The 72,089-nt window shown below is 35.0% G+C and overlaps 2 protein-coding genes and 1 non-coding gene across 8 annotated transcripts; 2 read left to right on the top strand and 1 right to left on the bottom strand.

The window, feature by feature from the left end:
• The first annotated feature begins 6,089 nt into the window (after nt 1-6,089).
• On the top strand, nt 6,090-6,188 carry LOC126693837 (small nucleolar RNA Z266). The gene has a single exon (XR_007645552.1). It is a non-coding gene; the product is annotated as a small nucleolar RNA Z266 (small nucleolar RNA).
• Nucleotides 6,189-22,343: 16,155 nt separating this feature from the next.
• LOC126692177 (uncharacterized) lies at nt 22,344-23,360 on the bottom strand. Its single transcript, XM_050387686.1, has one exon. It carries the CDS (start codon nt 23,253-23,255, stop codon nt 22,599-22,601), a length of 657 nt encoding a protein of 218 aa, XP_050243643.1. The 5' UTR covers nt 23,256-23,360; the 3' UTR covers nt 22,344-22,598.
• Nucleotides 23,361-53,737: 30,377 nt separating this feature from the next.
• LOC126692176 (sorting nexin 1) lies at nt 53,738-70,296 on the top strand. Of its 6 annotated transcripts, none has more exons than XM_050387685.1 (13): nt 53,738-53,946; nt 54,021-54,197; nt 55,442-55,577; nt 56,870-57,003; nt 58,883-58,957; nt 59,610-59,769; nt 59,910-60,043; nt 60,190-60,258; nt 60,363-60,442; nt 60,532-60,592; nt 60,672-62,288; nt 62,370-62,427; nt 63,582-63,948. In XM_050387685.1, the coding sequence occupies exons 2-11, from the start codon at nt 54,051-54,053 to the stop codon at nt 60,879-60,881; spliced, it is 1,206 nt and encodes a 401-aa protein (XP_050243642.1). In that variant the 5' UTR covers nt 53,738-53,946; nt 54,021-54,050; the 3' UTR covers nt 60,882-62,288; nt 62,370-62,427; nt 63,582-63,948. The 6 variants fall into 6 exon arrangements, with proteins under 6 accessions (XP_050243642.1, XP_050243641.1, XP_050243639.1 ...); XM_050387684.1 differs by having other exon boundaries at nt 53,740-53,946; nt 54,060-54,197; XM_050387682.1 differs by lacking the exons at nt 53,738-53,946; nt 54,021-54,197; nt 55,442-55,577; ... (5 more) ...; nt 60,363-60,442; nt 60,532-60,592 and adding exons at nt 65,334-66,156; nt 66,251-67,722; nt 67,883-68,226; ... (1 more) ...; nt 68,966-69,171; nt 69,467-70,296 and having other exon boundaries at nt 61,815-62,288; nt 63,582-64,965.
• Nucleotides 70,297-72,089: the final 1,793 nt, after the last annotated feature.

Here is a 72,089-nt window from a genome sequence, read left to right as displayed (position 1 = left end):
AAGGGTGGCGCATGGAGGGAGCGTGGAGGTCCTTTGGACCATGAGTTTAAGGGTGAATAGATTTGTGGGTTGTGATGTGTTGTGACTGCGCTTTAGAAGGGAAGTGTATGTGTGTGTCGAATTGAAATTTGCGAAGTGGTTGTGTTTGTGGTTGGTAAGATAGTAAGAGATATGCATAAGAGACTTATATATGTAAACTTAATGACATAGGCCTAATAGTACCAAGGTATATTACATGAGTTGCAGTTAGCTTAACTGATAAAATCTCTGATAGTTAAACGAGAGATCTGGGGTTCAATTTTCGCTTAAACCAAAAACCTATCAGTGTCTTAGTCTGATGATAAAGAGCTACCATTAGAGCAGATAAAAAAGTATAGGTGTAATTCATGATGATATATAAAGGGCTACTAGTGGCTAAGTTTGTTTCTGTTAGAGTTCTCTTGTCCTTAACTGCTGTGAAAGATTGTCCATTACATTAATTTAATGTCAGTAATGCTTTCTTACATGGTAAACTTGAAGAAGAAGTCTATATGACCTTGCCCCCTGGTTTTCACAACAAGGAGGAGGCTTTTAGTGGTCATAGTTTCAATGGCACTAGTTCTAGTATGGTTTGCAAGTTGTCAATAATGCCTTCTTATATGGTGACCTTGAAGAATTGCCCCCAGGTTTTCACAACAAGGAGGCTTTTGGTGGTCATAGACTCATAGTTTCAATGGCACTAGTTCTAGTCTGGTTTGCAAGTTGAGAAGGTCCTTATATGGATTGAAACAAACATCTTGACAATGGTATGCTAAGCTTTCAGCAACCATTCTCTAGCTAGGTTTTAAGCAATCTAAAGTAGATTATTCATTATTCATACATAATGCAGGTACAAAATTTACAACTTTGTTGGTTTATGTAAATGACATACTATCAAGAGTGGACACTATATGTTGAAACTCTCTAAAAAAAAGTATAGGTGTAATACAAGGTGATGCATTATAGTATAATTGTACTTGAACATTGAGCCTAGACATGATAATGATTAGGGGCCTAACATATTTTTATAGTCTTCCTCAAATAAGAAGAAACAGCTACAAATTGAAAATTAAAATGGGTACTATCTATCTCCCTTTTGACATTTCATAAAATACTACCTAATACATGTTGTTTAAGCTAACCTTGCTTTGTATATTCTTTGTGTTTATACAAGCATACACATGCTCACCTACAAACTATCAAGCACGTTTTTTAACCTAAAAGCTTATGTGAGACCGACTTGAGTCTAAGTGGATGTAAATTAATGAAAATGTCAGCATCTATTTCTTTCATTCATGTCTCTTTCACTTAAAACTGTAACAATAATTAAAATATAGCTAATTGGAATTAAAATTACCATATTAGATTCCATTGGAACTCAAAATCAATCTCCCTAGGATCCATCACACCTATCTCAACCTCATTCACCAATGACTTTCTCATCTGCTTCACAAGAAACACAACAAAAACTTCAACCGTGTGTCTTCTACAGTCTTTACATGGCCAAAATTGGGAATTAACAGTGTTTTTCAAACAATATAATTAGTAGGCACGGTTTCAAAAGTATATATTTTACTAACATCTCGAGTCTAAGAGGGTCGATTTTGGGCTATAAATTGAGTTTTTGAGGGTCGGTTTCCATGTTCTAATTAGGTCTGAGGTGGCACTTTGTCCACCTGGAAATCGAGTCTTAGAAACTTGATTTATATATTGACGCTTAAATAATTGATTTGTTCTGTAAAATTTTCAGACTGAAAAGAAAACTTTCAAACTGAAAAGATGAAATTTTCGCAAGTGTTGGAGTACAAAACATAAACACAGATCAGCCACCATCAAATACAAGCACAGACCAACCACTATCAAATACAACCCACAAATCCGAGCATTAATCCAATAACTCAACATAAATCCAACCAAATCCACCCCCAACAACCACCTAAAATCCAGATAAAAAAATAAAAACCCCAAAACCCATCAGATTAGAGAAAGAAAGAATCCGAGGAGAGAGAGCTCACCTCACCTTGCCGGGTTGATGCCTGGGTCGCGCTACTTAGGTCGCACTGCTTGGGTCGCGCGGCCTAGGTCGCGTTGCTTGGGTCGCGCGGCCTAGGTCGCGCTACTTGGGTCGTGTTGCTTGGGTCGCGCACGGTGGTGGCGTGGTCTGGTCTGATGAGAAGGTGGGGTGAATGGTTTGTAGTGTAAGGAGGCTGAATATGTAAGGAGGTTATAAATCGAGTCTTGAAGACTCGATTTCTAGATGGTCGCCACGTGGAAAAAATGCCACGTTAAACGTGATCAGACCATGGAAATCAAGTCTTTGAGACTCGATTTATAGGCCTTAAGTCTAGTCTTTTAAACTCGAGATGTTAGTAAAAAATATAGTTTGAAAACAGTGCCTACTAATTATATTGTTTGAAAAACACTATTAATTCCCAATTTTGACTGTCTTTACACTATACCACAATTAAAATAGAATGTATTTCTTTATCATTTTGTTTTCCAAAGTAACATTGACTCAAATAATAATGCTAATTACCTTCTTAACAATATTCACATGTTTCTTTCCACAAATATTTATTAAAAAAAAAAAAAAAAAAAAACAAACAAACAAAAATGACAAAATATCAAAACCAAGTCCATTGTTGAATAACCAAGAGAAGTGTATTCTACTACTGACGTAAGTCAATGTCATTAATGATCTGAAACCATCTAATTTGTGTCTAATATATTCCTAGGAATAATAGTAGAAAACTATATTACAAAATATATGTGTAATACAAGGTGATGCATTATAGTACTGTTGAATTTAAACATTGACCTAGACAAGATAATGGGTATCAACCTATAATATGTTCTAACATATATTAATATGTCTTCTTCAAATTCAAGTTAGATTACGTGAGTCTAGTTTGGACTCAAGATCACAAAAGCATCGAAGTGGATAAGATCTAACGAAAATGTTAGCATATGGGCTCAGATCTGTTCCTATGATCTAAGCACTAAATAACGCATATCTTGGAGGATTGCCGAGCATTTTTGGTGCCGCATCTAACTTAGTCAGAAAATAAATACTCCCTCCAAAAACTGTTGTAGCAGCTATTTGAGTTACTCGCTCAGACTCAAACAATTGTTTCTTGAATTCTCTATATCTAGGCTTGCAATAGAAGAATTCAAATGTCACACGGTAAAGAAAAATACGTAATAATCATTAGTGGAATAAGTCGGCGCTAAAGAAAGGGGCAGATATTAGAAATGTGGAAGTGTTCCATCATCGAAAGCGGCACCACCTCCTTAGTTATCAAATTCAGCAGAGAAACAACCATGGACTCATCCTTCAAAACCAACCATTGGTTTCTAATAGCATGTACGAACTTCTTGTGCATCTTTGGAATATTGCATGTGAAACACTGACTCTCTAGAATATTGCTAAAGTATTGACGGTCTACAACTGGATGGCACACATCAACAAAGGTTTGATTCTGTAAATCTTCTCCTTGACTTATAACAAGCCACAAGTATGACTGAGGGTAGATGACAGAACGAGGATAGAAGTGCTATTTTGATTCATCAACTACTTACTGCTCTTCCATTTCATCAAACTTTCTCTTTCTTGAATCAACTGCTTCCATTTTTCAAGCTGTAAATTAGAAGGGGAAAAAAAGAGGGATCATCATTCTGATTTTATTAAATTAACTAATTTTTTGCATCAATAAAATGAAAACAATGAAGATTGAATGGTTGCTATGAAATAATATAACACACGAATGCATGAAAAAGTTTAGGAAGTGCAATTTTGAGAACGTTTTAAAACAAGCTAAAATATGATTTTGTAAACAATTGAGGTTCAAAGTGTGATTTAAACAAAGTTTGTATAGGGCTTTCTAATTATTTGTTTAAAATGCTTACTGGGCTTAAGAGTTTTTACACAGGCTTACTGACTCTTTAACTTAGGATATCAAATAAGTGGGTTCAGGTTAGGCATATATGAGCTGGGCATCCCTGGGCTTAATTTTTATATGGGCTTCACTACTCATTAAAAAAATAAAAAGGTTTTTGAGCTAATAGTTTTTATATGAACTTGGACACTTAGTACATCATTCAAAAAAAGGGTCAAACTGACCCGATTTTTCCTCAATTGACTATTCTAGAACTTTTCCCCCTCCTTCTCAGAGACTCAATGGCGATGGTTCGGTGGATTCTAAACTTAAAAAATTTACAACCATGCTACAGTAATGTATTTATTGTAGCAAGTTTAAGGCATTGTTAAAGCCTTTTTGTTATATCTCTCATCTCTCTCTCTCTCATAGATTGGTTGGATTGTTGTGGTGGAGATCGGTGGATTTGGGTCACAGAGGTTGTGGTGGAGATCGCTGGTTGTGTGGCTATTCATGGTGGTTAGGTTGATATGGATTTTGGTGGTGGGCGGTGGATGGATTGATCTATGTATATAGGTTTGGGTGGTGGATGGCAACTAGCTGATGGGTTGATAAGGGTTTGGGTTAAGGTGGTTGGTGTGGGTGGTTGAGAGAGACACAGTCGAAGATGAAGAGAGGTAGAAGAGAAGAGAGAGAGTTGGGATATATGATTTAATTGGGTTATTTATAACTTTATATTATTTTATTGTGTTGTGTGTTAAAATAAAAGAAGAGATGTTAGGTAAGTCGTAAGATGGTATGTTAAAATAGAAATAAAAAAAAACTTTTAAGAGTGAAATGAAAAAAGAAAAAAAAGAAAAAAAAAAAAAAAGAACTCTAAAACACTTTTACAACCACAACAATAATAATGACATAGCAAACCAAAGGCCAACACTAAACTAGTGAGGGGTTGTCAAGTAGGATTAGGATCACATGAATTGTTTTATAAGTACATGAGGCCAAAATAAATTTGGAAATCTTAAACATTAATATCTCTAACGCCATACGATCACATGATTAAAGCACATTTTACTTATTTTTCACATAAACAGGATGGAGGATACCACCAAGTGAGAATCAAAAACTTTTGAACTTTTTTTTTTTTTAACAAGGTATTTGTAAAGCCAGCTTTCCAGGCTTCATGCTAAAACACGGCCTCACTTCACAGCATTTTCCAGTTTTTTTTACAAGAACTAAGCCCAACCTCAACCATATTTATCAAATCCCTCCATATCAGTCCAGAACTCAAACTAGGCTAGCCCATAACAAAAGCCCGAATAACAAATAACCCAAAATCTAACAGGCCTCCAACCCAACCAAAAGAAAAAAAGAGGAGAAAAGAAAGAAAGCTCATAACCCAAAATATTAGATTGTCATTCTGGAAAAAATACAAGGGCATATATGTCATCCCAAAAAGCATTACAGCCTATATATTTGCCCTTCCTGTCCAAGTTTACACCATTCGCTAGGGTTTCTCACTCACACTTTTCCTTACCTTGTTCTCTCTTACACTTTCACACTGTTCGCGTTGTTTCTTTTTTGAAGAAAATTATTTTCTGGGTCATGAAGTTTTTAAAAACTGTAAGCGCAGCCCTTAAGATCGCCTTCCTTTAGTTACCATGGAAGCGTTTTGAGTCATAGCTGCGCTAAATCAAAGTCTACCATTTTTGGTTTGGGGTTTCTCTCTAGGGTTTTCCTTTTGAGTCCTCCTTTTTGTCCCACCTTGCTTGGTTTTTTTCATGAGGCATGTCTCTTTTACCATTGGATCTGTAATTTTTCTCATTTTTTTTTGGAACCCTCATAGAGTTTCAACTAATGGGTCTTATTTTCAGCTCCATCTTGGTACATTTTTAAGTTTGTCTCATTTTTAAGGTGGGGAAACATTTTAATTTTTAGTTATTTTAGCTTTGCGCTAGTTAGATCCTTAGCTAACTTGATGTTTTTGTTTTTAGATTTGTATGAACTAATTTTTGTAAGACTTAAAATTTTTGCCATTGGATCTGTTATTTTTCTCATTCTTTTGCAACCTCATAGTTTCAAATAGTGGGTCTTATTTTCAGCTCCAACTTGCTACATTTTTTAGTTTGTCTCATTTTAAGGTGGGGAAACATTTTAATTTTTGGTTTTTTAGATTTTGATTTTCAGTGAAGGAAAATGGATTGGCTAGAATGATGATTCAATTAGATGTGTGAAAGGTGAAATCCTTTTTGAACATAATTATTGAGGCATATATAATTGTCTGACTTGTTGCCAATCTGAGAAGAGAGATCATGTTTTATTTATTTTTTTTAAATCATTCTATTTTGTTTTTGCTTTTATGCACTTTGAAAATTGATTGGTTGAGCTTTTGAAGTTAATTTGTAGAGCGATTCATGTTTTTCTTAGTACGCTTTGCGTTGTGGATCGTTTTGTTGATTGTTGTCTCAAGGACCAACCACAGACTAGTGTTCATGTTTACCTCCAAGAAAGGGATTAGACTAATGGCAAACTAACCTACGCATTTGTAAATTTAGTCAATATTGCACAAAATGTGGACAACTTCTACGTGTACCTGTAAGAAAGCTTGTTTCTTTTGACCTTAAAAGAAAAACCTGTTGAATTGAAGTTTGTTTAGTATGGAAAGGATTGGGATTGTGAAGAATTGAAGTTCCTTTTTTTTCCTTTTAAACTCCTTTTGTAGTTTTTTAATAGTTGAAAGATTGATGAATTTGACGAACATATTTGTGGGTGTGTTAGGCAAGGACAAATATATTTTTGACCGGAATAGAAATGTAAAAGTAGTGAAAACTTCTTACTTCACAATAGGTCAATAATCTCCTGATTTAATAGGCCATCCTACTAAATTTGTTGGGATGAGGTTTTCTTTATTTTTGTGTTTGTTTAAAAAAAAATTAACCATATCAAATATTGGGCCATGTTGATGGGTGTTGCCATTGTTAATTGTTTTAGGCGCAATTGCACTTTTAGTCCCTACATTTTGACCTTTTTCCATTTTAGTCCCTACATTTTATTTTTTCCACTTTTAGTCCCTAAAACCAATTTACGCTTTCCGTTTTAGTCCTTGAAGCACTATTTCGTCACCAAACTAACGGGAAAACTGGACGTGGCTGACGTGAGCATTAAAATATTATTAAAAAAATTATTTAACATTTTTTAAATGCCAAAATTATAAATAATTAATTAATTACTCAAATTTAATTAAAATTAAAAAAAAAATTATTTTCTTTCCAACAAAAAAATTTACTTTCTTTTAATTAAAAAGAATGCTCAAACGCATCTTCAACAACCCTCCACCACTACCCATCTTCAGACCCATTCTTCTGGATCTTTGCCTAGAATAAAAACACATGTTCTTCAAGCTTGCATTGTGCCTAATGACTCGGCCCTTTCGCACTTCAGGTTCTCCCTCGACCAACGAAGAGCAGAGCAAGGGGCAGATCTTCAAGGTTTTAATAATGGATGCCATGGATTCTTGATCCAGAGAAAACGATGGGAGATATTTGAGTTTTTGGAATTGATGATGGGTGGCAACGGTAAAGGGAGAGCCGGTGATGGGTGGGTTTGTTCTCTCTTTTCTCTGTCTCGAACCATCTCTCTCAGATCGGCATGGAGGGTGTGGGTTTGTGGGGATCGGCGTGATGGAGGGTGTTTGTTTGTGGAGATCAGCATCTGTGGTGGAGATCGGCGTTTGTGGTCGAGGTTGAGGTGTGGGTCACGATGGTTGCTGGGCTGTGGAATCGATGAATTGGTGGTTGGGTTATGGAAATCGGTGACTGGGTTGTGGGAATTGGTGTTTGGGTTGTGGGATTCGGTGAGTGGATTGTGTGGGTTTCGATTTTGGTGGGTTTGGGTTTGCTCAGATCGGCGTGGGTTTGCTCAGATCGGCATGGATTTTGGGTTTGGGTTGTGGGATTCGGTGAGTGGGTTGTGTGGGTTTCGGTTTTGGTGGGTTTGGGTTTGTGGGTATGGATTTGGCAGTGGTGGCGGTGGTGGTGTTGTTGGATTTTAGGTGGTGGTGGCTGCTGTGTTGTGGGTTTGATGTTGTTGCTGGGTTTGATGTTGTTGCTGAAGATTGATTATAGGGAAGAACACAAAGAACATGAACATGTTCTTCATGTTCTTCCCAAAAAAAAGAGAAACAAAATTAAATTTGAGTAATTAATTAATTATTTATAATTTTGGCATTTAAAAAATGTTAAATAATTTTTTTAATAATATTTTAATGCTCACGTCAGCCACGTCCAGTTTTCCCGTTATTTTGGTGACGGAATAGTGCTTCAAGGACTAAAACGGAAAGCGTAAATTGGTTTTAGGGACTAAAAGTGGAAAAAATAAAATGTAGGGACTAAAATGGAAAAAGGTCAAAATGTAGGGACTAAAAGTGCAATTGCGCCATTGTTTTATCATTTTTTCTATAAAATGTTTTTAAAAATAGTTTCTAAATCAATTTTCTTAGAATATTTGTTAATATTTTTCTAAAATATTGCTATAATTAGAAAATGTGAAATTTTAAAATTTCGACAAAATTTTGTGCAAAAGGATTTTAAAAAAAAGTTCCTAACGATGCAATAGTAATGAACTTTTTAGGACTAACTTTAGTCCGATTGTAATTTTGAATTAATTAGAACCATCAAGTAGGAAAATAGAATAAGTGACTAGGAGCAACGTATGTAAGGCAACGACTATACCAATTACTCAATTTGTGTCATCAACTTGCCAGGTATCTTGTAATTTAACTTAAAATTTTTAGTGTTTCTAACAAAAATATTCGGGATCAGATCTCCCTATTCCTCCATTGTCATGAACTATCAAAAACTGTTTTATCAACCTTGGGGATGGTAGTAGTGCATGTTTGCCTTGGATCATAAGTATATAGGTAAAGAGATATTATTCATTTGTTTGCACTTTTTACTTCAAAGTTCGCTAGGTGTTTGATGGGTATTAAAAAGCTACTTTTGCAAGAAAGTTGTTTTTTCAAAAAGTGTTAAGATCTCCAAAAAGTCAAAGGACCTTCAGTTAGTTTTTGCAAAAAAACCACTTCGACCATCAAGAATTGTTGGTTCAATTACCAAATTGTCTACTTGTTTTATTAAAACCCAACTTTATCCATTGAAACCCCTTTAGACCATCGTGCCAGAACAAATAACACCATATTTAATAAGACAAAAATATTATTAAAATAATGATATTGATATTATTAAAAATAGATAACATTATTAAAGTAAAACAAATAACAAACTTGGTTCAAAATTTTTAGAATAACAAATAATTGATGCTAAAAAAAACTAACATTATTAAAATAATACCAATAATAGTAATAGTAATAACAAATAATTATGACAATATTATTATTATTAAGTAGCTTTTTTTGGGGAAATATCTAGGGATCCCAGTAGACTCGGGAACAACTAAAAGAGAAATTGGCAACCAAATCATTGATCGGCTACAAAGTAGACTTCAAATTTGGAAAGGTAAACTCTTATCACCTGTAGGGAAGCTAACTCTTATTAAATCGGTTATGCAAGTCATGCCAATATATTCTATGTCAATCCATAGATTATCAAAAGATACTTGCAATAGAATTGATAGAATCATTAGAGATTTTTGGTGGGGAAACATTGCAGAAGTGAGGAAGTTACATACCATAGCTTGGGATACAATCTGCCAACCTAAGGAAATAGGAGGTGTCAGTATTAGGAAGACAGAACAATTCAATCAAGCCCTCTTAGCCAAACAATAATGGAGAATAACCCAGAATCCACAATCACTACTAGCCACTACTCTTAAAGGGAAGTACTTTCCAAAAGCTCAAAACCTTTGGGATATGGAACTATGGGGGATGGCATCAAATTAAGGGATCCACTATGGTATAGACCTCGGAATGAAACAACATTGGTGGAATATGGATTGGACCGAGGCACAGTTAGAGATCTTATGGATACTGAAACAAGCACTTGGAGGGCTGAACTCATTGCAAATATATATGAAATGAGAGTTGCGTGAGAGATTTTAAACACCCCACACTCAAAGTTTGGAGCTCCGGATAAAATTTTATGGTTGCAATCACAGAAGGGGGCCTACAAAGTGAACGAAGGATACAAATTGATTACTAAGGAGCAAGATAGGACAACTAATTATGGTATGAATGGAAAGGGCTGGAAAAACCTTTGGAAACTAAAAATCCCATATAAAATATGTCTGTTCTTATGGAAATTATTACATAATGGGCTACCCACTAGATTTGAGCTAAACAGAAGACAAATTATTGTTAGCACCAAATGTGTAATGTGTGAACAAGAAGAAGAAACATTGGACCATCTTTTCCTCAAATGTCCTTTTGCTAGAGCTTTATGGTTTGGCTTGCCACGAAACTTTCGTTCTGATGCTATCCCATCTATCCGACAGTGGTTGATAAGCACTCTTGAGAAATAGAAAGCAGGTAATGGACAGGAAGATAATGTTCTTACAGATATTAGTGCCACTCTTTGGGTGATTTGGATTTATAGAAATAAGGTTATGTTTGAAAATGAAACTGTTGATGTCCAACAAGCTATCTCAAGCACCAGTTACTTCATGACAGATTGAAGAATAGAGTTAGATGAATATATCAAAATTGGTTCAACAACTACTAAAACTACTGGAAACCAATCTACATGCCGATCTCAGAATTGGCAAGCAATAATTATAGTTGATATAAAAAAGCGTTCGCGCGAAGCTAATTGAAATGGAGGTGCCTTTGTGATCAAAAATCGTTTAGGCCAGTCCATTCATAAAGGTTATTATTCCTGGCATTCCAGCAATGATGAAACCAACCTACTATCCACAATTAGAGAAGCTCTGTATGAGGCGTGGAAACAAGGTTTCAGGGAGGTAATCCTTTTTCTACAATCAAATCACGGAGTAAAGCTAATTCAGACACATCGCTTGACTAGCTTGGAGAATGTCCCGATCATGGAAGATATTGCAACATTACAAAAGATGATTAAACATATTCACGTCCAAGTTGCTCCTCAATTGGTGCTCCAAGAAGTTCAAGGATTGGCAGACATGGCGACAGTATGCTTTACAAGGCTTGCTTGGATATGATTTTTTTGGAGGTAACAAGAAAAAAAAGTAGTTTTTTTTTTTTTTGAGTGAGTATTATGAAGTAGTTGATTTAAAAATGAAATAAACTCTCTTATATATACATTGTTCTTTTTGGTAATTTACCACTCAAACAACCACTTTTTTGGTAATTTACCACATAAACCACCACTTTTCTTTTGGTAATTTATCACACAAACCACCACTTTTATAAGTGATAGTCAAACGCTCAACTTTTTCAAAAAACATTTTTTAACAGTTTTTACCAAATACTCAGTTTTTTTAAAAAGTTCAGTCTCATACCGCACTTTTTGAAAACCCCACTTTTTCAAAAAGTCCTGTTTCAAAAAACTGAACCAAACTCACCCTTTGTATCACAATTATATGTAATATCCCTCTCGTATAAAGAGAACTTGACTGGTTCAGGACTAAGGTTAGACTATAATTTAGTCAAGGGAGTTTCATGAAATCATTACACACAGAGATATTTCAAGGGAGATTTAAAGGTAGTTTCATGAAATCATCTCTTTTGACTTCTTTTGTAAAGAGAGATTTAAAAGGAGATTCTAAAATCATGCAATTATGAACATACTAAAATGTGTTTAAGGTGAAATGTATGTAGGTTGGCAACAATAATTTTTCTTTTTTTTTCACTGTGAATTTCATCATTTGAGGAAGAAAAAGGTAAAATTTAAAAAGCTCTTGGGCTATCTTTTTGCCAACTATGAATATGCAAAAAAATATAAGGAAAATTACACTCTATCATCTTAAACTATGATCATTTTTATACTTATTCTCTAAACTATAAGAATTCACATTTTACCTCCTTAAACTATACCCCATTCTACACTTACCCTCTTAAACTATGAGAATGCACAATTTACCCTCCTAAACCATGGTCCTATTTACGCTTACTCCTATGAGAATGCAAACTTTCCTAAACTATTACCCATGGAATGAGGTGCAAAGTGTTACACAAGTAATAATTTAGGGGGAAAGTGTGCACTCTCATAGTTTAGTAGAGCAAGTGTGTTATGCGACTCATAATTTAAGAGGGTAAAGTATGCATTTTCATAGTTTAAGGGGTAAAAGTAAAAGGGGAAATAACTTAGAGGTGTAAAGTGTAATATTCCCATAGATTTGTGTGTTTAATATACACAAATTGGATTTAGCCAAAATAATAATAATAACACAAATTGAAACATACCTTTTACGTTTTCTTATTTGGGAGAAATTGAAAATTATAATTGTGACTTGAGAGTCGAGAGACGAGACACAAAATATATGATAATAAAGTCTAAATATTAAAATATCCTTCATTCCTTTTTTTATTTTTTTTTTGCTCTACATCGTGTTTCTCTTTCTTTAGTAAGGAGGATGAGAAAATAATTGAGAGGAACAAAAAAATATAAGAAGGTAGAGAAAGATATTAAGATTTTTCTTTATAAGTGTTCTATAAAATGGATAATAGAGTTGAACAGGCAACATGTTTTTAGTATTGGGCAAATTACAAAAAGATCTCTTGGGGTTTGGGTCATTTTCACATGCACCTTTTATATTTTCAATTTAATTTTGTACTTATGTGTTATTGTAATTGACTAATATTGACATTTCAATTACTTTTCTATCAGTTATCACCCTCAATATTATTACATATTTAGTAAATTCAACAAATAATTAATTTTAGGCGAAAAGCACATTTTAGTCCGTGCATTTTCAGACTATTCTCATTTTAGTCCCTACATTTTATTTTTATCGCTTTTAGTCCCTATTTTGAAAAATGCTTCCCGTTTTGATCCCTGCCGTTACATCATAAATGGAAAAAGTTGACGTGGCAAACGGCAGAATAAATAATACTAAATTAATGTCCACGTGGCCTAAATTAATAATAAAAAATGCCCCGTCAACATTTAAATTAAAAAAAATAATTTATTAATTTTAACTAAATAAAAAAAAATTAAAAACAGAATTAAAAACTAAAAATCATAGGAATTGATATCTAAGTATGTCTTAAACAAGAACAACAAGAACAGAAACTCAGATCCAAGAACACAAACCCATAAATAAAAATAAAAAATAAAAAAACCAAGAACACAATTCCAGATACAAGAAAGAAAGAAAAAAACACCCACATACACACACTTTCTTTCCTTCGCTCAAACTCACTCAAAAAAACAACACCCAGATCTCAAATGTAACAATACCAACAACGCCTCTCTCTCTCTCTCTCTCTCTCTCTCTCTCTCTCTCTCTCTCTCTCTCTCTCTCTCTCTCTCTCTCTCTCTCTCTCTCTCTCTCTCTCTCTCTCTCTCTCTCTCTCTCACAAAAATGTCATCCCAACAATAGCAATAGAAGCCAAGAACCCAAATCCAATCCAAAAGCCACAAAGCAAAGCACAAGATCTCCCTCCATATCAACCCACCTAGCAATGGTGGAGCTGAAGCAAAAAATCCTGGGGATCGTCATCCCAACAACAGCAACAGAAGCCAAGAACCTAAATCCAATCCAAAAGCCACAAAGTAAAACAGAAGATCTCCCTCCATATCAACCCACCTAGCAATGGTGCAGCTGAAGCAAAAAATCCTGGGGATCACATCGTAAGGGGATCGAAGGGTTAAGGAATTGGGTAAAGAGCTGAAAAGGCTTGACGATTCTGCCAAACACAAACCGGAAGAGGTTCGAGAACGGGTTACGAGACTTGTCGAAGGAGGAGGAGATAGCCGGGACGGAAAGAGAAGAAGACGAAGAGGAGATAGCGTTTCGGTTGGCCTTTGGAGTGGTGATTGGGTGGTGTTTGGGTCAGCGTTTGGGTGGAGATGGGGTTGGAATTGGGGTTGTGTTTGGGTGGTTGAACGAAATCGGGGTGTGCTCACCGTGGGTCTGGGTTTGCCGCTATGGGTCTGGGATTTGCTCGCCATGGGTTTGCTGCCATGGGTTTGGGTTTTGCTCGTTATGGGTCTTTTTTTTTTTTTTTTTTGGGTGGTGGGTTTTGCTCATAGTCATGCTCTTCAGTGGTGGTGGTGTTGGCAATGGGTTGTGGTCGGGGTTTGTGTTCACAGTGGTTGCTGGGTATGTGGTGTGGGTTGGTTTCAAGTTCGATGGTTCATGGTTGATTGTAGTACCGGTGCTAGGGGTTGGGTTTGAATCAGTGGTGCTGGGGTTGGGTTCGACAGTGCTGTTAAATTTACACTAATGATTAGATTTGTGTACTTAGTTAGTTGTGGTGGTTGTTCTAGATCTGGCATCTAGATCTGGATTTCGTTTCTTGTTTTTAGGTTGTATTTCTGTAATTTGGCACTCTCAGATTCAAGTAATGGAATTTGCCTTTTTATTTATTTATTTATTTATGGGATTGTGTTCTTGGATCTGAGTTTGTGTTATTGTTGTTATTGTTTAAGACACACTTAGATCTCAATTCCTATTATTTTTAGTTTTTAATTCTGTTTTTAATTTTTTTTTATTTAGTTAAAATTAATAAATTAATTTTTTAATTTAAATGCTGACGTGGCATTTTTTTTATTATTAATTTAGGCCATGTGAACATTAATTTAGTATTATTTATTCTGCCGTTTGCCACGTCAGTTTTTTCGGTTTCTGATGTAACGGTAGGGACCAAAATGGGAAGCGTTTTTCAGGATAGGGACTAAAAGCGGTAAAAATAAAATGTAGGGACTAAAATGAGAATAGCCTGAAAATGTAGGGACTAAAATGTTGTTTTCGCCTTAATTTTAAAGTATATTTTCTTTTCTTATTCTCTTTCTCATTTTTCTATTCTCGTTTTATCTCTACCATTCCATGGCTAAATTCTTTGCTCTTTCTCTTCCCTTACCTAATTTTCTTCTATTTAGCCCTCCCCCTCTTTTATAGCTTGTTTGGATGGAGCGGGAGTAGAGAGGAGTAGAATAGGGTAAATTACCTTGTTTGGATGTTTTTTAAGGGAGGAGGGAGAGGGATTTGAAGGGATTCTAACTACTTCTAACCCCTCATTTTTAATTCCCCAAAATTTGAAAGATTTGGAGGGAGAGTAGAGGATAGAAATACTTGACCAAATGAATTACCAAATTTACCCTTACCACATTAACAAAATTACAAACTATGAAAAATGCTAATTATTTTTCTTCCTTTTACTTAATTTTAAAAACATTCAAACAAGGTAGAAGATAATCATTTCCCTCTACTCTCCTTCCCACTACTCTAATTTTCAAACATAACATTAGGGTGGTATTAATTTATTAACTATATAAAAAGCGGCTATGCCGCTATAGTGCTTCGGCACTGTGCACTCAATGTATTTGCACTGTGCAAGCACGGTAGCGACAACAATGCTTTTTTTTTTTTTTTTTTTGGTTCAATTTGTTTTGTGCTTTTTATTTTTTTGTCTTTTCCTTCTTTTTTATATACAGAGCTTTTGGTTTAGTTAACCGGTATTGTAGCTAACGTCCATAAAGTTTTTTTTAAAAAAAATATTTATGTAAGCTGGTATATATATTGTTATACTGATGCAACAAATTTCACAATATTTTCACAATTATTGACCAGAACTGTAGCTATAGTGCCTAATTTTTTTTTTTTCCCAGTAATCGGTTTGTGTTTTTTTTTTTTTTTTTTTTTTTTTACATATTTATGTAAGCTAGTATATATATTGTTATACTGACACAACAAAGCACATGCACCGTAGCTACAACAGTGCTTTTGGTTTAGTTATACAGTGCCTAAAGTTTTTTTTTTTTTTAAGTAATCGGTTTGTGTTTTTTTTTTCTTTTAAATATTTATATTTATGTAAGCTGGTATATATATTGTTATACTAACGCAACAAATTTCACAATATTTTCACAATTATTGACCAGCACTATAGCTACAGTGCCTGTATTTTATGTAATCAGTTTGTGTTTTTTTTTCTTTTAAATATTTATGTAAGCTTGTATATATATTGTTATACTAACACAACAAATTTCACAATATTTTCACAACTATTGACGTATCAATTTCTTAAAAATCGAAATAAAATAATAAAATATGAGACTATGACTAACTACAATTAAAAATAAATATTTTGAAAAAATGTTATAACACTTAATGTGTAGTACTTTTACTTTATCGCGAATGCGTGTATGCATGGTAGTTACAGTGCTTTGGTTTAGTTAACTGGCACTGTAGCTACTATATATAAAAGCGCGAATGCTCTAAATTACTGTAGCTACACTGATTTGATTTCGTGAGCCACTTCTTTATTCTTTTTTTTTTCCCAAGTTTTGAACAATAACTACAGTGCCACTTCTACAATAGCTACAATTTATTTATTTATTTTTTATTTTAGTAATCGGTTTGTGTTTTTTTTTTCCTTTTAAATATTTATGTAAGCTGGTATATATATTTTTATACTAACAATAAAAATTTTACAATATTTTCACAATTATTGACGTGCGCGAATGCGCTAAAACACTGTAGCTACAGGGTTTTGGTTTCGTGAGCCATTTTTTTTTTCCTCAAGTTTTGAACAGTAACTACAGTGCCAAGTTCCCTTAAAAGTTACCATAACTTTTGAGTGGAGTTGTGGTGTGTCTTTGTGTTAGAACCCCTTTCCCTCTCCCTTGTGTGTGCGCGTGTGTTTGTTTCTCAAAAAAAAAATAAAAAATACAGTGCCAAGTGGCACTGTAACTACAGCAGTTACATTTTTAATTTCCTTTTAAATATTTATGTAAGCCGGTATATATATTGTTATACTGACAGAACAAATTTCACAATATTTTCACAATTATTGACGTGTCAATTTCTTACAAGTCGAAATAAAATAACAAAATATAAGACTGTAACCAATCACAACTAAAAATAAATGTTTTGAGAAAATGTTACAACATTTATTGTGCAGTGCTTTTGGTTTATTCAACTGGCACGGTAATTGTAGTGCCTAAAGTTTTTTTTTTTTTTTTTAGTAATCGGTTTGTGTTTTTTTTTTTTTCTTTTAAATATTTATGTAAGCTGGTATATATATTGTTATATTGGCATAACAAATTTCATAATATTTTCACAATTATTGACATATCAATTTCTTACAAGCCAAAATAAAATAATAAAATATGAGATTGTGACCAACCACAACTAAAAATAAATATTTTGAGAAAATGTTACAACACTTATTGTGTAATGTTTTTGGTTTATTCAACTGGCACGGTAGCTACAGTGCCTAAAGTGTTTATTTTTTAGTAATCGGTTTGTGTTTTTTTTTTTTTTCTTTTCTTTTAAATATGGATGCAAGCTGGTATATATATTGTTATACTAACACAACAAATTTTACAATATTTTCATAATTATTGACGTGTCAATTTCTTACAAGTCAAAATAAAATAATAAAATATGAGACTCTGACCAACCACAACTAAAAATAAATGTTTTGAGAAAATTTTACAATACTTATTGTTATCACAATATTTTCACAATTGTTGAGATCTCAATTTCTTATAGATCAAATAAAAAAATACTAAGTCCACAACATTTTAACATTAATTTCTACGGTTCCTAAAGTTTTTTTTTTTTTTTAAATATTTATGTAAGCTGGCATATTTATTAACTATATAAAAAGAGCCAAAGGCTCATGAATATTGTTTTTTTGGTTTATTCAATTAGTGAGGTGCACTTTTTTTTTTCCCTTCAAGTATGCCAGTTGGTTTGAACTTTGTTTTTGTTTTTTTAAGATCTTTAAATGTTTATTTTGTACTTGCAATGCAAGTTTACATTGTAAATAGACAAAAGTGGTTAATATTATACACATTTGCACAAAAAATAGTAAATTTTGTACAAATTTTGTAAATGTGTACAGAATTTGCCAATTTTTTTGTGTCTACAATATAAATTTACATTGTAATTAAGTACAATGTATACATAGAGATATTATGAAAATGTTGTTACGCATGTGTCAATTCCTTATGGATCAAAATAAAATAATAAAATATTATACCGAGATCTAGCACAACTAAAAATGTAGTGACATTTTGTTATTGTAAGAACTCAATTTGTAATGATCCCAAACTGGTTTTGGGTTCGTACGTTAAAGGCCCAAACAATAAAATTTGTAAAGCGTAGGTGTTCAAGAACTAGGTTAACTTTTTAAAAGAAAAACAATTCAACCTCACGTTTATAGATAGATTAACACCGCTATAACAATTAGTTTTCCTTTGGAACAAGTACAGTTCTTTGGTTTCTAAACTTTTTTCCCTGAGTGTTCTCTGTTTCCCTTTTTTTATGTTCCGATCTCTTTTTGCATGCTTTTCTTTCATGTTATATACTGTCCTCTTCATACAATTTTCACCACATACGTGTAGGTTGGGTTCAGGGGATCTCTTTTTGTCCCATCTGACACCTTCTGGAACCTTCTACTAGCAACTGTAAGGCTGCTTCATCACTATTCAGGTATCACCTCCACATTAATGCGGCCAGAGAGTTGGTTGAGAGGCAATTAATGCGGAGGCAGCTGTTGTTATAGATATTTGTTTGCCTTCTCTTTCTTACCCTTGGTCCCTTATCCCACATTTAGTGGTAACGTAGTTCCGAAGTATGTTTGTAACAAGATGGCGTTCTGATTGTCCTCGGACTCATATTGCCGAGAAGGATTTTGTCCTCAGACGAATACTGAACTCACCTTTCGTGATATTCACTCTTCCTTTCGTTTGGTTACCCCTACAATCTGATATGGGCCTCCTCGAACAGATTTGCATCCTCGGATGGGCCACAGACCCAATTAACTTGACATTAATAATTTTAGTGACTAACCGCCCCCCACAGTTGTTATTATTATATATATTCACAACTATTGAGATGTAAGTTATAAGTCAAAATAAAATAATAAAATATTGGACTGAGATCTATCATGGTCTTATAGGAATGAGATTAACTTTTTATGACATAATTTTCAAAATTTTTAAAATTAATGTCTCTTTTGATTAATGTAAATCTTTATATATTTAAAAAATCAAATGATTTTTATTTTTATTTTATGATACAAATAAAATCTAAAATTGATCCTAAACACTATTTTTTTTTTTTCCCCATAGTTAGTATGTGCCTTGGACGTGTTGTCCTGACTAGGAAAGCGGAGTCCTTTCTTTTCTTTTTCTTTTTCTTCTCTTTAACCCTGCCCCTTTTCCTAGGGTGGCATCAAAGCCTAGGTTGTCTATATAAAACTCGTCAAAGCCTAGGAGGTTGTTGTTTTTGTAGTTGTTGCCATTGTGTCAACAAAGTTGTCAAAAGCCTCAAGGAATCTATTAGTACAAACCTAGTCATTTTTAGCTTCAAGGAACCTGTGAGCACCAGCCAAGTCATCTTGACTAGCCCCAAGAAGCACTCTGGTGACAAAATGCAGCACGATCGGATCAGCAGTGAGCAGTGAAAGAGGAATTAAGCACTCATAATAAATAGAAAATTAACATTAGGGTCAATTCGGTCAATTATAATACCTCAAGGGGTGTGTCAAAAAATGACCCAATGCTGTTTTTTTTGGTAAACAATCCAATTTTGTCTACTCTTATGCTTTTACATATTTCCACTCCCCCCAGCCAATCCCACTAAGGGTGTGTTTGTTTAGAGGTGAAATAGGATGGATGAAAAATTAAAAAAAAAAAAAGGAATGAAAACTGTAGGGACACGATCCTCAAACGGCCCAACGATTACGTTGGGCTCGCACGTGAAGGATCCCTCACAATAAAATCTGTAGAGAGTGGGCTTGAAAGGCTAGCGTTTGGTCACAGGGCGTTGGTCCAGACCGGGCGTTGGGGAAACCCAGACAGGAAAAGGCTTCGAGCTGGACCCCCAAGCCATACGGCTTTGTAAATTGAGGGATTGGGCTCCTCGGATCATGTCCGAGGAGCATTAATGTTTTTCCCCGGTTACCCGACGGTGGGTTTTCCGTGGTGGTGTGCATATATTGTCCGGACATTCTCATTCCTCAAGTTTTTTCCCCGGAAGTGAGATGGGATCCTCCACTAATTAGTTTACCTTTCCTTTTATACTAGCCTACGTTTGTTGTCCCTCGTCCACGTGTAGGGTCAATTTTTCCAAGACTGATATTTGTCCCGTCAATCTAATCCCAGAATTGCTGGGGATTGTTAATAAAGCCTAAAAATCAGGTTCTGTTAGGTGCAATGTCATATCAATGAAGGGTATTAAGGACAATTTCCCTGAGATATTTTCTGATCTTTTAAGTTTGCTTGTATCCCACTTTCATCAGTGAGACTTTGGGTCTGCCGAGGACTAAGCTGTCCTCGACTGTATCTTTGGGCTCACTATTTTTGAGCCTGGGCCATGGCCTCCTTCAGTTTGGGGCCTGTGGACTCCCCATAAGCGAGCAGGTCGAGTCCACAAACTATTGTGCCCCACAAAAACTTTTTTAGAATGTGTTTAATTGAGTGAAGAGGATGAAAAATAAATGGTGAGGTTCACGTATTTTCTCTCCTAACCCACTAAAATATTTTCTTTCTAAAATGAAGAAAAAACTAAATAGAAAAATTAGACATCATTTTTAAATGAAAATGCCAATATACAATTGCACTTTCACCGAGTTGCTTTTTCTTCACACTTTTTTTCCTACGTTACCTTCCTCCTTTTTTTACGGGGCAGCGTTGCCTGCCTCTTTCTTTCTTTCTTTCTTTCTTCTTCTTCTTTTTTTTTTTTTTTACTGGGCAGGCTTGTCTAGTATTTTTTTTCTGTTGCTTTTTTGTGTTTTTTTTTTTTTTTTTTGGTTTAGATGTGATTTTTTTATGGATATGATTTTTATTTTTTAATAAATTTAGATGATTGATTTTTTTTGGTTGTTTATCACTTTTCGGGTTTTAATTGGGTATCATTTTTTTAATAAGGATATATACGTAAATTTATATAAATTTACTTTTTCCATCCCTCAATTTTTCTACTCCCAATCAAACAAAAAGAAGTCCATCCTCCCACTTTTTTATCCTCTCACCATTTATTATTCTCTCACTTTTCCACTCCTCTAGCCAAACGGATCCTAAAAATTTGTAAATAACCAAGGTCAAGTGAATTTAAGTTACTCCATGTTTTTCTAGATTTTTTTTTCCTTTAGATTCAATTTTTACAATAAATGAAGAGAGAGATTCCAATCATGATTCTCTTTATAAAAGAGAAAATTAAACAATATTTATGGATCACGTTGTTAAAGTTTGTATAAAAACTAAAAAGGAAGAAAGAAAGGTTTATCATCAAGAAATTAAGCCCTTTATTTAGCAAAAAGTATTGAAGCTATTCAATTGGTCTCATCTATTGCCATATGGTCTTTGCCCTACTATCTCAGCTGATGCAATAGCTTTTAATGACCAAAATTGAAGTTAAAAAACAACTATCAATCTCATCCCGAATAAGTAAAGTGAAAAAAAAGTAAAAAAAAGTAAACGTCAAAAAGTAAAAGTTGTAGAAAAACATTTGTGAGTAAAGATGGGGTAACTGCACCCTAACCAAATCCACTAATAGACTAATAATAGTATCATAATCAAAAGTCCTTGCTTTAGTTTGGGACAATCACGATTTCTTTTGTCACGTATGGATAAGGCTACGCGTATACGGTACCAAAGTTCAGTTTAAAGTTCCACAAATCTTCTTATTTGACGCTGACAGGCCATAAGCCAGAAAAGGAAAAAGAAAAAATGCGTGAAAGAAAAATAAGACAGAAGCACACACAAGACACAACACAACAGCATTTCCTTATATCTCCACCTAACTTTCACAAATTAAGCGCACAATTTTGCAGTTACCATCGGCATCATCAAAATTGTTCCAAGGCTTCTAAAACCTACCATTCTACCACCCAAAAAAAAAACTGACTTCAATTCACTTTTGCGTTTTTCTTCTAACAAACACCGACATAAAAAGAACTCAAAAGCCTTTTTTTGTGGCACACGCAGCATCAATATCTTCAGCCCTTTATGAAATAGTAAAGTTAGCTTAATTCATTGAGCTTTTAAAAAAGCTATACCCCATCCACCAAGAACATTCAAGCTTATTTGCTTTTCTTTTTTTTTTGTTGTAATTTTTTTACAATAAGTTCTCGCGCACAATAGCAGATACTAATGCTCTTCGCTAGTAAGTTTTAATTACAAATCTCTTCGCTGCTGAATTTTAAATTGTCACCGAACTACAAAGCCCTTCGCGGTTAAATTTTAACTACCCCGAATAATAAATTATCTAAACGCACATGTTAATCTAATCAAAACCCCACAATTGTTGAAGTGTTTTTCAACATAATAAAGCCAACACAATAAACATGCCTCCATGACTCATACCCATTGTTAAAATGCCCAATTAGAGTATTGTACAGAAGAAAAATAACCATAAAAACTAACAAGACCTCCCTTCTTATACATTTATATAACTTTAATTTCTTGATATATAATAGTCTTCCTTGTCCAAAATCTATATATATTATATGACATATACTCAAAAAGTCCTTGTAGATAGTACCAACACCACCATGTGCTTTCCTTTTTCCACATAAAAAAAAAAAAAATTCCCACCCATAAAAACTGTGGTAACACCGTAACAAAACATGAACTCGTAGAGAGAGAGAAAAAAAAAAAAGAGTTAATCAAGAAAACCAGTTTTGCGCCAGATGGCATTTCTGACCTGGCGTAGATCCCTCCCTTTGAGAGTTCTACCAACTCCTTCAAGAACCGAAAACGTTGTCTTCGGCGACACTCCGGAGCCTCGCGCCACAATCTCGTGCGGCGGCAACATCTCGTCCTCGTCCAAATCGTCCGCCACCACGTCATCGGCAATCATCCAGTTCCGATTCTTCACCGCCATCGCCTTCGACAGCACCGGAACCTTCATCGGAGCCGACTGCCGGTGAAGCTGCGGGCTCTGGTTCTGCTCGTTCTGGAACTTCCTGTTGCAGTTTAGAGCCTGAGAGAGCTCTCTCTCCGGCGGCCTCGGAATCGCGGAGATTGATGGCTTCCGGCACAGAACCGGTCCGTCTCGGAAGTTCCGGGACCGGTTATCGGTTTCCGGCAACGCCACGAGGATTCCCGAGCTCGTTGATTTCTGTAACTTGTTAGTTAAACGAGGACGATCGTGATCGTAGTGATCGTCGTCCGTGAAGTCATTGGTCCAAAACACTTCAGCTTCGTTGAGCTCGTCTCCACCGCCTACGCCGGCGGACGACGGTGGAGAGAAAGAGAACACAGTGAGAAATCGATCGCTCGACGGTGACCGCCGGTGACGGTAGCTGGTAGATTCCATTGTTGATTTGGATATCAAAGAGTCTTTCACACACACTGAGAGAGAGTTTCTAGAGAGAGATTGTGTTTTTGTGTGAGAGAGAGTGAAATTGATGTGGCGGAGAGTCGCGGATTTGAGAATTAAAGAAAAATATTTTCGGTGTGGGACCCACGGGTCACTCTCGTTGCTGACGCGGCCTATGCTTTGGGCTTTAGTTTTTCCCTTGATGGGTCCCATATTGCAAATTAAAAAAAAGAATAGTAATTATTATAGGCAAATGTTAACCAGCCCCCGTGCTTCTTAAGGATGTACAATTGAGGGTAGTTAATAAAAAAAATTAAATAAATAAATGAAAATGACAATAAATTAATCATTTTGATTATTGTAATATTTTTTCTCTTTACAAAATGGACCACACAATGAAAAATGTGACATAAAATTGTAGAAAAAATAAAAAACTATATAAAAAAAAAGTCAAGTCGGCAATATTTAAAAAAGTAGTAAATTATTATTCGTTTTAATTTGAATCTACATAAATTACTTTTTTTTCCTTAACTATAACAATTTATCATTTTATTTTATGGCAAAACTTATCTTTCAATACCTTTAATTTTTCTTCTAAAATTCTGACATATAAATTTTCCTACATAAAACAAAAATATATTTTTAATTAAATAGTCACGAAAAAGACATAAACAACAACGACGCAAGATATTGTATCTCAATTTTATACCGGTTGGAAAGCGTGGCGAAAATGTGAAGCGTATGAAAAATGTTACATCAAAGCCTTATCTGGGTTTTGTGGAGTTTTTAAAGGTTCTCTGGACGGCACGACCTTGACCGTTGATTAGGCTGATCTGATGGAATTGAACGGAAAAGGAGAAAATGGAGGTCTGGATTGCGTGCGTCATTTAGGAACTGGTCGAGTAACAACCACGTGGCCTACCATCACTACTTGTGATGGTAGGCCACGTGTTATCTAGTAAGAAGGTCCGTACGTAAAATTGATGCAAGTCAAATCAAAAAAATTAATTAGTGTAAGTGGACTGTTTCACAGGAATTGAGATATGTTGCAATTACCACTCTCTTCTTTTACAAAAGTTTTTACTATATTCACTTTTTAATTTTAATTTTTTAATTTTATTTTATTTTGTGGGGTCCGAGAATTTATGGGTCCGGCCCACTTCATAATAGGGTTCAAGATCCAAGTCAAGGAAAATAACTTCCGAGGACGCAAAGTATAAATCCGGACAAGGCCCAAATATATGGCCGAGGACGATTTTATGCTCGGCACCTCACAAAACGCCTGAAGAAAATGACAAACTCAGTACAGGGGCAGGACAAAGGAAAAAACTGCCAACATCGTAGTACAGAACCCTGCATCTGATAGGCCCATACTCCAAACCATACTATTTAACTTTTCCAGCCACCCCCAACCACTCTATGTATGGATTGATAGGACAGGTCTATACCCCAGAAAAGTGAAACTTACACGTGGACACTAAAAGGGAAATGAACACTAGTATAAAAGGGAAAGAGAGCCAAGGGGAAGTAGCCCCCGGGAAGGAGAATAAAATCCTAAAAAAATGGGAAGGAGGATAAAATCCTAAAAAAGGGAGAAGGAGAATAATACTATGCTCCTCGGACGTAGTCCGAGGACTTAAATCCTACAATCCACACCAATGGAAGGCTTAGCTAGTCAAGCCTAGTCCACACATATGTAAGCTTCCATAAAAACCACGACTGAACTGCTGACCTGTGACCACGGTCCTGCCTTTCAAGCCCACTTTCTACAAATCATATTGTTAGGGCCCTTTACATACGAGCCCAATGTCATTCTTGGGTCGTTAAATAATCGTGTCCCTACAATTGGCGTCGTCTGTGGGAAGGCTTGCGTGTTGGCACAGGTGGCGGTGGAGTCAAGCCTTTGTCAAGCAAAGGTCGGCGAAAGCTCCTTCATTTCTAGCAGCACGTTGTTGTTGTTCCGACATAAATTTCCGCTAGGGGCTACGCCTCGCAGTGTCAATGGCACGGGCAGCTCTATGGGCTTCCAACATCAAGCTAACGTCCCCCACCTTGGCCAGGGGACTAATCTTCGAAAATGAGAAAAAATACAAGTTTTGGACAGAACCAAGGCCTTGTATGGTCCTCGGACTCAAGCCTATGGGGAAACCAACTACTTAAGAGAAAAAATACAAGTTTTGGACAGAATCAAGGCCTTGTATGGTCCTCGGACTCAAGCCTATGGGGAAACCAACTACTTAAGAGAAAAAATACAAGTTTTGGACAGAACCAAGGCCTTATATGGTCCTCGGACTCAAGCCTATGGGGAAACCAACTACTTAAGAGAAAAAAATACAAGTTTTGGACAGAACCAAGGCCTTGTCCGGCCTCGGACTCTAGCCTATGGGGAAATCAACTACTTAACAGAAAAAATACAAGTTTTGGACAGAACCAAGGCCTTGTATGGTCCTCGGACTCAAGCCTATGGGGAAACCAACTACTTAAGAGAAAAAGTACAAGTTTTGGACAGAACCAAAGCCTTGTATGGTCCTCGGACTCTAGCCTATGGGGAAACCAACTACTTAATAGAAAAAATACAAGTTTTGGACAGAACCAAGGCCTTGTATGGTCCTCGGACTCAAGCCTATGGGGAAACCAACTACTTAAGAGAAAAGTACAAGTTTTTGATAGAACTAAGACCTTGTATGGTCCTCGGACTCAAGCCTATGGGGAAACCAACTACTTAAGAGAAAAAAATACAAGTTTTGGACAGAACCAAGGTCTTGTATCGTCCTCGGACTCAAGTTTATGGGGAAACCAACTACTTAACAGAAAAAATACAAGTTTTGGACAGAACCAAGGCCTTGTATGGTTCTCGGACTCAAGCCTATGGGGAAACCAATTACTTAACCGAAAAAATACAAGTTTTGGACAGAACCAAGGCCTTGTATGGTCCTCAGACTCAAGCCTATGGGGAAACCAACTACTTAACCGAAAAAATACAAGTTTTGGACAGAACCAAGGTCTTGTATGGTCCTCGGACTCAAGCCTATGGGGAAACCAACTACTTAATAGAAAAAATACAAGTTTTGGACAGAACCAAGACCTTGTATGGTCCTCGGACTCAAGCCTATGGGGAAACCAACTACTTAAGAGAGAAAATACAAGTTTTGGACAGAACCGAGGCCTTGTATGGTCCTCGGACTCAAGCCTATGGGGAAACCAACTACTTAACAGAAAAAATACAAGTTTTGGACAGAGTTTCGGACACAACCTAGACGTTGTATGGCCTTCAAACTCTACCCCGGAGAGGAGTTACCCATTAATAGTTGGGTTAATCCCTAGACCGATTGGAATCCCCAGTCTACCCTCGGATCCTCAATACCAAGGGAACTGATGAGATTGTGATAGGGCCAGGTGTTATAAAAAACACGGCCAAAGTCCCTCACTACTCGGCAACCCTCTTGGATGGTTTATTTTGAGTTTCTCATTCTCGGACGGCTGCCTCACACGCATTACAGAGCACTCAGCTGTTACCTCGGTTAGTCTCATAAGTTTAATCTACTACAGGTTAGCATTATTATATTTGATAATGTCAATAAGTTCAAATCAATAGCTTTTTGTTTCAAGGTTTCCTGCTCTAAGTATCATTAAAGGAGAATACACATGTAGTACATTCATTCACAAAGTAATTGCTGCAGAAAAGAAAAGTATTTAGAAGGAAACAGATTCATATTTTATTAAGACAAAGAAATAGTACAACGTACAATAAAAGAGCTTGAATAAGCTTATACAGAAAACTAACTACATAAGCAAAAAGAAAAGATACAAGGAAATGAGAAAAAAATAGAAGAAGAGGTGCAGAGAAGAGAGATGCAGCAGTTCCAGAACGTCGTCTAAGGAAACCATTCATCAATACTTTTACATACCCATAACTCAGGCAGCAAAAGAACCTAACATTGGGCTAGCACCTTTGAAGAAAAGGTGCAGGGAGCGGAGTGTTCGCCGGTGGCCACACAGGAAGTTGATGAGCCTCCATGTTAGCCACGCTCGCGATAGAGCAGATGGCGCTGATGACGGAAAACCTTACTGCTGACGCACCAAGAATCTGATGCGACTAGTACCTGCTTCGGATTTTAACTGAAAGAGGTAGAGATATCATCCCCACCTTGTCAAAACGGAGGACTATCTTGAGTCTGTGTCTCCCCTGTCCAGATCGCACCACCTTGAGTCTCGGAAGGATCCGGTGCCTCTGGGGTGGGTGTGGTTCCTTCACCCCCACCCGTACCTCGAACATATTGCTTTAAGGGTGGATTGCACTGGATATGGAGATTGTGAGTATGGCTGAAGGATTATGAATTTGAAGGGGCCGAAGGGTTTGTATGTAAGGGGGGTAACCTTCTATCCTGCTTATATAAAGGACAAATTGGTGGCATTTAATTTATGTAGGTTTCCAAGGAATGCTACAGACAAGACGGTTTTGGCTCAATTTCCAACACCATCTGCCACCATAAGATTTGAATATCCTCGTGAAGGCGCGCCTCGAGCACTGAAACGTCGAGGACGCCGTGTGAGTAAATCCAGAGGAATGTCCTCATAATTCGGCCCACCTCCCATGCAAATGGAAAAACACCAACGTCAATAAAGTACAGAATTTGAGCAAGCCATGGTTTGAGCCCGATATCACCAAAACCCCCCTCCCTAACCAGGAGGCCGGGCAACAGGATTTTGAGGGGCTATTGTGGGGCCTGAGAATTTATGGGCCCGGCCCACTTCATAATAGGGTCCAGGATCCAAGCCAAGGAAAATAACTTCCGAGGACGCAAAGTATAAATCCGGACAAGGCCCAAATATATGGCCGAGGACGATTTTATGCTCGACACCTCACAAAATGCCTGAAGAAAAGGACAAACTCAGTACAGGGGCAAGGCAAGGGAAAAAGCTGCCAACATCGTAGTACAGAACCTTGCATCTGACAGGCCCATACTCCAAACCATGCTATTTAACTTTTCTAGCCACCCCCAACTACTCTATGTATGGATTGATAGGACAGGTCTATACCCCAGAAAAGTGAAACTTACACGTGGACACTAAAAGGGAAGTGAACACTAGTATAAAAGGGAAAGAGAGCCAAGGGGAAGTGGCCCCCGGGAAGGAGGATAAAATCCTAAAAAAATGGGAAGGAGAATAAAATCCTAAAAAAGGGAGAAGGGGAAGAATACTATGCTCCTCGGATGTAGTCCGAGGACTTAAATCCTACAATCCGCACCAATGGAAGGCTTAGCTAGTCAAGCCTAGTCCACACATATGTAAGCTTCCATAAAAACCACAACTAAACCACTGACCTGTGACCAAGGTCCTGCCTTTCAAGCCCACTCTCTACAAATCATATTGTTAGGGCCCTTTACATACGAGCCCAATGTCATTCTTGGGTCGTTAAATAATCGTGTCCCTACATATTTAATAGTTGGAATTAAAAGTTACTCTTTTTTTTTGCTTTTAATTTCAACCGTCAATACTGTTTGACGAAATTTTGGATTGTACATATATTTTGATACAAATTAAATAATATTATTAAATTTTAGTAATGAACTTGTGTAAATAATGTAATTCAATCACACTTTAACACACATGTAAATTTTATTAAAGTGTATCGGCAAACGTGTATCAGTAAAAGAACTATATATATTTTTTTTCATTTTAGCTAAAAAAAAAGTATCTTGTTTTGCACAAATAAGAAATCCATAGTTATTTTTTCTCAAAAAAAAGAAAAAGAAATCCATAGTTATTTAATTACAAGGAACGGTTAACTAATGCTTCGGTTTAGGAGCTATTTTTTAGAAATATTTTATTGACAGAATGATAAAATAATAAATATTACTGACAGATTTTTATATTTTCTATAAAATTGGTGTTAAAACTTTCTTATTATAGTTTATTAACAATTGTTCTAAAAGTATCTGTTAATATGACTTTTTATTTTAATCAATTGTTCAATTTAATTTGTGTTTTATTTAGGATTTGTTTGGATATCGCTTATTTTGCTGAAAACTAAAAACTGAAAATTGAAAACATTGTAGCAAATAGTTTTAAAACTAGACTAAACAGTGCACACGTGGGTCCCAGCAAGGATAGACAAACTATAACGCAAATAAATGTTGAGACGTGCACAGTGCACAATGGCTGAAACGTGGTATTAATACCACAAAAAGTATGCGTGGGTCCAATAAGGATGGGCAAACCGTGTGAATGGTTGAAACGTGCACAATGCCATAATTCCCACTATTCAAACGCCAAACACAAAACGTGCAAAACGTTATATCCAAACACACACTCAATCCCTTATTATGTGATACATTGTGAACACTAAAACATACTCTCTTGTTAGATTATCTTTCACTAAATGCCCATTTGTTATTGTTGTTTAAACAACAGTTTTCAGTGTTCAAACAACATTACACGCATATTCATACACTTTTTCACTCACACATATTTTCAAAAAATACAAATAACATTACTAGTACAACATTATCAAACGGGCTTTAAATCTTAGTTGTGAACATATGTAACTAATATAATTTAATCACATGTTAACAAAAATTTTGTAAATTATTTTACAGTGTATTGGCAAACGTGCTTGTGTATCCATAGAAGAACTTTATACTCACATTTCAGAAAAAAAGTGATTTTGTTTTGTTTTGCACATAACACAAATCCGTGGTTATTTATTTTAATCAATTTATCAATTCAATTCAAATCCCGCATTACGTGGTACATTGAATGTGGACACTACTAAAGCATGCTCTCATTTTCTTATTTATTTATTATGATATTGATAGGTATGTGAAAAGTTTGACTTATTTTTGTTTTTTTTTTTAATGAATTTCATTTTATTTTAATAAGAGATTATCATATCACTCACTAATTAAATAAAATATGGAGATTAAAACTCATTATTACTTGTCATTGTATATTTAAAACAAAATAACATGTACGGTTAAAAATGTATTAATGGTAAGCAAAATCTGTATGAGAAAACAATATTTTTCGCAATTTATTTCACAATTATAATACGTCATGAATTCAATATTTATACATAATAAAATAATATTAATGGCGGCCTTGAGTGATAATAATGTTACTCAAATCATAATAAAGCATATCAACTGATACTAAAAATATAAGTAAAAAATATTAAAGATTCATTAATTTATTCCATAAAATTACTCCTCCATTAATTACTTCATTTTTCTTTTTGAGACATGGTTGTATAGCTTTTTATTATATAATTTTGTAAATGAATTTCTTCTTTTATTTGGAAAAATGGGTAAATAAATTGCTATTAAAAAGATTGGGATTGCATATTGATTGATAAGGGTCGAGTCCATCAAGCTACTCATGCATGTCTTATCCCTTCAAATTTTCTCAACCCTTACATATGGATTTCACAATATTTAATGCACCCCAACCACTTTCCTCCTTTCAAATGTTGTTAATGTTTATTTATGATCTGCCTTGTAACGCTTGTCATTTTACTAGTAAAGAATCTTTCATTTCGTCACTAAAACCAAGTATTACTTTCACCTTATTAATTGGCCAACTTGGAGCCCCACTCAAAAACACTAAGGGTATGTTTGGTAGACTGTAATAAACATTATAATGTAATAATTATTCCTATGGTTTAGCTATTCAGTAGTTTGATTATGTTTTTATTATTGATAATAGTCATTTATTGTGAATAGTTATTATTTAAAATGAAGAATAATTATTTGTCTCTAAAAGGATTATAGTAGTTATTTCTTAGTTAGTGTATTAATTTCTAAAATTAATATATTTCTAAATAAACAAGCTTTCCATATACACATAACAATAATGAAAATAAAAAGTCATAAAAAATAACTAATCTTTCTTTCAAATTTAAAAAAGATTATTTTTTAGAAAATATAATTATATGAGTAAGATATTTTCAAAAATATATCTTAAGTTTTATTCTAATGTTACAATTTAGACAATTTGATTTAAATATTCCATTATCTTTAGGGTTTTATTCTTGTGTTGTCACCAAACAAATGAATAGAAATAAATATTATATTACAACATATTGTATTTCTTATAATACCTATTCTTATTTATGTAATCACTATTACAATTTACCAAACGTACCCTAAATGCACTTAGGCGCTTTAGGGACTCATAGAAAGAAAGCAATGACTAGCAATCCAAAGATATACCTAATAAGTAGAAACCCAAACATGATATTTATTAGAAAAAAATAAGAAAAGGGGGATCCATCATCAAAAGAAAGTATCTCCTACGTCAGACATATGAGACCCACGTGTATGTCATGTCCAAAGCATAAAAAAATTTTCTATCATCAAAATGCGTCCTTCCCATCCATGTAAGACCTGCCTTATTTTTATTTGAATGTGTTCTCACCTGCTAAGCTTAAAAAAATAAATAAATAAATAAATAAAAACACTTTACTTACTTTAATGACTTTAGCTATAATTTGTAAAATAAGTCTTAAAAAGTCTTAAAACTTCACATAACACCTCACACTTGTTGAAGGGTATATGCCTATTTTTGTGTGCCACTAAGTGTCTCATAGTACATCATTGAATGTCTCATAGTGCGTCTCTAAATACTCCATGCTCATGGATCATGATATCACGGCCAAGTACTTCATACCTTTCTTTGTTGAATTCCTCCAGGTGTCCTTGCTTTGGCTAAATGTCTCAACATAATATTATTGAATGCTTTCCACTACTGCAAGATATGTTACACTTGCAATATCATTTCCTTGAAAAGTCACATGGCATTGGCAAATTTCAATGCCTCTTGCCAATATTAACATTGTTGGATTCTTCATTGCTAACTTTTTATCCCCTTGATTCTTGAGTTCCATGCTTAATATGTTTCTAATAAAATGCAAGAGCAACCAAAACAACTATAAGATAAGTCTTGTGCTTTATTATTTCAAGTTTTCAACTCTCATTTATGGGTTGATAGCACACTGTCCCCTATTCTATGCTGTCAAGCTCACTCTCATTAAACTATAAAATCAAGCACACAGATTTCCCATGGAGTCCCACACCCTATCTTTATCCTTGTCCCCCTTTCCATTTCTTATTTAATTCTGATAAACACTCGATCTTACATGTTATACTTTCACATATAACCCAAAGTAAATTTTATTCTTTTATTTTTATTATAATTCGTTTATTTACCTATTTATTTATTTATTTGGGTGGATTTTATTAATATATCCTGAGTTTTTAACTAATGTCAACTAGGTTTAAGATTTTTCAAAACTAACTAATTTGGTCAAGGGCGACTCCACTTGGAGCCCAGGAGTTCAAATGAACCCCTTGAATTGAACCCAAAAAAATAATTTATTATAATATTTTTCATGTTTTTACACTTAAAATAAAAATTTGAACACCCTAACCTTAAGCCCAACTGAAATAAACTTAAATGTAATCATCTTAACAATATCTTGACCTTTTTAAACACAAAGAAAATCTCAATAACAAATCAATTTAATCTAAAATCTGGGAAAAAAAATTTCATTAGCCCAACAACAAAAGTAGAATTTGCTAATCTTAAACCTTAGAAAAAGCTTATTTAGATCTTAATAAATTTTAAATAAATCAATCAAATGGGAAATTAGTGGATGGATGATTGCTTGACTATGTACATTGAAACAGATGTAGCTAGTAGTATTGATAATGAAGATATCATGCAACAATTACAAAATACGAAATATCATAGAAGGCAATTGTAAAACTTTATGTATTAAAGATTTTTTTTTTTTTTTTGTGATGTTGATATATTTAATTTATCTTTTGTTTTAAATTTTGTATAATTTATGTTTCTTATTAAACCCCCTAGAAAATAATCCTAAAGCTACCATTGAATTTGGTCCCTAAAGTTAACTTAGTCCCTAAACCATTAATTATTTTTTTAAAACCATTTTAGGGACTAAATTGGATTTAAGAACCATAGTATTTTTTTTTTTTTTTTTTTGAGAAAGAAGACAAAGATGTTTTATTAAGGCAGGCTAGATAAATCTGCTTGGAAAACTGATACAAGGTCTGGTGGGATGTCACCCATCCAAATGGTTGAACTTTTGCCTTACGAGCTAGGGAGTGGGCCAGCTTATTACACTGGCGTCGTACCCAGGATACAGAAAAAGTTGTAAAAAACGAACTGAGGAATAAAATATCGTTTATAAGATGACCATGCTGTGCTAAACTTCTTCCTCTGTTTTTCAAAGCTTTAAACAGAGGTTCATTGTCGCCTTCCAGAACGATGCCTTCTAAACCGAGTTCCAGTGCAAGCTCCATCGCTCTCCGTGCTGCAAGTGCTTCGGTCTCGATCACAGTGGCTGGTAAAGGGATTTGTTGCGTCAGTGAGACCAGTGCGTGGCCTTCACTATTCCATATTACAATTCCCAGTCCAGCTGTATTGTCTTCAACGAATGTTGCCGCGTCGTAATTTATCTTGTATCGTTGAGCTTCCGGCGAAGACCAGGCCATCTGATGTTGACCCCGGTGTAGAGATGGATTCGCTGAAGGTGCGAGAGCTTCGAGTTGTCTTTCCCGAGCATGCTCTGTTATTTTGTCTAAGGGCAGAGCTGTTTTGCCGAGGCGGAGATTGTTGCGGCGATTCCATAGGTTCCATATGGCAAGAGAGAATAGTTCCGGGTCCTTATTACCTGCAAAAACAAAACCCATAACGTCAGTGAAATTTCTGCTACCCTTGAGTGTTTCATGATTCCATAAGGAACTCAGCACTGGGCAGCCATACAGAGCGTGGATCGTGTCTTCTTGGTGCATTCTGCAAATATCACACAAACCATCAGAGGTGATTTTACGGCGAGCCAGGTTCACTTTAGTGGGTAAGGAATTTAAGCATGCACGCCAGATCAGGTTTTTAACCTTATTTGGCACCTCCAAACTCCATACTTTACTCCAGAGAGGTTTCATGGCTTCAGCATTCGAGGGTCCCGGCTGTTGGAGTGTGTTTGCTTTGAATAAGAACCTGTACCCCAATTTAACAGAGTATTCTCCGTCCGGATTAAAAGGCCAAATCAGGACATCTTCTTGAATGGAGCAACACAGAGGAATATTCTTAATGGTAGCTGCTTCAAAGTCATAGAAGAGCCGGTCAAACATATCATCTTTCCACGTTCTGTTCAATGGGTCAATCAAGTCACTCACCGAGACAGTACCATCCCCATCCGGTTTTGGTGTTAAAATTCTGGGTTTGTGTTTCATAGGGAGCCAATTATCTCCCCACACCCGTATTGAAGTTCCCATACCTATTCTCCACACCGCTCCACGCTTTATTACCTCCCTTCCTTTTAATATGCTTTTCCAAGCATATGAAGCATTACTTGGGGATCTTGCTTCCATCACAGAGGTATTGTGAAAAAACTTGGCTTTAAAAACCTTGTAGAACAATGATTGGGTGTCATGCAGAAGTCTCCACGTTTGTTTTGCCAAGAGTGCATCATTAAACATGGCTAAATCTTTGAAACCCATGCCTCCTTGTGATTTAGGCTTACATAATTCCGACCATTTCACCCAATGAATCTTTCGATTATCACCTCTTTGACCCCAAAAAAAATTGCGAATTAAGGCCTCAATCTCATTGCACAAAGTGAGTGGTAACTTAAAACAAGACATGGTGTAAGTGGGGAGAGCTTGTGCAATAGCTTTAATAAGAATTTCTCTACCTGCTTGAGATAAGAGCTTCGACTCCCATCCTTGTAGTTTCTTCCAAATTTGTTGCTGTGTGTGGGTGAAGCTCTCAGTCTTGTTTCTACCCACCAGGGAGGGGAGACCCAAATACTTCTCATATTGTTGAACTACCGTTACTCCAAGCATATCCTTGATCCTATCTTGGATATCAGTATTGGTGGACTTGCTAAAAAAGAGTGTGGTTTTAGCTCGGTTTATTTGTTGACCAGAGGCACGCTCGTATTTAGCAAGAATGTTCAACAAAGTTTGGCATTCATTCTCCGTAGCCCTACAAAAGATTAAGCTATCATCTGCAAAAAGTAAATGGGTAAGTTTAGGACCGTTACGACTGATTGATACTCCGCGAATATCACCACGTGTTACTGCTTTATTTATCAATCCATGTAGCCCCTCTGTGCACATGAGGAAAAGGTATGGGGATAAGGGATCTCCTTGTCTAAGACCCCTTGATGGTGTGATGTGACCGTGGGGTTCCCCGTTTATCAACACCGAATATGAAGTCGTAGTGATGCATGCCATCATCAGTTTCACCCATCTCTCTTGGAAACCCATTTTCACCAAGACTTTCTCCATAAAAGATCACTCTACCCTGTCATATGCCTTACTCATATCGAGCTTCAAGGCTATAAATCCTGTCTTCCCTTTATTATGATTTCTCATGTAGTGCAGTGTTTCAAAGGCCACTAGAATGTTATTTGAAATCAAACGATTAGACATAAAAGTACTTTGGTGTTCTGAAATGAGATGAGGCATAATAATTTTCAATCTATTAGCCAGAACTTTTGAGAAAATTCTATAAAGCACATTACTCAAGCTTATTGGCCTAAATTGAGGCACATATTCTGGATTCTTAACTTTCGGTATCAAAGTGATAAAAGAGTGGCAAAGTGATTGCGGAAGCACACCACTATTGAGATAGTGCAAAATGGAGTGAGTAACATCAGACCCAATCAAAGACCAATAGTTTTGGTAAAACAGAGGGGGCATACCGTCAGGGTCGGGAGATTTAAGGGGAGCCATCTGCTTTATTGCAACCTCCACCTCTTCAATAGTAAATTCTCTATCAAGCTGAACATTCATGTCGGGTGTAACCACATATGGGATAATGTCAATCACTTCGGTCATGTCATTTGGCTCATCGAATGAGAATAGATTCTGGTAGAAATCAAGAATAGTAGTATTCACTTGTTCTTGCCCGCCACACCAGTTACCCGTGGCATCCCGTAACTTAGTAATGTAATTCCGTCGGCGATGTTGTGAAGCTTTGCTGTGAAAGAATTTTGTATTACGATCACCATCTCTAAGCCACATTACTCTTGAGCGCTGGCCCTACATCTTTGCTTCCTTATCCAGCAACTGGTTTACTTCCCTTTTTAACAATTTCATACAGGTTGAGTTTCCAGTCCGAGCTGTCTCATTTTTTGCCTGCTTGAGTTGCTTACGCTTTTTTTCAAGGTCTCTTCTAACACTTCCAAAACATTTTTTACTCCACCGAGTAAGCTTCCTTCCGCACTTATCTATTTTATTGAGAACCCTAGTGTCCCACGGGTCTACAACTCTCTCCCTCCACACGGCCTCAACTGTAGTAGTGCACCCTTCATCCGTGAGCCACATTTGTTCAAATCTAAATGGTTTGTGGAAACTCGAATCCATCCCTTCCGGAGTTATCCACAGCGATTTGTGGTCAGAGGTTGTAACATCTAGATGGTGGATTTTTATACCTGGGAATCTAGTGAACCAATCTGTGGTGGCTAAACCTCTGTCAAGTCTCTCAAAGACTGTATAATCTATAAAGTGTTTATGCCAAGTGTACGGGAAACCCACGTACCCCAAATCCATGAAACTACAATCATCAAGAGCATCTCGAAAGAGTTGCATCTGTGAATGTGGCCGGGTCCTTCCCCCTAATTTTTCCGATTGTCGAGTGATCTCATTGAAATCTCTAGCACATAACCACGGTGAAGTTCTCCTCATTTTCAAGTTCCTCAGCTTATCCCATGATTCATGTCTTTTTTGGGTGTCTGGTTCACCGTAGAAACCGGTGAATCTCCATTCCTCAGGTGTATTTTTATTAATTGTGGTGTCTATATGGTTTGGGGAGAAAGTTTCAATATCCAGGTTGAAATCTTCCTTCCAAAATAGTGCTAGACCACCTGCTTTATTTCTTCTTGGAACCTCAAACAGATTCTTGAATTGAATTCTTCTTTGCACTTGTTCTAGCCTAGCTTTATTTGTCCATGTTTCGGCTATAAACACAACAGAGGGATCTTTTGCCCACACCAATTCTGCAAGCTGATCAACTGTCAATGGGTTCCCAAGCCCACGACAGTTCCACACTAGGAGACTCATTGCTTCTGGCAGGGCTGTTGAACAGCCTCTGCCAATATCTGAACATTTTCCTTACCAAGCTGAGAAACCACCATTTTCTTGTTGGGTAACCCAGTATGGTCTGCATGGTTGTTTGCTGGCCTCTTTTGTCCCAGAATGTCAAGTGTGTCTGAGGGTGGTACCCTTCCATTTCTGAGTAAACGTTTCCAGGTTGTAAGGTTGGTTTTGTTTTGTGGAGTTACGTTTAGGATGGAAGTATCAGAGAGAGGTTTGGGTGGTGTAAGTATCGAGGTAGAATTTTTGGAGGGAGTGGCATGGTATTGTGTTGGTATGGTATCATGGGTTAACGTGGGATTAGCTTTTTTGGGAGATATTGTCATGTTGGAGGTATCAGAGAGAGGTTTGGGTGGTGTAAGTTTCGTGGTAGAGTTTTTTGAGGGAATAGCATGGTACTGTGTAGATATGGTATTATGGGTTAACGTGGGGTTAGCTTTTTTGTGTGAAGGTATTGTCAGGTTGGAAATATTAGAGAGAGGGATGGGTGATGTTGGTGACGTGGTAGGACATTTGGGGTGAGGGGTGGGGTAATGTAAGTCATGGGTTTTTTGGAATGACGTAGTATGGATTTTGGTATGAGAGGTGGGGTCATTTGTTTTTGGGATATTATGAGGTGACGTGGGGTGGGTGATATTTTGGGTTGGGATATTATGGGAGTTATTTTCAATCAGAGGCAAATCATATTTGCTTAGATTGCGGTCTATATCTTTAAGAATAGTTTGGAAATCATTCATGTGAGTAGAATGCGGCATAAATTCCGGGTTTGATGGAGACAAGTTTGCAGTGGCCTTACCAGCAAGGGAAGTATCTTTTGCCTGCGGATTTGACGCCATTTCCGAGTCTGTACTTTCCATCTCGGGCTATGTTGCCTTTTCAGACTGGTTTGACTTATCAGCCACCGGCGCGTGACGGGTGAGTTGCTGGGAATGTTCTCCGATCTGCTTGGCTGCCTTCAACGCGTAAAAGCCCGGGACTAAGAGAACCGATTTGCTCTTTCCATTAAACTGCGAAGCATTGATCCATGATCCATACCATTTCTCCAATTCAGGTAACGTCCCTTCACTTTCGATCCATAGATCGCAGTCTTTATCACTGTGCGTCAAGCATCTGCACCAGTAACACAGGTTAGGAAGTCGTTCGTATTTGAAAGTGACCCATTGTTCCCTACTGTCATCAAAGGCTATCACACGTCCCCTGCACAGGGGCTGAGATATGTCCACTAACACCCGGACCCTCATAAAACTCCCCCCATCCTCTGTTGGAGCATTTTGCAAGTGGCACACCTGACCGGCTGTCTCACATAGCCCCTCTGCCACTCTGTTGTTCATGAACCTAACCGGAATCCCACGCACCTGAACCCAAAAATGGGTGAGGTTAAAGGACAGATTTTCAACTTCAGAGTCCGCTTCGTACCGTTGCAGAACCATAAGATTTTTATCGTAGCTCCATGGTTCGTTTGCAAGGATATTTTCAACGTCAGTTTTACTGTCAAAAATGAATAGTACAATATGGTTTCCAAGATTTTTCAATCGGAAACCATTTTTGGATCGCCATAAAGGTTGAAAAGTAGCTGCAATGGTGTCCATATTTAAGGCTCTTTTCATTAAGAATTTGGCTGCAATAATATACTCCGTCGTAGCCAAATCTGATCTCATCTGAAACTTGGGACCTTCCTATTGAGAAAGAGAGAGTCCATTCCATTTTTTTGTGAGTTCGTCCATGGAAGTAAAGTACAGTGTTTCCCAAAGACCCAAGAAAAAAAACCAACAAACCTTAGTGTAAACTTGTTACTCTAAGGGATAGAGGCACCTCCGATGAGGGACGACACTTCTACGGTCTAGGAGAAGTTAGAGTTTCTAACTTTCACTAGTAGCCGAGAAACTGTGTATTAATTATTATGGTTAAGAAACATAGTTTTGAAAAATCTTGAACTTAGTTGACATTAGCCAAAAGCTCCAGAAGTGTGAATAAAATTTACCCTATTTATTTATTAATCCATGTATCACGTTGTCAATTTCGGTCCTTGGCACTTCCTTCAAAGTTCGAACTAACATTCTTCATGTAATTTACAAATAACGTAGTTGCTCGATCAGCTTTGGGACAAAAAGAGACCAAGTTTTAATCATTGATCACTATATAGGATCAATTACAATGAGTTTAATTGGGCGGAAAGTGGAAACGTTTTTTGTGTTTTTGTTTGCTTGATACCATTATAAAACGTGGATCAAATGAAATCCCAACTTTGGTCAACGAAAATCTAAACTTCATTTCCTTTCATTGATTACCACTTCTTTTGTTCCCCTCCAGAAAGTAGAAAGACAAGCTCACCTCTGCTAACACTCCTAGGCTTGGTAAGCAACTAAGCCTAGAACACTTTGTTTTTTTTTTTTTTTTTTTTTTTGAGGGAGAAACAAATACAAACACAAGAGAGAAGGAAATGAGTTATAACACAAAGACACACCACAACTCCACTAAAAAACAATGATAACTTTTAAAGGAGAGTGAGACACTTTGTTGATGTGCTATTTTCAATTTTTTTATTATTTGTACTTGGGAATATTTGAGTTAATTTTTTTTTGTAAAACAAAAATCTAAAAATCGATTTATTTATTTATTTTTAATTTTTCAGTCAAAGCGCGCGGAACATTAGCTTTTGTTTCATTTTATGTACCATTTTTTTAGGGACATAAAGTTTTTTTAATTTTGTTTTTATAATTATTATTTCTACAAGCGATTGAAACATTAAGAGTATGTTTGGTAGACTGTAATAGGCGTTGTAATGTAATAATTATTCCTATAGTTTGGTTATTCTTTAGTTTAGTTATATTTTTATTACAAGGAATAATCATTCCTTATGAATAGCTATTCTTCAAAATGAGGGGAAATTATTGTGTACTTCCGGAATACTATAAATGCGTACTCCCTCCTCTCACATGAATGGTGGGTCCCGTTAATTAAATTCATAGTGGGACCAACCATTCATGTGAGAGGAGAGAGTACGCATTTATAGTACTCCGGGAGTACCTAATACTTTTCCCAAAATGAGGAATAACTATTCCTTTTTAAAAGGTTGTATTAGCTATTCCTTAATAAGTGCAATAATTTCAAAACTTAATATATTTCAAATAAACAAACTTTCCATATATATCTAACAATTATAAAAATAAAAAATAAAAAATCATAAAAATAACACATATTTCTCTTAAATTTAAAAATAAAAATTTTTAAGGAGATATAATTGTATGAGTAAGAAATTTCCTAAAATAAATCTTAAGTTTCATTTTAATGTTATAACTCACAACCAAACTAATGAATAGGTTTAGTTATTACATTACAACATATTTTATTCCTAGTAATAAATATTACAATTCTTATATACTCATTCAGTGTACCAAACGTACCCTAACAGGATAGGAAAACAAAAAATTACAAATATTATTTATGGAAAGTGAGGTAAAGGTCGCCTTACCGAAGGAGTTGATAAAATTGGGCTTCGTTTCTGTAGGCAGTGAAAAACAACAGAGTTCATTATTTTTTTATTTTGTTGGAAAAACAACTGAGCACGTTGATTATGAAACATAAATTAGAGGGGTGTTTCAAGTTTCAACAACCAAGGGAATCGACTTCCTTTCCAATTTGATCATATTTGGTTCGAAGAAATATACATAAATTAGTTTTACTACACTGATTTGGGGAAAACATCGATTCTTGACTAATAATAAAGCATAAAGTCTACAAATAATTGAACACAATAATTAAAATACATCAATTAGAGGGTATTTGGTTTGCCATGACGTGCTTTTAATGTGATGTACATTACTTTTATTAGGTTCATTTGATTTTTTCTAACATTACTGTTGTAGGGACACGATTTTTAATGGCCCAGGAATGACGTTGGGCTCGTATGTAAAGGGCCCTAACAATATGATTTATAGAGAGTGGGCTTGAAAGGCCTGACCTTGGGTACAGGTAAGCGGTTTAGTCGTAGCTTCTATGGGAGCTTATGTATAGACGGACTTGGCTTGACTAGCTAAGCCCTCCATTAGTACGGGTTGTAGGACTTATGTCCTCGGACAGCGTCCGAGGAGCCTTCTATCCTTTCTCCCCCCCCCCCCCCCCCTTGTAGGGGGGTGGGGATCCCTTTTTATACTAGTGTTCGTTTCTCCTTTTAGGGTCCACGTGTAAGTTCTACTTTCTGGGGTGCAGACCTATCCTGTCAACCCATGCCTAGAGTGGTTAGAGGTCGTTGGGAAAGTTAAAGGGCATGGTTTAGAGTATGGGATTGTCAGATACAGGGTTTTGTATTATGATGTTGGCAGCTTTTTCCCTTGTCCTGCCCCTACATTGAGTTTGCCCATTTCTTTAGGCATTTTGTGAGGTGCTGAGCATGAGGTCGTCCTTGGCAATATCCTTATGCTCATTTTGGGATTTCATTTTGCGTCCTCGGCAAATGGCACTCCTCGGTTTGGGCCTCGAGCCCTAATGTAGAGTGGGCCTGGGCCGTGAATTCTCTGGCCCCACAACCGTAATTTAGGATTACAAAATATATCACATTACCTTAATCATATCACCTTTTTAAATTGAGGTAATCTTACATTACTGATTGGTAGGATATAATAATTTATAAAATGGACAAAATTGTCCATACCAATAAATTTTATTTACAAAATTACTCTAATATATTTTGAAGCCCTAGCCTCTTTCTCATCAAACTCAAATCCCAGCTTCCTCTCTCTCTCTCTCTCTCTAATCTTCGTTGCCCACTGTTTCAAATTCGCTTTCATTGGACAAATTTCAATTTTGATTTTTGATTACCTGTATTGAGCCCTAGAGTTTCGATTTCATCTCCTCTGTCTACATTTCGCTAGTGGTCTCTCTCTCTCTCTCTCTCTATCTATATATATATATATATATATATGCAAGAACACGAAGGGGTGGTGGAGATTGGAGAATATTCTTGAATTTTGGTTTGTTCTTTGTTTGTTTGGTAGGTGAGAAAGTGAAGACAATGACTAAATTTTGTTTATTTTTTTGTGGATCTAAGCTGTTTGATTGATGAGAAAGTGTGGGAAATGGAAAGAAAATTGTTTTTTTCTATGGATTTGAGTTGTTTGGTTAGGGAGAAAGCAGTGAGAAAGTAAAATTGTAATAAAAATTTGTTATGTTATTTTCTAATTTTTAATTAAAAAAATAATATTTTGTTTAGTTATGTAAAATGGATATTTTTGGAAATTGAAAAAGTAAAAATTGTAATGATCCTATACATGTTAAGAGCCAACCAAACACAGTAAGGTTATATTATTGTAATGTGACATCATGCGAACCAAAAACCCCTTAATGTAGTCCTTAAATTGGACTTGTCAAATATGATTGCCACATATAAATTGTGTTTTTTTTCTTTCTTTTCTTTTTTTGAAACTATAAATTGTTTTTTTTTTTAAAGAAACTATAAACTGTGTTTTCAAGAGTATTTTTATGTTGCACAATAACTTTTGCAACATTTTTCATAATATTTGAGTTGACATGTTTATATTAGTTTGCATTTGAATCCGTTCGTTGATATCATTTTATTATCTACCATTAACAACTTGCCACCTCAATAATTGTGAAATATTTTGTGACTCCCCTTTAATATTAACTAGCCTCCCATTGATTGCAAAAAGTAACAACATATTACAAAAACGACAAAATAGAAAAAGAAGATAACAACTAGCCTAGACGTACCTCAAACCCTCACAGTCTCGGCTTTACTCCCTATATAAGAAACTTACCTCTTTGAAAAAAAAGATGGTGATGAAATGAAAAAAATTTGTGAAGATCAAAGAAACTGTGGAAATAAACTCAAGAAAGAGATAAAGAAAAAGAGATTAGAAAAAGTATGAGATTAATAAAAAATTACAAAAACAAAAATACATAAACTAACAAATTAATAATTTCAACAATGTTAAAGGAAACAAACCTTTCTGAAATTGGAGATAGTGATGAAGTGAGCACAAAGTTGAGGTAATCCAAAAGTTATGCAAAGAAATTGAAAAGAGACATGTATATGTATTTAAATAGATATGGTGTGTACTAATTTTGAGGAAAAAGATTTGTCAAATGTGTGAGATATATCTAAATAGAGATAGTGTGTGCTAATTTTTAGGAAAAAATGATGCGTCAAACTTTTGAAATTTATTATAACTATTTAGAAAAAATTTTGAAAAAATATTTTTAAAGTATTTATTGTGAGTTTGGATAGTGCGTTTTCCGCGTTTCAATGCGGCTGTGTTTTTTTTAGTGGGTCCATGGGCACTGTTCATGGGATTTGCAAGTACGGAAAAATGCAAATCTAACTTTAAAACTAGGTCCCACGGTACTATTCACAAATTTAAAAATTATTTTGTTATAGTATTTTCAGTTTTCAACAATAAACGGTATCCAAACAGACTCTTAACCAAAAATTTTGGTGCCAAAAACTTGCGGCCATTTCATTTTGGAAATTAGAAAAAAAAAAAAAGGAATTAATATTAGAAATGGGAGAGATAAAAGAGGCTAAAATTTAAAATTTTGAAAATGAGTACTTTTACATGGGAGTATAGACACTATTTAACAATTTATTGTGATTTTTCTCTGTTAACATTATCTCTAATTATAAATTTTTTTTTTATAATTATTAATCACGCCATTCATTTAGATTTTGCCATAAATAGGATTGTAGATTAAGTTCATTTAAGATGAAAAAAAAATTGCCAAATAAATGGAAAAGTTGATGATAATTATTGTTTTTCTTTAATAATATATGTAATGTTTTTAGTCTCACTTAGGATATATTATGCTCTTTCATTAAATTTTTAAAAGTCTCAACATGGTTTTTTTTATAAGTGCTTTTGTTAAATCTCTAAAGTCATGTACATGTTTTTTTTTAATCCATAGGTTATTACTATCTTGTGGTTTGATTTGTAAGATTATTTAGCTATGTGTGTGTGTGCGCGCGTGTGTATGTGAGTGAGTGTGTGAGAGAGACTTAAAACAAAGTATATGGAAAAAGTTTATCTTTAAATCGATTTGGAGGAAATTACTCTAACCCACCACGTAACAATTGATAAAATCATTTATGTGTACTTTCAGTCACACAACTTATTTAATAAATCATGTAACTTGTTTAAAGAATACACATGGATGATTTATGAGTTGCCACATATTAGATTAGGATATCTCCAAACCAATTTGGACAAATTTTTTTTCCAAATAATATAATCATGTAAACATAATATGAGCATATACATATTCATTAACATAAACATAAACAAAGATAAATAAAATAAATTAGCGTAAATACATTTTTAGTCCCTAAATTTTGGGCTCATTTCTATTTTGGTCCCTACATTTCTATTTACCGCTTTTAGTCTCTAAAATGAAAAACGCGTTCCATTTTGATCCTTATAGTTACTCACTTAATGAAAATTACTAATGTGGCAAACGGAGTGCACTGTTGGCACAGTAAATGCTGATGTGTCCATTAAAATAATATTAAAATTTTATTTGGTATTTAAAATATGCCACTTCAGAATTTTAATTTAAAATTTTAAAAACAAAGAATTTCTAATGTTCTAATTTTCTTTTCATTATTTTTTCAGAAGAATGTGTAGATTTTCCTCATGTTCTTCCCCAGAAAATGATTGATTGTTCTCCATGTTCTTCCCCAAGAACATGGTTGCCCAAAAAATTAAAAACTCAAGATTTTGTTTTATTTTCTTGCATTTTTTTAGCATCAAAATAGGGAAAAACACATACAAAAACCATGATCAAACTTAGCAATTCTAACACAATCAACTAACAAAATTCAAACCATGGTCAGATTAAAAACAAAAACACCAAAACCTAAAGCTGATTCTCATCAATAAAATGCACCTAAACCCAAGCCAATCCTCATCAGTTTTAGATCTGGTTAGAATTGAAACCCAAAATAAACATGAATTCAAATCTAATTTCATCTTAAACATAAACACAACCTAGAAATTTTAATCTTATGAATACAAACTCAGAACACAACTAGAATACAAGATCACAAATACAATAACCTCCATAACACAAGAATACACACAAACCCGAAACCTCCAGCAGTTTAAACATCAAAACCCATTAAGACCAAAAAATCTCAAATCCAAAACACCAAAACATCTCAAACCCAAAAATCCATTGAGACCAAAACCCAGCAATCACAATTTGATTGAGAGAGACCTACCGATTTGATAGAGATACACCAATTTAAAAGAGAAATTGAGTTGAGTCGTGCTGCCTTGCTCTTCCTCCAAACCTCAATCTGATACTTTCAATTATTCAAATCCAAAAAATAGAGAGAGAGAGAGAGAGAGAGAGAGAGAGAGAGAGAGAATGTTTTCGGCGAAGACAGCGCGACAGAGAGGATCGTCGACGACGATGTCGAAGGAGAATGGTGCGAATGTTGAAGAGCGAAAGGGCCGAGTTCACCGCCAATCTTAGACCCTCACTCTCTCTCTCTAAACTCAAATCCAAACCACCGTCGACCTCATCCCCTCTCTCTACCCAAATCCAAAGCACCACATCTCAGCCTCACTTTCTCTAAACCTAGATCAAAGCCATTTCCCAAAAACTACAACTTGAACTTTAAGAGAAAAAGAAAGAAGAGAAAGCAAAGAGGGAGAGAGCGAAGTTTGAGTGTTTGACCAGAGAGGGAGAGAGAGATAGGAAAATGAAAAATGACTTTGCACTGTGTTTGAGTTTTTTGTTTATTGATGATGTTGTGTCTAGTTGACAAGAAAATTTAAGAAAAATTGAGAAAGTTACTACAATTTTTTTTCCTTAATCTTTAAAATTGAAAAGAAAAAAAGGTTCTTTTAAAAAAAAAAAAAAACTTAAATTAGAATTGCAAAATTAAAATTTTTTTTTAAATTTTAAATTAAAATGTTGAAGTGGCATATTTTAAATACCAAATAATTTTTTGTAATATTATTTTAATGAACACATTAGCATTTATTGTGCCAACAGTGCACTCCGTTTGCCACATCAGCAGTTTCTCCATTTGCCACATCAGTAATTTTCGTTAAGTGAGTGACAGTAAGGACTAAAATGAAACTCATTTTTCATTTTAGGGACTAAAATGGGTAAAATAGAATTGTAGGGACCAAAATAAAAATGACCCTAAAATATAAGGACCAAAAGTACATTTACGTCTTTAATTTTTTCAAATATCATATTTTTGTTCTAAACATGTATAAGACAAATAAAATATTAAAATGGAAAACGAAATTAAAATATTGATATCAATATAATTGTATTCAAGAAAATAATCATTAATAAAATATTTTGGTTTGTTATAGCTCTTATTTAATATTGTATTTTCATAATTGTTATAGAAATGTTTTAATAAATTGAGCGTAAATATTTAATATTATTAATATATTGATCATTGAAAACATGAGAATCATGTCTTAATTTTGCCATCTATACGCTCCAAGGTATGTTATGTTTATTTCTTTAAGGCGTAAATGCATTTTTAGTCCCTACATTTTGGTGTTTTTTTTTTTCCCTACATTTTAATTTTACCACTTTTAGTTCCTAAAATAATTAACGCGTGTTATTTTCGTCCTTTCTGTCAGTCAATCGACGAAAGTATCTAAGGTGGTTGCCGGAGGAATTAAAATATTATAAAAAATGCCACATTAGCATCTATTTAAAAAAAAAAATTAATTTATCAATTTTAACTAAATAAAAAAAGAAAAAACAAAATTAAAAACAATAAAATACATAAATTTAGATCTAATTCATTTTGAACAAGAACACACAAGAACATGATCACAAATTTAAACATTAACACAAGAACATAAGAGCACAAACCCAGAACCAAACACAAACTCAAATTTAAAAACACAAAGAACACAATAACAAACTATTTTAAACAAACTAAATAAAAAATAAATTAAAAACTGATTGTTTAAAAAATAAATTAAATTAAAAAAGAAAATCTTTACATTATGTTCTTCCCAGTCATCATGAAGAACATGTTCACGTTCTTCCTCAAATAATATGTTTGGTTGTCGAGGAAATTAAAAAAATCAAGAACAGCCAACATGGAACACATAAAATCAAAGGGCATAGATCTACAAAATACAAAGACCTTCAAAGATTCAAAACACAAAGAACACAAACCCAAACCCGACCCTTAATCTCTAGCAAACCCAGAACATCACATGAAAAATCAAACCCTCCATACAAACTTCAAACCCAGAAACAAACTTAGAAAAATTCAAGAAACTAACCCACAAATTCGAGAAACCCATAAACAAACCAATAAATTTCGAACCCAGAAAAATTCGAGAAACTAACCCACAAATTCGAGAAAGCTATAAACAAACCCACAAATCTCCACCGCAATTTCCGCCACAAATCTTCCACCTATCTCCACTGCACCACTGAGCTCGGTTCTACCACCTATCTCCAGCGCAATCTCTACCATCGAGCTGAGAGATGAAAGAGAGAGACCCACTGATCTAATAGAGACCCACTGATTTGTGAGAGATTGGAGGTAAATGCACTTTAATCCCAAATCCAAACCATCGTCGACCTTAACCCCTCTCTCTCTTCCCAAATCCAAACCACCATATCTCAGCCTCTCTTTGTCTAAACCCAGATCAAAGCCATATCCCAAAAGCTACAACCTGAACTTAAAGAGAAAAAGAAATGAGAGAAAGCAAAGAGGGAGAGAGCGGAGTTTGAGTGTTTGACCCGAGAGAGAGAGAGAGAGAGAGAGATAGGAAAATGAAAATGAGTTTGAGTTTTGTGTTTATTGATGATGTTGTGTTTGGTTGAAAAGAAAAATTAAGATAGTTTGAGAGAGCGAATTAGGTTGTTGCTTGTTTTGTTGAAGATGGATTGATGGGTTTGTGTTTTTATTCTTGTTGGATTTGTGTTTGTGTTCTTTCTGGATTTGTCTACATTTGTGTTTGTGTTCTTTCTGGATTTGTCTGCATTTGTGTTCTTATTGGTCTTATTCAAGGCACTCTTAAATCTCAATTTACGTTATTTTTTGTTTTTAATTCTTTTTTTATTTTTTTATTTAGTTAAAATTAATAAATTAATTTTTTAATTTAAATGTTGATGTGACATTTTTTAATGCCAAAATAATTTTATTGTTATCATTTTAATAGTCGTCAGTCACGTCAACTTTTTTTGCTAGTTGGCTAACGATAAAGACTGATATAACATGTGCTAATTGGTTTAGGGACTAAAAATGGTAAAATTAAAATATAAGAAGCAAAATGAAAAAAATTCTAAATATAAAAACTAAAAGTGCATTTAAGCATTTCTTTAAAAATACTTTTAAACATTGTGGCGTTGGGAATTGTGAGCTATCAACTGACTTTTTCTGGGTGAAAAATTACCATTTTGATAGTTGATGGAATCTTTGTTGTAGGCTTCTCGGTTATGACTTATGACATTTGTATTAACTAATCAATTTGAACTTTAGCAAGGTACATGATGGTATTCATTCAGCAAAAAAAAAAAGGTTCATGATGGTATTCAAATCTGCAAACCCTATGGTTTTACCTTTATGTCAATTGTCAAACCTTAGCTTATATTATTGAACTTGCTGGATGGGCAATTGGTATTAAACTCGGTAACCAAACTTCCAGTGTTGAATATAGTGGGCAAGTAACAATTGGCATTTTTCTTTTTGTCCTTGGAACACTTTTAAGTACCCATAATTTTTCTAATTCAATCACCAAGTTATTTTACATATTTCCTATGAAATTTGATTTGTATTTTGTCTAGGTATTTGCTTTGTTTTTAAGGACCAAAAAGGATCATAAATTCAATCAGTAAAGGTATGGACTACGGAAGCAATGAATGTGAAACTAATAAGGGCATAGAAGCAATGAATAGAAAATTAGTTAAGACTCTTTCACCGGTATAGTTATTGCAAGCTTCACCCCTTAAATTAGGGTTTTGTTGATAACTATGTACGAATTATCCCATTCTTAAGAATCATTGGAAAACAAATTATCTAGCTTCTAAAGTTAGAGAAGAATTGGAGCATTTAAAACAGAGCATTGACAGAACAAATGTTTGTAATATCATAGCACAATTTTTTTCCCCCAAAAATTTTATAAGTGAAGTGAAAAATCCTAATAGTTAAAAATACTTTTTGGTTGCAAAATAACGAATTATTAATATTGCGTTTTTTTTTTCTTCAGATTTTTCAATCTTATTATTTAATTTTTAAAGTTATTTGGCAAAATCTAAAAAAGAAAATGAATCAAAACAAATATAAACAAAATACTAATAAGCATATACATACACAATAACATAAACATAAATAAATATATAAATACCACAATGAGTTTTCTTTATTTATTTCAAATATTACTTTTAGGTTGTATATAATAGTAAGAATATAATGATAATGAATAGTAATGGAAGCATTTTGACTTTTTGTTAAACTCTTTATCTTATGTCATAGGTTAGTTTAAACATCTGTCATGTGTTTTCTTTAAAAGAGAACTATGTAGACTCCTTGTCTTTGTATAAATAAATCTAGTGGAGCTTATATAAGATAAGATTGAGTACAACTTTGCCCTTTCAAGTTTCAAGCATAAGTGTTAATGCTTTTCCTTGATAAAATTACTTCTCTAAAAGAAGGTGAAAAATAAATATCGAGTAAAGCCGATAATTAAGGGTAATTAAGGGTATGCTGACGTAGCTTGAATCGGCTAAGCTGTCTTTCAAGCATGCTAACTATAAGATTCTATTAAAACATGAGTCATATTTGCTAATAATTTATGATATTTTTTGATAGGCTCCACGCCCACGGTAAAGCTGTTATATTTAATTAACCACAAACCAGCAATAATTATTCCATGGGCTAACCACTATAATTTTTTTTTGAGAGACAATCATTTTTATATACCATGACTATCACTTTTAATGGAATACTAGCTTTTAGGGGTGTATGCAGTGTGGCATGGTGTGGTTTTGGGTCATTTTTTAGCATTGTACTTTGCAGTGTGGTTTAGTCAAAATCATAACCGCACCGCATCTTAATTTTGCGGTCAAATGTGCGGTGCAGTGTAGTTTAGAGTTTAGCCAAAACCATAACCGTACTGCATCTAATTTTTGCGTTCGTATGTGCTGTGCGGAGTATAAGATGCTGTAGGGTCACGATTCTCAAACGGCCCAATAATGACGTTGGGCTCGCACGTGAAGGATCCCTCACAATAAGATTTGTAGAGAGTGGGCTTGAAAGGCTAGCGTTTGATCACGGGGCGTTGATCCAAACCGGACTTTGGGAAAACTCAGATAAGAAAAAGGCTTCAGCCTGGATATCCAAACCTTACAGCTTTGTAACTTGAGGGGTTGGACTCCTCGGATCATGTCCGAGGAGCACTAATGACTTTCTCCGGTTACCCGGCGGTAGGTTTTTCGTGGTGATGTACCCATATTGTCCGAGCGTTCTCATCCCTAGAGTTTTTCCCAGGAAGTAAGATGGGATCCCTTCGTTTTCACTTCCCCCAGATTACTTACTTTCTCTTTTATACTAGCCTATGTTTGCTATCCTTCGTCCACGTGTAGGGTCAACTTTTACGAGACTGATACTTGTCCCGTTAGTCTAATCCCGGAATTGTTGGGGATGGTTAATAAAGCCTAAGAATCAGGTTCTGTTAGGTGTAGAGTCTTATCAATGAAGGGTATTAAGGACAACTTCCCTGAGATATTTTCTGATCTTTAAAGTTTGCTCGTATACCACTTTCATCAATGAGACTTTGGGTCTGCCGAGAACTAAGCTGTCCTCGGCGGTATCTCCGGGCCATTTTGTGCTTCTTATTTTGAGCTTGGGCCATGGCCTTCTTCGGCTTGGGCCTGTGGACTCCCCATGGGCAAGCGGTCTGGGCCCATAAATTATTGGGCCCCACAGATGCAATTTGAATGGTTTGAAACTAGTATATTTTTCAAAATTTGGGCTTTTCTGACTTAGCCCAAATTGATTTTTCCTTTTGTTTTGGGCCAAGTTTTAAATTATTGAGCTTGTTTTTCTTAATTTTGGGTTGACATTCTTAGTCAACACTTGCTAATGTTATTAGTCTTTTTCTTTTTTGAAAACTAGGGTCATTAAATTATTAATAATATATTTAATATTAAATAAATAAATAAATAAATAAATATTTTGTTATTTAATATAGAGAGGGTGCGGTGCGTTGCGGTTTTTTATATTATAAAACTGCAAACTGCATTGCACCATGCGGTGCTGTCTAGTGTGGTGTATTGTTATTTATGGTGCGGTGCGGTTATACCATTTTGTGGGCGGTTTGTGTGGTTTAGTGAACACCCTTACTAGCTTGTAACCCGTGCTTACACACAAAAACTTTGAACAATAAAAAAAAAAAAAAATTCAAGAATATTACAAATATTTTGTAATAATATGTAAATTATAATTTATTATTATTGCTATTCTTCTTGAAAAAAGTATTGATTATTATTAATTATAATTCTATTGTTGCTAATATTTTACTTATTTTAACCTCCATGTATCCAGGAATTTTGATCAAGGCGGTTCAAATTGTCGTCCTCATATGGCCTTTAACAAAACATCAGTGTTGCAATTTAAAGCTTCCCATTTAAATGAGCATGCCATTGAACATCTATATTATAGTTTGAAAAATGTTAACGAATGCCCCAAGTTCAAGCCCATCTTTTGGGCAAAATGGGCAAAAGACCATTTTTGCCTCTATATATATAATGCAAGTTTTTCTTAACTAAATATCTGGTAAATCCATCATCCCAAATACTCATTTTCAAAAAGATTAGAGAACAACTTTATATTCAAGTTTAAGCCTATTTGAGAGGATTTTAATTTTGTCTGATTGGTATAAGATGATTGCAGGTGTATCAACGAATTTTGTTAGACTTCGATTTGCTACATGAGGTGTTAATTGGGGCTTTGACTTCGTTATTAAAAGGAAAGGAATGTGGGGAATTTAAATTTTATAACTAACAAACCACAAAATATTATTACCAAACAAAAAAAAAAAAAAAACACAAAATATTAAAAGGTCAAAAGAGCTACCAAAAGTAACATATGCGAAGCAAACATACATATTCAATTATTAATAAGATTAAAGATAAAAATGTTGATTAATTTTATTATAAAAAGCTTACAAATTGACATGATAATGAATTTAACAATGAATATATCCAGAAGTACAATGATAATTTGTAAATATTAGATAATACAATGGTAATATTGGTAAATTAAAGTGAAAAATCAATAATAAATTGATATTTATTTATCCTAAAAAATGTTGTGAACGTATCATTAATTTGTTAGTCGCAACAACAGTGAATACAGAATGATATAACTTTTTACATGACTCGTTAAAGTGAGGTTGTGATTCTTGTTAACGGTAGAAAGAAAAATAATATCAATGATGGATCCATGTAAAAATAATTATTCACTACTTATAATTTGCCATGTTAACAAATTGTGAAAGAAGTTATGTTCGTATTAATAAAAATTTTAAAACCATAACCAATTTCATAACTTGCTAATGTGGCTAACTGTGAGTGATAAAAAATGAGTAATGAGTTTATTGTAAAAAAAGAGTAATTATAATATGCTACTAATTCCGCAACTCGAATCCTTTTCCTCTTAAAGTTCCAAGCACTATATGCATGGGGAGGTGTCAATTTAGCTACAAGACCTTTGCCACTGAAAATGCATTTGTAATCAAATGATACCATGTTAGAGGTATCAAAATCTAATAAGTGTGAGACATATCAGTAAAAAATAACTAACCCACATAACAACTGGAAGACATGTGTTGGTGTGTAGTTATTTTTGTACAGACTCCGCAGCTCGAATCATTTTTCTCTTAAAGCCCCAAACATTATATGCATGGGGAGATGTTAATTCAGCTACAAGACCTTTGCCACTGAGAAGGTATTTGTTATCAAATGATATCATGTCAAAAATATTAAAATCCAATATGTATGAGACATGTCAGTAAAAAATAACTAACCCATTAATAACTGAAAAATATGTATTAATGGGTAATTATTTTATATACATATCTCTCGTTTAATAGATCTTGACACAAATGACATAACATTATTTGTCGCTGGAATAACTCCCATATTAACTAAAGATCACATGAAAGTCACATATGAAAGCCACATAATGCCAGTTCAGTAACAAACCAAAAGGGTAATTGTTGTGGCGACATGTTTTACGAGAAAGTCAGAAGAATCCATCAAAAAATTGAGTGCACGCCGCGCTAACTTTAAGCCGTACTGGCTAAGTCACCAAATCCGAAAGTGTCCACCTTGCCTCCATTTCTCATTTCGTGTCAATTTCGCAGTAACATTTTCTCATTTATCACAAAGTGCGCGCACTGCGCATCTCAGCGCACTATAGCAAAATCCAGAGACCCACTGCCACACCAAACTAACACCCACTCCTCTCCTCCGATTGAAAGTTCGTTGTACCCCCCCGTGACTCCGTTTTCCGTTAATATCCTCCCAAAAATTAAACCATGATTAGCACGGTAATTACGAATCTGCCACCATCCTCACTATCTTATTGAATTTTTTTCTGTTTTTGTTTATATTTCAAACTCAGTTTTTTTGAATTTTGCAAAATCTCACTCTCATGGAGCAGAATAGAACTCTATCGGGCTCGTCGCAAAGCCCTAGATCTCCGTCGTCGCAACCACCCTACCTATCGGTTTCGGTCACTGATCCTGTCAAATTAGGCAATGGCGTCCAAGCCTATATCTCCTACCGAGTCATCACCAAGGTAAATTCTCGCAAATTTGAGCTAATTCATGCTTTTTTTTTGAACCAACAAAATTAAGTTATTTGATTGGGATTAGGGTTAGGGTTTAATTGCTGGATTTTTCGTGGTTACTACTCTTGAGCTGTTTGTGCTCAATTTTGAATCTAGGATAATTAAGAAGAGATATATATTTAGATTGATTATGAATTTCTGTATTTGCTGTTATAGGAAAGGAAATTATTTATCGAGATAGTGAAAAAGCTTCCAAATACTAGATTATGGAAATTTGGTTTAGAGTGTTTGGTCAAGGTTGTTGAGAAATGTTATGGTCAGGTCTCTTGAAGGCTACAAAAAAATGGGTTAGGAATAAGAATTTTTTACCGTTGGTGGCTGAATTGGTGCCATGCAGATTAAACTGTGAAGTTAGAAAGCATTAAACTTTGGGAAAAATTAATGGACGTGGCTATTTTAAGAAACTTTTTTATGGGAAAAGAAAATAAAAACAGTTGATTTTTTTGACAGTTTTTTTTATATATTTTCTATGAAAGTGGTATTAAGGCTTTCTTAAAAGGACAAATTTAGGTGCAATACTTTAGGTGCTGTTCTTTATATTTCCCATTAAGATTGAGTCATGTGGTTACTTAACAAAAAAAATACACTTCCATTTCATTAGGAAAAATCCACATGACATAATCTTAAGAGGAGAACCTAAGAAACAGCACCTAAGTCTTGCCCTTCTTAAAATGGTCAATTAATAAATGCACTAAGGGTACTTGTTAACTAGACCCAACTTTATTTATGCATAACTTGAAATTTTATGTACATTTTGGAGGATAAGAAGTGGTGGGTGTGTTTATGTTTCCATTTAAATTTGAGAAATGCTATGGGATTTTTCAAGTGTGCCTTGTGATAAAAATTCTAAGAATAGAGCTAGAGCATATGTTGAATGGCGGCGGATTGACAACTGAGCGTGTTACTAGTGTACTTGCATGCTACAAATTTTTGATTCGTGGCCATTGTCATTGTAATCTTCTTGAGTTTAACATCTGGATTTGGGTATTATGAAGATGTAAAGTGAACAAGTTATGTCGTGTTATTGGCCAATGGGCTCTTGTTCCAATGGCATCTCCTTACCTTGTAAGAGCAAGATGAGGGTGAGATCATGGGTTCAAGACCCAATGGGTGTGTCTATAACTTACCAATAGAAAACATTAAAACTTTATGCCATGCTATGGTTTGAATGTTGGAAGATATTGTTTTGGCAGACAAATTTTCCTGAATACCAAGGGCCAGAGAAGATTGTCATTCGACGTTACAGTGATTTTATCTGGTTACGTGATCGTCTTTTTGAGAAGTACAAAGGCATTTTTATCCCTCCTCTTCCAGAGAAAAGTGCCGTAGGTAACGAGCTTACCATCTCCTTTTGTCTTTTACACTTCATCTTCTTCTAAAACTAGAAAATGCCATGAATATATTTGCATGGTAATAATTACTTTTCAGGGCTGAAGTTTACTTCATATATAAAAATGTGGTTGATTCAGCGGAAAAAAAGTGGTTGAAGATATCTTGGCAATTGGTTGAAATTACCAATCAAGCATTGAGGCAATGCCTGGATGGTTGGACATTTTTATTGCAATTTCTGTCTGTACCATTGATATTCTTACATTTGGGTGATATATGTGGCTGAAATATTTGCTTTGTGTGTGCATGTGTTTGTGTGCTTGCATGTGTGTATGAATTGTTTTGAGCAGTTAACCTTGTTTTATTTTTTCCCAAAGTGAGGGAGGAGAAGTTAAAGAAATGTAAAATATTTTTTCAGCAGTAATATATGTATTTAAGGGGCTTTATTGATCCCCTGGGGGCCCTGCCTTTTTTATTTAAGTAGCTAGAAAATGAGAGCTCACATGGGTTGTAAAATACATTAGTGCTATGTAGCCTATTCATGGATGGGGATTGACCCTGAGATTTGTCGGCTGAAGAGGGCTATTGAGATATCCATGAATTTCAAGCTTAAGTTTTGGCCATCAAGGTGGCTGAGATCTGTCATGAGTAACTTTTGCATGACCAAATTATACATCTCACTGTGATTGCCAAATGTTTGAGGAAGTTTGTTTATACTTAGGACTGGTTGCAGCCATGCAAGATATTTTGTGATGGATGTTTTTGTGTTGACTTATACTACCTCTATGGGTTAAGGCATTTGTAATGGGTGGAATCATGAATGGTTCTTTATATGTTGATTCTTGTTCAGGTGCTTGAAATTCCTCTTAATTGCCTTCCTTGTCATAGTCAATTGTGGATGTCTCTTCCGTGGTTTTGCATTATTTTCTACTCGTTTTTGTCTGATGCACATTTACACTTTAACAAAATTTAATTGCATTTCAGAAATTAGTGTCACATTGCTATTGCTTGGGGCCATATATCAATCAGTATCTTTTTTGGATAAATGAGCTTCACATGTCCAATGCTTAACATGCATGTCATGTCCAAACATGGATTTAGCTTATACATCTCTGTTGAAAGTGCAATAACCTGCTCTGATAGTGTTGCTGTCTGTGCTGATGAAGATTCAATTTTGGCTGTCTATGACATTATTAGTTTATTCTTGAATTGAGACAAAAGATGTTGCAGTATGATTGTTTATGAAGCATTCTGAAATTTGATTGTGACTAACTTCAGATTCTCTTTTGCAGAGAAGTTTCGTTTCAGTGCTGAATTCATTGAGATGAGGCGTCAAGCATTGGATATATTTGTTAATCGTATAGCTTCACATCATGCACTTCAACAAAGTGAGGATCTGAGAACCTTCTTGCAGGCAGATGAAGAGGTGACGTTTTTGAGTCTGATGCTTTGAGTTGTACAGTTCTGTCCTTTGCTATCCTAATATTTAGTTAATTCTGTCCAATCTTCCTGCCTATGAGTTGGACAAATCGTGCTTGTGGACTTAACAGACGCACACATTACTTATAAAATTAAAAAAAAAAAAAAATCTGACACACACATTCAGCATAAGAGCTAGGATTTTAGTTAGGGAGGATAAGGTTAAAATAAAAGGCAAAATTAATTTTAAAATTTTTAATTAATATAAGTAGAAACTAATTAATTAATTAAACAAAAATTTGGATTAACGTAAAAAATATAATGTAAATATAAGTTCTAATTTTTTTTCATGCCTAGTGTTAAGTTAGTATAATCATTATTGTTAGATTTTATTTATTTATCTATTTTTAAATCAACTTAAAAATACAAATTTTCATTTTTCCTATCTTAGATTGTGTCTATTGCCAACAAACTTAAAAGAGTATATAGCATTGTAGATCAAGAAAATAACATATGAAATTTGGCACATTTATTTTGGGTGTTGCTATAGTACACTATTTTATAACTTTAAGACTATGTAGTGTGTATATATATACGTCTTAGTTTTGTAAAAGGGGTGGGGTTGCCCCCCTCTAGCTCCGCCCCGCCCACAGTGACACTCTGATATCAATAGCCTAGATTATCTACTCTAGCATGTGGATGTAATAAAAGGAAAAAAAAAAAAAAAAATACTGGTCATCAAAAAAAAAAAAAAAGAATATATATATATATATCTCTTTCATGGTAAAGTCATTTTCCACAACTTTTTATCAGCTTGGTTGCACAAGTTTTTTTCAATTTTGAATCGAAGGACGTTAATACTGTTGGTACTCTAGTGTTGACATTGCCTTTTTACTGAAAGTTGTCCTAGGTGACGCTGCTAGGGACTCTGCATTAAAAGTCTTAGTTTCCCTATTATGCAAAATCACTAACTGGTTGTTTATCAATTAATCCCATACAATTCCACAATGTTATTAATCATAAAGGGATAAGAATCTATTTGTGAATATTTTTGTCAATGGCAGAGCGGCCAAAGATACAATGAAGAAAAAGAAGTTTAATAACACCAGAGAAAACTAGAGAGAATGACTAACTATAAATGAATTAGTTTTCTCATGATGGTTTTTTTTTTTTTGGGGGGGGGGGGGGGGGGGGGGGTGTGGGGGGCGGCGCATGGGAGAGCTAGAAGGCCATGTGCTCTCCAGTAATTTTTTGTTGTTTACTTTTCCCGATTTCCAAAATAAAATTGCCTTAAAATCTTGTATCTGACCTGAAAGCAAAGCCATTGGTCCTGGTAGTTTGAAAATTTTATGTATTACATGAGAATATCTTCAGGAGCCTTGAGAGAATTCAATAATTCAATTCTGATGTGCGCTTCAACCCTAAGGCCTTAAATTCTACCGGTCTCAACGGGAAGGCTTAAAATTCTTTGCTAGAGGAGTCTGTATGAAAAGTGTTAGGTTATCAAAGGATTTAGTTCATCTAATAAGCTTTATGTGACATTTCTATGGATGAATTTAAAGTGCTTGCCCTTTTTGGGTATGAGGCACTGGTGCTGCCCCATTGCTGGTTATGTTATATGGAATCCTATTGAATCCTTTTCCCAAATGACTAAAGCTTTATGTTTTTGGTTATTTAAGCATTGCTGGAATGCCTCTTTTAGGAAGATTTTTCTTACTCAGTGATGATGGTAACCTAACTTATCCCAAAAAAAAAATTGTTGATGCTTGTACAGTTTTTCAAGATTACTTTTAACACCCCCCCACCCCCCCACCCCCTCTTTTGTTTTTGTTTTGTGGTATTTACTACTAATGCCCTTAGTTTATTTGTTTTTCATCTTTGTTCAGACAATGGACAGGCTAAGAGCACATGAGACTGGTATTTTTAAGAAGAAGCCAGCAGATTTGATGCAAATGTTCAAGGTTAGATAAATTCTTTCATGTTCTTAAGATGTTTAACGCTACCAGTATAATTCAACTCTAATGTAAATGTTATTAGGCATTTATGAACTTTACTTGATCATAACTTATTCCTCCTCTTCTTCTTCCTTTCCCCCCCCCCCCCCCCCCCATTCTGTTGGATAATTTTCTTGCTTGTAATGGACAAATGAAAGGAGAAATCCACCAAACCCAGTACTGGAAGTTGTCACCAACCTCTGTCTAACATATTCACATAATACACACCATATTAATTTTTCTGGACAAGTTATCTTGGATCTAACAATCAGATTTAGATCTATGATGTAAAAATCCATGTGGTTGAATATTCTATCAAAAGCCTGCTCCTTGGTCTTGATCTAATTTGCATAATTTTTGTTGGGATTATTATCTGCTTTAAGTTTTCATGAATTCTGGGACAGAAGAGGTTTTTTTTTTTTTTTTTTTTGAAGTAAAGGAAGAGTTGAAATCATGAAATGCAAGTGCAAAATGCAGTCTTTTCTTCCCCTGTGCAATACTTTGGTTGTGTATTTATCATCAATGCCTATCAGATTAAGTGAGCTACTTGAACTAGTATGCGATCCATGAGAAAGATGATCTGATCTAGCATTAACTCATCCTTCTGACAATCTGACAGGATGTACAGTCTAAAGTGAGTGATGTTGTTCTTGGGAAGGAAAAGCCAGTGGAGGAGTCAGATCCTGAATATGAGAAGCTAAAGCACTACATTTTTGAGCTTGAGAACCACTTGGCTGAAGCTCAAAAGCATGCATATCGGCTTGTAAAGAGGCACAGAGGTAATGAGGGTTATGAAATTTGCATATGAGTTTTAGATGCATTACCTGTTGGTGTTATTCTTTCAGGTTTTAACTTCATTCATTCTTGTTTTAGTGGGTATATGCAAATGACACTTGAGTTCTTATATTTGTTTCCTCAGAGTTGGGGCAATCTCTGTCAGATTTTGGGAAGGCAGTCAAACTTCTTGGTGCATGTGAAGGAAATTCTCTAGGAAAGGCATTTTCTGAGCTTGGGGCAAAATCAGAGACATTATCGGTTAAACTACAAATGGAGGTAGGCTTTAATAAAAAATTCACCCTTTTTCTTTAAGCTAATTGTGCTTGTGTTGTTTGCATGCTCGCATCTGGTCGTGTATGTGATGTTAAAAGGTTGAGGTTGTCATGTAATATGAAGTTTATTTTCTTTGTATTAATTTGCAGGCACACCAACTCTTGATGAACTTTGAAGAACCCTTGAAAGATTACGTACGCGCTGTGCAATCTATTAAGGTGGATATTTTGTGTCATTAACAATGTTTGACCATATCATCCAACTGAAGATTTTAATTCTTAATTTGTCAAGATAATCCTCTTTCTTGTGTGTCCTGAAACAGGCAACTATAACAGAGAGGGCCAATGCCTTTAGACGACAATGTGAACTGACTGAAACAATCAAGTTGAAAGAGATTAATCTGTATGGTTTTGTTAATATCTCTATTAATTTGCGTTGCTTATGTCTGTATTTAAGTGGGCTCTTGATTACTTGTCATTTTTGCTAAACAGTAATAAACTCTCACTAATACGTTCTGATAAGGTGGGAGAAGCTGAGATGGAATATAATGAGGCAAGTCAGCTTTCAAGGCATTCTCTTTTTTACGTTTTAGGAATTTTTTTTATTTGACTAAATTGGTTTGGTGATGCAGTTGAAGGCAGAGAGTGAGGAAGCAACAAGATTATTTGAGTCAATTGTGCGATTGATGAACGAAGAGCTAGTGCACTTTCAGGAACGAAAAACTTTAGATATGGGGATTGCTTTCAACGAATTTGCAAGAGGGCAGGCACGTCTGGCAAATGGTATTGCCGATGCATGGCGAAGCCTTCTTCCTAAGCTTGATGCTTGTTCCTCCTCTTAATGAAAGGACTCCAAAAGCAAGCAATTTAATTGTTCATGGTGGTTCTTAAGAAACACAGGAAAAATACTTGTTCACTTGGGTGGTTCTTTGAAGTGGCAGGGGCAACACTTGCTGTGTAAAGCTCATCTTTGGTGAGCTGATTCCGCTGTTCTGGTGTTATACGTGATTGTGGTTATTCTCCATTTTATTACTTGTAAAAATTCAAAGCCCAGTGGAAAACAGGGAAGCAGGTTAATCTTTTGAAACATCAATTACAGAGAAAACTCGAAAATTTTCGTGTTTATATCACACTTCCAGAGTATAAAATGCTTTCAGCGAGAATTATTACACTTTTTTTTTTAATTTTAATTTTATATTTTGTAAAATCTTGACATTCGTGGCTTCGTGCACTTAGAAAATTACTACAGTTGGTTATCCCAATAGCAAAAATCATTCTAAAGGGTTTTTCCTATAAAATTTCATCTGAAGGATCAAGTATCTAAACTCACTCCAAAATTATTTGTGATTGTGTTGGATATGATTGCCGGGCTGTTTGGTAGACTTGTTTAAATATATGTTTTCAGTTTTTAAAATTACATGTATTTTCATACTTTTTCACCTACACGTATTTCTACACATATTTTCAAACATATGTAATAAACAAATTGCTGCAATTTGCTAATCCATCATAGCCATCTAATTAATTACCAGCCAAATCAATCTAACAAAATGATTTATCTTTAGATAATGCATAAGATGTAATGGCTAGGGATTAGGGGTGTATAGCTAACCTTCTGATATGCAAAAACCGATCCTCTCTAACCTAACACACTCAGTTCTTATGAGTTGGTGGGTTGAATTGGATTGTCAAATTTATTTATTTATTTATTATTTTCCCTAAACATCATAGCAATTTGTTTGCCAGTTAAAACTCTTGGCCGGCATGAAGCAAAAGTTATTTGAAACCTGAATGAACCGACTTTACTATACTTTACTCAACACCATATAAAAAGCCTATCCATCTATCTTATCCTCTATAATTTCTTTAGTCTTTACACAGACTCTCTCTCTCTCTCTCTCTCTCTCTCTCTCTCTCTGTGTGTTATCAGAACTCAGACAAATTCAGAAGCCATGGCCTCCTGCGCTGCGAGGCTACTCTTCCAACCCGCACGTGTCAACTCCCACGTGCCACTCTCCCCTTTAACTGTTTCTTCCCGCTCACCATTGCTCATCACTAGGGACAAAGACAAAGACATCATCAACAACCGGTTCCTCTTTAAGCTCAGCCAACGGAGTCTGACGTCAGTAGCCAAGTCTTCACCGGAAAGTGACGGCATTGTACCGGCCGACGAAGATGGTGTCTCTCTTGGGACTTTGAAATTGCCTTCCAATACTAACCTTCAGAGATTTGAGAGCTTGCTCTTCCAGGTACACAACATAACACACACACACACATATAAATCTTTATTTATTTATTTTAATTATGATCATATTCATAACTCATAACAGTGGGGCAACAGTCTTTGCCAAGGAGCTAATCTGCCACTACCTGTACCTTTGAAGGTAGGTTGCTTACTTGCTTTATTATTATATTACTATATTTCTTTCATTTCATTAGTTTTATTATTATATATTTTTTTTAAAACTGATAGACGCAACAAATTTCACAACTTGTTGGGTTAACGTAAAATGTTAGTCACCTTTCCGTGCTATACCTTAAAAGAATTTGTCAAGTTACATATTGAGATTCCATGTATATAGTCCAAATGGACCTAATGAACACCCACCCATGTTACAACTCATAGTTCAAATATAGACAACTTGGGATATCACAAATACAACCACTTAATGCGGTTGGCACTTTTTATTTATTTATTTTTGGAGAATCCAATGTTGTAGGCACTTGGCCAATGCTTATCAGTATATATGTTAATGTTAAAAAAATAATTTCGTAGTGTTGTGAAAATTTGGTGAAGTTTAAGAAGCGGTGAAAAGGGTGGGTTTATTATTTGGGGCCTTGTGTGGGTGGGAATTAGTGTATTGCTTGAGAAGTGGTGAATTGGGGAAGTGAAAGAAAGCTGCCAAAAAAAAAACTGGTGGAATGCTCTTGATATCAACGCTGGATTTCAATTATTACGCGACGGGTAACTTTGGAACAACTTAATTTTGCAGCATAGATCACTTAGGGACCAATTAACTACGGGGTCCATACACTTTCTCACATGCTTTCTGTAGGTTTGATGTATCACCTGTCCATTTGTTAGCAAAACATGCTCAAGGTATTGAGAACTTTGTTTCTTGGATTGAAGAGAGTCCTTGTTTCTTAGAACATGCTTTCTCAACTAATGTAATTTCTTTTCGTTCATTTTAATGAAGTTTCAGTATTCCTATATATATATATATATAAAAAGGTACGAGGTCTAGTCCTTATCTTGCAGGACACATGTACAAGGTCTAGACCTTATATAGAGTTCTTAACCCATCATGTCTTGTTGTGATTATAGTCAACTTGATAGAATCATTCTTGTTGGTAATGTTCATTTTAATGAATTTCTTGGTTATTTATTTGAGTAATGATTTGCTTGTTACTAGTGAGGTTGTTCAGACTAGAATAACATTGTGAAGTCTAACCATGTAAGATAATGCTTGTTGAATAGCTATCCTAAGTGGTCTTGGTGATGGATGGTGATGGATTAATCTGTATTTCAATTATGCAGGTAGACAAAATTCCTGGTGGAGCTAGACTAGGTTTTATTACGATTGGTGATGGGAAGACTGAGGTACTCGTGTACATAGATTGCTTGGTTTTTCCAGCAACTGCTGATTCTGGTCCAGTTTTCCGAGCTATAAGAAATGGACCCTTAAAAGATCAGTCACCTCCTGGTGAGCCAAGAATCATGAGAAGTCTTCTGGAAGCCCTAAAGAAGTCCGTGGAAATCGCTAGAGTTTGAACGAGTATTTTTTGTGTGTGTTATATGTAATATTTTTTTACTATTAGAGTGTTAAATTTAATAGTATAGATTCTGTTTTAATTATATCAACATTTACATTCATAGTTTGTACTTTAATGAAGCTTGGTTTTTGCAGAGATCTTAGTCCTTGTCTCATGTATATGCTTGCTGACCAATAGATCATCCAGGGTTTAGAATCTAAACGGATTACCTTAGGCTTTTAGTTTATTATGAAGGTGATGTAAAATTGTTTATAAACAGTGTCGATCAGTATGAAGCATTTGCTTTCTATATGCATGCTGGGATAAGAACGCTGGAAATGATGTGCTTTCTTATACTATTTGGGTTGTGTGCTTCTATATGCTGACAAGAGTATATTTGTTGCCTTTTGGATTTATGTGATTGTTCTCTTCTCATATAGCTTCCTATATTGCGGGTACAAGAATTATGGGAACAACATGAATCTTTTTCGGATTATAAGGGTTTATGTGATTCTATATTTCTGGGACAAATATATCTGCTGCCTTTTTTAATTTTATGCTGATTGTTAATGAACATATAAGAGGTATCTTGTCAAAGAGCATATAACTAGGTGATTCTTATGTGCACATTTGTCTCATCTTCATGCTTTGGTTCTTTCATCCTTAAACAATGTCTTATAGCTAGTTTATCAAAAAAAAAAAAAAGAGTTAACAAGGCATACTTAAAGAGACAAACTAGTATATTCAGTGACATCCATGCAGGCAGTATATTCAGCTATATTGCTATAAATATTCTAGAATCTTAAACTGAAATGTTCACACTACTCTTAGCACTTGTTTTTAATGGAATGTTCTAATTGGCAAAACAAAAGAACTTGGTTCAAGAATCTTTGATTTGGATTTCGAAGAAATGAAGATACAAGCGGAGTTGGAAGGAAGGCTTGGTGATGGAGAAGAAGATGGTTATGATGCAGTTGTTGTGGGGTCTGGATACGTGGCTCTGTTGCTGCTTGTCGGATGTCAATTGCAGGAATAAAGGTATGTTTAATTGAGAAAGGCCGGAGATGGGAAGCTCAAGATTTCCCAACTGACAGCTTTAAGATCATGTCCACTGTGAGGATGGAGAACCAGGATTTAGGCATCAGATTTGGCCCAAAAGATGCTCTATTCCAGGTTGTTTTCTCTTTTTATGATGTTCTCTTTGAAGCCAAATATAAAGATAAAAAAGTGATTACACAATAATGTTTTAGCATATGGATATTTGGAATCATTGACAACCATGAACAAAAATATGAATCTGTTATTAGGACAATTCCTCTGTACATTTGTGTAGATATTTTACTAATTAATTGATATAAATTGGTTGTCACCAAAAACACATTGAGCCTATAGAAGCCAAAAAAATGTAGTAGTCACATGAGTTGAAAACCTGGTTAAAATATCGTGTTCCTAACTGTAGGCTTTAGTGTAAATGATGAATGTAATTTTTAACTGTTTGATGAAAATATGGGTTTATGAACAAAATGATTCTCTTGCAGCAGTGGCCTGTGGACTTGGTGGTGGTTTACTTGTGAATGCAGGAGTGCCAACCCCAGTTTGTGCTAGAGGGAACCCAAAGTGGCCAAAGGAATGGGAAGGGGATTGGGATCATTGTGAAGCTTCAGCTGTTGCCATGCTAAACACAAAGTATTCCCATCAAGTTTCCTGCTGCCAAGGTCTTGGGAGAAATAGTTGACGAACAGATTGAAAATTTATTTGAGACTTCAGTGAAGCTAAGCATGAATTTTGATCTTGAAGAGTCAATGGCTAATTCAATGACACCTCAAAAAATTGACAGCTGCTTGGCCTGTGGAAACTGTTTTGCTGGGTGTCCTTATAATGCCAAAAGTTCTACTGACAAAAATTATCTAGTTTCAGCAATCCAGGCATATTTCTATCACTTCATATGTTAATAACTGCAAAACTATATTTTCATTTACATGGTTCAGAAATGTTCCATAAATATAATCTGCTTCTCAGATTTTGTGGCTGAAAGTCCAAAACCAAAATTGGTAAAGATTAGAACTGCATCAATTTGTTTAATCCATTATTTTATAATTTTTTTTGTATTTTCAAATGCTATAAGAAATAAAGGAAGTAATATTTGTTGGGTTGTCCAAACAGGTTCTTACTTTCCCTGTTAAAATTAGAATTTCTTTATGTGGCAAGCAGGATGCGAAGTTAGAACAGAATGTCAAGTTCAGTATGTGGTTAAAAACCCATATTATACTTGCCAAGAAGAAGGCAGAAATAGCAGAAAGAGAAGATGGTGTGTTTACTTGGATGAGATTGACTATTTAACTAGTGATTTTGTAGTCCTCTCAGGTAGAAAGCAGTAGCAGCAAATAGTTTGTACCTTTTGTTAGAAATTTTGTTTAAAACGATATGTTAACAAGTTCCAATTATATGTTTTCCCCAGCTGGAGTGTTTGGCACAACTGAGATACTTTTCCGGTCACAAATGCGAGGATTGAAACTTTCAGATGCACTTGGCTCTGGATTCAGCTGTAATGGAAATACTGTGGCCTATCTTGCTGGAAGCCCACTACCCTTGAATTCTTTTGGATTAGGCCGAAAGCAACTCTCAAAGATACCTTTTCAAGAACAGCCAGGGCCGGCCATCTCTTCATCTTACACGTTGTCATTGGGTTTCACCATCTAGGTCTTGGAACTTCTCTAGTAAAACTTAAATTAACTATACTTCTAAATGGGGTGTTCCTTCATGTCAGCTTGTCATGATTGAGTTTGATCATCAGATTTAGTTGATGATGAATCTGCTTTAGTAGCAAACAACACGTCAAATTTATCCTATGGGGAAACCAGATTATGAATTATATCTATATTTTGGCTTAATAGATGCTTCTGACATGCTGATTACCTAGGGGTGTTGAGTTTGACTTGAATTATGATCCAATATGCTGGTAGAATCCCCAACCTCGTGAAAGAACATAGCCAGTGTGAAATTAATGTATCTCAATCCATACTCTATTGACGAATGGCATTAAAAATTAGGTAGCTAGTATGATCAGTTTTTGAGTGGCTATGCAGTCTAGGTCTTTGCACTAATAAATTTCTATGAAGATACAATCTCAAAGTATCCAAACATGCTTGCATACATAGACATGCATGAATTTAGAACTATAAACATTTTTTTTTTCGATAAGATAAGACATATTATAGGTTTGAAAGCAAGTCAAGCTATTGTTCTTAATGCAATGGGATATGATGAAAGTGATGGGAAAATTATGATGGAAAAGGACATGAACAGAATTTGCTTTAGTCCACCCCATGATCCTTTACTTCCCAAAAAAATCAAAGCCTTTCAAAAACTAACTAAGAAATTAGGAGGAATTCTCTTCTTATGAAAGTACCGAAGCACATCGGTCCATCTTCTAGGTGGGTGCAATGCATCATCTGATCCTTCATATGGTGTTTGCAACCCCAGTGGTCAGGTATTTAACCCAGAGTCTTCAGTCATGGTGCACCCAGGCCTCTATATCTGTGATGCTTCTCTGATCCCATGTTCTGTTGGCATAAACCCATCTTTTACTATTGCAACTGCAGCTGAGTATGTTAGTAAGCACCTTGTACAGGATGTTCTCAAGCACAGGAGGGTTGAAACTGCTTATCAAAATCCACATTCTATCTCTAATAAGAATACAAAGAGCGGTTGGAGATCATGGTCATGTTTAAAGAAACCATGAGGGGTTATGTGGGGGGTATGCCATGCACAGCTTATCTAAAAATGAAGATGAATTCTCAAGAACAGAAGGGCTTCAGTGAGTGGAAGTCGTGTATCAGCAATTGTTATCCTTTTCTGAGAGGGAAAGTTGGTGGGTATGTGGAATTTAAAGCAATTGAGAAGGATAAATTACATATCATAGATGGGAAAGTAAGTTTGTGTGAAGTAGATTACAGAACTCCTTACACACACTATATGCATTATCATCTTCTCCTTGCAGCTTCTTCTGGTTCAAGGAATGAGAAAGTTTAAATTCCCCTTTCATTTTCTTTGATTATATTAAAGAATTAATAAATTCTATTTCTTGCAGATATATTCTTGAGGGAAAGAAGATAGTGAATCCTTATCTGTTTGCATTATGTGCATGGAGGGAGATGACGACACTGCATGTGACATTGAAGAAAGTTGCAGAGAACAATTCAAGGGAAGACATGATGCATCTAAAAGGCGAGCTCAATATCTCCATGATAGAGCTTCTAAAGAGTTTCATAAGCCTTAGAGGAAACAACAGAGGAAGGTTTATATGTCATCTATCATACACACTCTACAGAACCTATTTCCTACAGATACCACAAGGGAGCCACAAAGACTTCACCCCATCAGATTTGTATCTTAAATTTTATCCAAGCAGCACCCTCCATGAAATTAAAACAGGTATCAGGAATCTCAATCGATTGTTTAAGAGCATAAGAACTCAAATCTGTTTAGAATTGATGTCAGCATATAATGCACTCTCAAGAGAATCAATGATAATAAAACTCAGAAAAGAAAGACTAAATAAAACTATGGGGTATTCATTTAAATTCTACCAATGTATTAATTAAAAACTTATGAAACACACTTTCAAGCTTAAATTTAGATAAGTTGATGGAAGAAGAAATATCCATCAACGTCGACTTACACACTCAACTTGGAGATTTGACTTTATTAATCACCAACATGATACCTGATGGAGCACAGAGTTCTTTGCTGCTAGTTTTATTTCCTTTACTTTATTACTTAAGTTTCTAATCTGGGTCCTTCCTGTATATCATGCAGAGGATGGATTTATTATCAGTTGCAGGCAATGGAAGTGCAACCAAAATTTCTCAAAGCTTGAAGGACCAAAACAACCATATCCAATTCTCCTTCTTAATGGGTGTTCTACTGAGAGTTACTGGTTGCCCACTGAACCAAACGATCTAATCAGAACTTTACTAGAAGAAGGGCATGAAGTATGGTTATTGCAACCAAGGTTACACCCTTTGAATCCTTCAAATAACTTCACAATTGAAGATATTGGAAGATTTGATGTCCCTGCTGGTAAAGAATTCAGAAACATACCCCACTTGAAATCAATTCTTACTAACCTCTAATTTCTTGTCAGTACTCACTTTATTATTTTCTTTTGCAGCAACAAATAGGATCCTTGAATTGCATGGGAAGCACGTAAAGATACATGTTGTTGGACATTGTGTTGGAGGCTTAGCCATACATGTTGCTCTCATAGGAGGGCACCTCTCTGCAACCCATATAGCTTCTTTGTCTTGCACCAACTCTTCAATGTTCATCAAGTTAAATCCTTTGTCCATGTTTAAAATGTGGCTTCCTCTGATCCCAGTAAACTCTCTCTCTCTCTCTCTCTCTCTCTATTGCTGTAGAATATAGTTTTGTCTTGAAGAACTTGTTTATTTTTGTTTTTCTTTGTTTTTATGTTGTCTTGCGTGGCTGTGTTAATCTTCTTTATTCTGTCCCTTTCTACTATGCTCAGCCAATAAGAATAATAATCAGAATAACAATAACAAATGAACAAAAATAAGATATCTATGTCTAATGAAGGCATAGTGTGATATAGCATAATTTTTACAAATCCATTTCTTCTTGAGCTTAAGAAGGTTTTCAAATCAATTTGCAGCTTTCAATGGCCATACTAGGCAAGAACACAGTTCTGCCTTTGTTGGAGACATCAAAGTCTAGTTTGCCTCATCGACTCTTCAAATCCATTACCCGTTTGATACCATGTTATGAAAGATGCACCTGCAATGAGTGTGAGGTTTTTTCTGGTGTATTTGGAAACACATTCTGGCATGAAAACCTAAGCCCCAGCATGCACTACTGGTTAAACAAAGAAAATGTGACAAAGCTTCCCATGGCAGCATTTCCCCACCTTAGAAAAATCTGCAACGCTGGTAACATTGTTGACAGTGAAGGAAACAACTCATATTTGATCCATCCTGAGAGAATGCCACTCCCTACGCTTTATATTTCTGGAGGAAGGAGTCTACTTGTGACTCCGGAGACTTCTTTTCTTGCTAACAAGTACATGAAGTTGCACCAGCCCGGTTTTAGACATGAAAGAGATGTAGTGGAGGGCTTTGGGCATTCAGACCTTTTGATTGGAGAAGAGTCATATAAGATGGTTTTTCCTCACATTACATCTCATATTAGATCAGCTGAAAGAAAAAATGGTGCCATTAGTGTTGGGGGAAGGAAGTATAGCTAGAGGCCATGGATTGGGAAGATGATCCTTACGAACAATATGGAGGTTTTAGCACTTGGTTTTCTCCTTGTGTTGTTATTTTTGTTGTTTCTCATGTTAGTTGCACTATGCTTGTCAATGTTCAATGTGTTTTAATGAGGAAAAGTTATTTTATATCGTTTTGGTTGATCCTTATGAAGAATATGGAGGATTTAGCACTTGGTTTTCTCCTTTTGTTGTTATTTTATTTGTTGTTTCTCATGTTAGTTGCACTATGCTTGTCAATGTTCAATGTTTTTTAAAGAGGAAAAGTTATCCTGTATCGTGTCAGTGTTTTTTTTTTTTTGAAACATGTATCGTGTCAGTTGAACCCATATATTAAGGCAATTAGAATACTCCATAATTAGCCATTTTCTTGTATTTCATTACAGTTCGTGGTTTTCATATATATACTTTTGTTGTTGACGGATGTCATTCGTTTAGAAAATACTTTCTAACCACCGCATACCATTGGCGTAATGTTTACTTCATAGGTATAAGTGCTTGTGGGAAGTGGAGGACAATGGTCGGGGTTCAAGTTTCTAAGAGGAAGTTTCATTATATTTATGTTGGACTTAGGCTTCATCTTAGGTTTCGTTCTCATTTAGACCAAATTTAAATCAATGTAAATAAAAAATAACAGAAAATTAATAATATTTGCTATCAATATTTTTTTCCTTATATAGTATTATTATTATACAAATGGTGGTTGGACAAACTAAAATTGAGAATTTAGTAGATAACAATTTAAATGATTTTTTTATTACATTTGTTTCAAATAAACTTATATTTATTTTATAAGTAGCTATTTTATATTTTCATATATACAAGCATTAATTCTATAAAAAAAAAAATACAAACATTATATATAAATTTGGTAAAATTGTAATACGCATTTAGTTATGCTTATTTGTAAATGTATCTCATGTATATGAATGAAGTTACAAGCTAGTATTTATAAAAGTGTTAACAAAATTTTCTTTATATGGTTCATAAACAAATGTCTTAAGGGCATTTGTTAATTGGATCTCTCTCTCTCATAATAGAAACGTGTGCATTTAAATGCCGCCAAGAACTCTTTTTTTTTTTTTGATAGCACGCCAAGAACTCATTTGATTGCATATATAGAGAGAAAAAGAAATGGGGCGTCAACTTAGATATCGTCATCAAATATCTTGGCAATCAATGTACAAGTATGAAAATAGAACCAATATTGCTCCATTAGCATTTTTGAGTTATTTTGAAAATTTGTCACTTTTAATGAGCTTTAGATGGATTCATTCAATTTGTTTGATTTTTTAAAGTAAAGATGTTGAACTATTTTATATATTATGCTAGGGTAAAATTCCATTTATAAGTGTTAACACAATTTTCTTTATATGGTTCATAAACAAATGTCTTAAGGGCATTTGTTAACTGGATCTCTCTCTCTCATAACAGAAACGTGTGCATTTAAATGCCACCAAGAACTCATTTGATTGCATATATAGAGAGAAAAAGAAATGGGGCGTCAACTTAAGATGTCGTCATCAAATATCTTGGCAATCAACGTACAAGTACGAAAATAGAACCAATATTGCTCCATTAGCATTTTGAGTTATTTTGAAAATTTGGCACTTTTAATGAGCTTTAGATGGATTCATTCGATTTGTTTGATTTTTTAAAGTAAAGATGTTGAACTATTTTATATATTATGCTAGGGTAAAATTCCATTTATAAGTGTTAACAAAATTTTCTTTATATGGTTCATAAACAAATGTCTTAAGGGCATTTGTTAACCGGATCTCTCTCTCTCATAACAGAGACGTGTGCATTTAAATGCCACCAAGAACTCATTTGATTGCATATATAGAGAGAAAAAGAAATGGGGGCATCAACTTAAGATGTCGTCATCAAATATCTTGGCAATCAATGTACAAGTATGAAAATAGAACCAATATTGCTCCATTAGCATTTTGAGTTATTTTGAAAATTTGTCACTTTTAATGAGCTTTCAATGGATTCATTCAATTTTTTAAAG

This window comes from Quercus robur, chromosome 7 (assembly GCF_932294415.1).
Source record: "Quercus robur chromosome 7, dhQueRobu3.1, whole genome shotgun sequence".
Taxonomy (NCBI): Eukaryota; Viridiplantae; Streptophyta; class Magnoliopsida; order Fagales; family Fagaceae; genus Quercus; species Quercus robur.
The sequence above is the reverse complement of the archived record's forward strand: the minus strand, read 5'-3'. Positions and strand labels throughout refer to the sequence as shown.

What these genes read in the sequence shown, in the direction of transcription:
- LOC126692176 (XM_050387681.1), top strand. Translation starts at nt 67,510, where the DNA reads ATGGTCATGTTTAAAGAAACCATGAGGGGTTATGTGGGGGGTATGCCA. An exon ending in CCTCCATGAAATTAAAACAG is followed by an intron (nt 68,227 to 68,610) that starts GTATCAGGAATC and finishes TATATCATGCAG; the next exon opens with AGGATGGATTTATTATCAGT. An exon ending in TGTGGCTTCCTCTGATCCCA is followed by an intron (nt 69,172 to 69,466) that starts GTAAACTCTCTC and finishes ATCAATTTGCAG; the next exon opens with CTTTCAATGGCCATACTAGG.
- LOC126692177 (XM_050387686.1), bottom strand. Translation starts at nt 23,255, where the DNA reads ATGGAATCTACCAGCTACCGTCACCGGCGGTCACCGTCGAGCGATCGA.